At 33.4% G+C, this 72,089-nt stretch overlaps 4 protein-coding genes, 1 long non-coding RNA gene and 1 pseudogene across 6 annotated transcripts; 4 read left to right on the plus strand and 2 right to left on the minus strand.

The window, feature by feature from the left end:
• The first annotated feature begins 4,237 nt into the window (after positions 1-4,237).
• Positions 4,238-5,853, plus strand: LOC107639690 (uncharacterized). The gene is made up of 8 exons (XM_021121433.2): positions 4,238-4,261; positions 4,350-4,447; positions 4,530-4,614; positions 4,703-4,789; positions 4,913-5,002; positions 5,101-5,235; positions 5,327-5,448; positions 5,739-5,853. Exons 1-8 carry the CDS (start codon positions 4,238-4,240, stop codon positions 5,851-5,853), a joined length of 756 nt encoding a protein of 251 aa, XP_020977092.1.
• An 834-nt stretch (positions 5,854-6,687) lies between these two features.
• On the minus strand, positions 6,688-9,397 carry LOC107636924 (uncharacterized). The gene is made up of 3 exons (XM_088483654.1): positions 9,305-9,397; positions 6,806-7,033; positions 6,688-6,720 (listed from the first exon to the last, which is right to left on the minus strand). The coding sequence occupies exons 1-3, from the start codon at positions 9,395-9,397 to the stop codon at positions 6,688-6,690; spliced, it is 354 nt and encodes a 117-aa protein (XP_088339780.1).
• Positions 9,398-20,867: 11,470 nt separating this feature from the next.
• On the plus strand, positions 20,868-21,878 carry LOC107637990 (uncharacterized). The gene is made up of 2 exons (XR_001619672.3): positions 20,868-21,117; positions 21,466-21,878. It is a non-coding gene; the product is annotated as an uncharacterized LOC107637990 (long non-coding RNA).
• A 601-nt stretch (positions 21,879-22,479) lies between these two features.
• On the minus strand, positions 22,480-27,238 carry LOC107637989 (ferritin, chloroplastic-like). Its single transcript, XM_016341198.2, has 8 exons — positions 26,813-27,238; positions 25,483-25,566; positions 25,014-25,074; positions 23,837-23,924; positions 23,313-23,374; positions 23,118-23,183; positions 22,864-22,927; positions 22,480-22,740 (listed from the first exon to the last, which is right to left on the minus strand). Exons 1-8 carry the CDS (start codon positions 27,091-27,093, stop codon positions 22,703-22,705), a joined length of 744 nt encoding a protein of 247 aa, XP_016196684.1. The 5' UTR covers positions 27,094-27,238; the 3' UTR covers positions 22,480-22,702.
• Positions 27,239-52,339: 25,101 nt separating this feature from the next.
• On the plus strand, positions 52,340-57,937 carry LOC107637987 (uncharacterized). Of its 2 annotated transcripts, none has more exons than XM_016341197.3 (3): positions 52,340-52,549; positions 55,429-56,099; positions 57,483-57,937. In XM_016341197.3, exons 1-3 carry the CDS (start codon positions 52,429-52,431, stop codon positions 57,669-57,671), a joined length of 981 nt encoding a protein of 326 aa, XP_016196683.1. In that variant the 5' UTR covers positions 52,340-52,428; the 3' UTR covers positions 57,672-57,937. The 2 variants fall into 2 exon arrangements, with proteins under 2 accessions (XP_016196683.1, XP_088341305.1); XM_088485179.1 differs by having other exon boundaries at positions 52,411-52,549; positions 57,503-57,937.
• Positions 57,938-60,509: 2,572 nt separating this feature from the next.
• LOC148568898 (uncharacterized) lies at positions 60,510-61,709 on the plus strand (annotated as a pseudogene).
• The last annotated feature ends 10,380 nt before the right edge of the window (positions 61,710-72,089 follow it).

Consider the following 72,089-nt stretch of genomic DNA (forward strand, 5'->3'; position numbering starts at 1 on the left):
CGCAGAAAAATTAGGGACGCACGCGCATCACCTACGCTTACGCGTAGATGCACAAAACAGAGAGGGACGCGTACGCGTCAGGTAACGCACACGCGTGAAAGGGGTTATGCGTGGGGCACAAAGTTAGCATACTTCTCGCACAACTCTCGGGTTTTTGAACCAAGAGTTGCAGAAGTGCCATCGACGCGCACGCGTCTTCCGCGCTTGCGCGTGGATACCCTTTTTTTTTTCAAAAACATGAAGAAATGCAATTTCAACACAATCCTGACAGTACTTCAAGCTAAATAGGTCAAAAACACTCAAAAATCCATGCAAAACTCAAAATGAAGTGTTTTCTTCAACATTATGAATTCAACCTAACCAAGATCAATGAAAATCTTCATGAACATCCTAACAAAATCAAATGAAATCAAGCAAATATAGACTACATACTACAGTTAAATAATCACAAAATCAAGCAAAGAGTCTAAGAAACTACATGCAAGAAATATACAAAAGGAAGATCTTACCATGGTGGGGTGTCTCCCACCTAACACTTTTCTTTAACGTCCTTAAGTTGGATGGTCATGAGCTCATATCTCTTCACTTTCGAGTGCATCCTCCAAAAGGAACACCTGAACCTCCTTGTTGCTTTTCATCTTCTCCCCATGGTAAAGCTTCAGACGGTGACCATTAACTTTGAAGATTGTGGAGCTTGAAGGGTGATTCAAGTGATAAACCCCATATGGCTCAGCCTTCTCCACTCTATAAGGTCCTTCCCACCTTGATCTTAACTTTTCGGGCATCAACCTCAATCTAGAGTTATAGAGGAGGATAAGTTCTCCAGCTCTAAACTCTCTTCTCTTGATATGCTTGTCATGCATCGCCTTCATCTTTTCTTTGTAGAGCCTTGAATTCTCATAAGCTTCCAAACAAAGGCACTCCAATTCTACCAGCTGTAACTTCCTTTCCACTCCGGCCACCCCAAATCTTGAGTTGCATTCTTTTACAGCCCAATAGGCCTTGTGCTCTACTTCCACCGGGAGATGGCAAGCCTTCCCATAGACTAGCCGGAACGGGCTCATGCCAATTGGCGTCTTATAAGCCGTCCGGTAGGCCCATAGCGCATCACTGAGCTTAGAACTCCAATCCATCCTATGAGGCTTCACAATCTTCTCCAATATGCGCTTAATTTTCCGGTTGGAGACTTCGGCTTGGCCATTTGTTTGGGGATGGTAGGCCGTAGCTTTACTCTGGCATCCAAAAATTAGTATTTTAATTTGTTTTTTATGAGATTAAATTTAGAATGTGAATTCATAAGAATTTGTAAATTAAAAATCTTAAAAAACTCACTTAAATTTAGAGTATGATTTGACATGAAAATTTTATTTGTACGTATAAATAAATGATAATTAGTGATCTGATCATATAAAAAATTGAACATAATTTAATTTGAAGTTCATAATCATAATAACAAAAAAAAATTGTTAATTAGTTCTTAATATCAGATTTAGAGTATGATTTGATGTAGTCATATGAATTTCTGTTTTGCACTTTTAATTAAGTGTAAATTAGTGATTTCAATCAAACTTAAAGCATTACTATATATGAAATTTATTTTTATACACTGAAAATTAAAATTAATTAAAAGTTGAGATTCAATATAGAACATAATTCAATGCCAAGTTTACTGTTGAATCTCTAATTAAGTGTGAATTAGTGATTTAGAATAAATTTAGAGTTCTATTATATGTAAATTAATGATTTAGATAAAATTTAAAAAGTAATTTTGATATGAAATATACTCTCAGACATTTATAAATTAGTAATTTGAATTAAATGTATGATTATTTGTAAACCTAAAACTAAAAGTTAATTTGAGATAGTATTTAGAATATTATTTGATGTGAATTTTACTATTATTTCTCTGATTAAGTGTTGATATCAAATTTATAATATTATTTCATAGCAAATTTACTCTTACATCTAAAAATTAGCATCAATTTGTTTTTTATGGGATTAAATATAAAACATGAATTGATAAAAAAAATTATTAAAGATCTTTAAAAAATCACTTGCAAAAATCTTTGAAAAATTTACCCAAATAAATTTTGATTGTATTGAGTTATTTATTTTTTAAAGAAAAATCAGAAATTAATATGTTGTCGAAATTAGATATATATGTCAATCAGTAATTATAGTTTAGGTTATTTAACATTATAAAAATTCATAGATGAACTTTTGAATTTGTATTAATATTTGATTTGTGGGTACAAAAATAATTTGCAATCAACAAAATATCACTCGACATTCTTTTTTATTCTTTCACTAAGATACAAATTACAAAAAAAAAAATAACAAAAAATTTTTTAAAATATTTTTATTATCTACTTTTTCTTTCAAACTATGGTAAATACTAAAAACAGATTCCTTTAATCTTTGGGAAAACTCCATTTCCAAGTCCTAACAATTTTGCATCAGAATGACTAATCCTAGCCTTAAGCCCAACTCCAACCCTAACCCCAACCCCCTTTCCAAATTCCTAAATCTATGCAGTTGATGGGGTGGCTACTAGCGACATTGACGGCGTGGACCTACATTCCTCTCTGCTTGCCTTGTTCCTTCTTCTGCGTTAGTACTCATCTCTGCTCGTGGGAGCTGTGCTTGCGTTCTTCTCTTGTCGGAGTCTTCTACTCACATGCTTAGTCTTTCCGCCTCTGAAGTCTGAAGCCTTGTCCCCCTGGGTGCTCCCGTGCTTGTTTGTCAACTCTCATGGTTGCCAAAGAACATCGCGAGTCAGTTCAGATAGGTGGTCTCTGTTATTATGTTTCTGGCTTTTCATCGTGCACTGTCTATTTTCTACTGGCTTTCTGTTATTCTTATGTATAATGATTTTATTGGTTTAGTTTTTAATAGTTTTCTTCTTGAATTACTTGAAGAACAAAAGTAAAGTTGCTCCCTGTATCATTTACATGATTCTTTTGGTATTTGAAATAGTTGAATCTTGATAGACGGTGTTGAAGCAAGGCTAAGATTGCTGTGAAGCTAAAATATTGAGGTATGCTTCTAACACCAACATCTCATTTCATTTTTATTTTCTTATACTTCCTTTAATTTTTTTTCCCTTAGGTGACAAAAGAAAAGACGGGAGATAAAAATGTTGCACTCCAACAATTAATGTTGCCACTTGGAGAGGTGAGTTTTCAAAAGAGTTGTAATGAAATCTATTTCTATTGTCTTATTAGATGTTGTTATGAAATATATTTCTATTTCTATAGTTTCTATTTGGTGTATCTCCTGATGCTCTCATTTGTGTTTGAAAGAAATGACTTCTTTTAGTGATTCCCTTACGAGGTTTGTTCGAACCATTGTTGCTGAGGAGATACGTTCTTTATCCTCCACAATAAGCAACCAAAGAAAAAAGATTGATGCAATCTTGTCCATTGTTTCATCTGGACCCAGATTTGTTGCTCATCATGTTGATGATGTTAGTGCTGATGAGAATATTACCATGAGTGGGCCACCTCCATCAGTGATAGCTCATACAACCGCAACAAAGGCTCCATTGCGTCGAAAATCATCAAGGTGTCCTTTGGCTCAAAAGCTCGAACCAGATTTCAAACCATCCGGTCCGTTGAGTGATCATGAAATCAGCAAAAACGCTGGCTTGAAACGGCGTAAGAGTACCACTAAATGCAGAGGTCAGAAAGCAACATCATCGATTAAGGTTAGAAACTCAATTAATTGGCTTGATTTGGATGTTCATCTTCTGACATGGGTTTTCTCCCTAAATAAACTAAAAACAGTGGGGAAAAAAGGGTTTTACTTCCCTTTTCTGATTCACAAAATCCTAAAAATAAAAATAGAAACCAATCAACCCCTTTGGTATGTAGATAACATCATCTCACTTTCTATTTTATTTAAATTATTGCTGATGATTTGATGTGGAAAAAATGAATGAAAGTCAGATTTCAAGATTTTGGGACAAAATTGAAAAAAAAAACTAAATTAAGCAATTACAAGTACTTAATCAAAGGCGCTACACTCCTGTGATTTACTCTTAAAAGAACAAGACATATCTATAAATAATATTTAAATAGGTGAAAGAGACTATTTGTTAATTTTTTCAATTTTATTTTATCTTAAAAATCCTCTCTGAAGTAGAAGTTGCATCTTGTAGAAGAAAATCCCCACACGTGGAGACTTTAAACTATAGCGAGGACGTCCATGGCTATATGAATCCCATGATTTGGTGAACATGTATGGTGATGAGATGCCTACGGTAATAGTCCCCTCTTTCTCGCATATCCTGTTAAGTACTCTGTGTCTCTGTTTTAAATACTTATACATGTTTCTATCCAAATTGATAGTGCTTGGAGGTGGCATTTAGGCCAACATCGGAAATGGTTTTCATGGGGATTGAGTTGGCTATTTTTTTCTATATCTTTGGAACTGATTATGACCCCAAGTAGGTCACTTCTACTGATTTTGGAGATTTGGAATCAAACACTTATTTCATGAGATATAACTTGCGATTTTGTTATTAATAGAGAGATTCTTGTGCCTAACGAACATTGTTGTGGAAGCCAGGAAGCATTGATGACCCTTTGTTCGAAAAATTGGGTTGGAGATAACGTAAGTCATGAAGTAATTCATGTGATATACCTTTTTTACTTTGTTGAATTTGATTGATGACTGACAATTTCTGGCTTGTCAAATGTAGATTTTGAATTTGGTGGCATCAATGCTTATGAAACATGCAGCAGTTACAGTGAAAGGCAACAAATGGTTCCTCCCAACCACTTTTGCTGTAAGTTTCTAATGGCATAAATCATTTTACTTTTGATTATGGTCATTATTTATTTATTATCCCAAAATAGCTTGGGTTAAGCTTTGATTTCATATTACTCTTGTTATTGTTAATATCTTGTAGCAAATAGCACTCCAACAACGACATATTTCTGTTGGGACAATGGAATACATCAAAACAAACTTTATGGGCAAGGTTGAAGACCTCTCTAAGGTAATAGACTATCTTGATGAGTTATTTCAACTGTGGTAAAAAAATAATTAACTCTTTTTATCCTTGTAACTAATAAATGATTTAACCTAATGACACAGATATACATACCTAATAATGTTAAAGATCATTGGTTCCTAGTAGTTGTGGAAAAAAGTAGAGGGTTGATTACATATCTAGACTCTCTAAAGTGCTCAAAACAAAGGCTCGAGAGGATGAAGGCAATATATGATGTGGTGTGTTCAATGGACTTTTAACCTTCAAAAACATATCTCTGTTTTGATTGTGAAACCAATTCCATATCAAATTCATTTCTTTGATTTTCAGATTTCTTTCTTAGAGAATCTACTATTGGACGATTGGTTTTACCAATCAGATACTACTGAAAGGTCAATGGTTTCAAAGTTCAAATTTCAAGAACCAGAGGTGCCCCAACAAGATGCTCAATCGTAAGTATCATAAATCAATTACCTAACCCATGATATAATTTAGGATGATACATACTATGTAAGTTAAACGCTTAAATTTAATTCTTTGATGGAGGAGGAATTAATTTGTTGTAAAACATAATGAAACTCTTGTTTTTTAAGCAATGACTGTGGTGTGTGGGTTGCATAATGGCAGACACTCTGTCATCTATGGTGGCGTGGTGCCATACCGGTATGAACACATGTCCAATTTGCATTATATGCTACAATTTTTTCGTTTTTATAACATCTATCTCAATTTAATGATGGAGGTATACGGCTTCAATATTAGGTGGTCAACGAATACAGCAGAGTAAGGATGGCCATAGACTTGGTGTATGGACCTCACAATCCAAGGAGAGAAGACATTCAAAGACTTGCTATTAAAAATTGGAATAAGAAGATGCCAAAGAATGTTACTCAGTCTTAGGATGTAATCTTTCAAAGTCCATGTTAAAAACTCTATAATTTCTAAAATTTTGGAAATGTAATTATCCTTATTGCCTTGTGTTTTGTCACTGCTAACCCCTATAATGGAAAAATTTTTATGCCCAGAAGTGATGATGACATGATTAGTATATCTAAATCTAATTGGGTTCTTCATTCTAATCATTCTGGTCTCATAGGCATGAGTGGTTTGTCTTTCAAAATTACCTTTACACATAAGATGGTTCAAATAAAAACTAGTTCAAATACCTCCTATAAATACTTGATAGACTATTTAGATTAAGATGTACATTTGGATTGGTTTCTTTACTTTATTTTCATAAGTACTTTTTCATTACAAAAATGTCTTTGCAATTGGATTGGTTCGTTCAATATTTTTCAGCAAAAAATTTACTAGGAAAATCATGTTGCATTTGAATATACAACTTAAAAAAGGCATTGATGAAGATAATTCGATAGAGTTTACAAGTCATGAACTCATGGTATTATCTTATCGGAGTGGTTGATCTAAACAACTAAATAATAAAATAGAAACTTTGAAGCTTTCCTTACTCAACTACCAGAGAGTGTTACTGTTCACAAGAATCTCCAAATCAAATACTTGAACACAACCATCAGAATTCATTGAACCAATACTGTGAGTACTGAGTACAATACATTTAACAAAAATAAATTACAAAAGGACAAAATATATACACAATTCGCATAATAACAACACTGAATGGTTCAGTAAGGTAATGTAACGTCCCAGAAGCAAAATTAAGTTATTTTTTACTATTGTTTCAAGGTATTCCTAGCTTCCATGGCCTCTATAAACATATGAATAGTTATGTCAAAAATCATGAAGAATTATTTTGCAACGGTTAAAGCACAAAATACAAATAATTTTCACCTGTAAGAGCCATTGATGCCCAATATTTTGCAGAGTGGTTGGTTGGCCAGGTACTCCACCCTGTGGCGTTGGAAATAAGTTACTAAGAGTTGGATAAAATTGGACCCCTGAAAACGCTCCTATACCCGCCAGATTCGATTGAGAACCCATGAGCTTAGTACTAGATTCTGCAATACAGTTGCACCCATTATTCTCACACCTAGTGGCACCAAGAGGCTCTTTTGCTGCCTATCAAGCATGTCAAATAAATAAAAAACAATTCTTTACAACCTAATGTCACATTTCTTAATTTTTACATCTATAAATAGATGGAATTACACAACCAAAATTTTTAACCATGCTGGGAGAATAAATATGATTAACATACTAATATAAAAATAATTGATCAAATTTTTTTCAACAAATAAAATTTAGCAATCTTTGCATAAATAACCTCATCTGTGTCTGTACATCGAGAAGGGAGATGATCATGGCTCCGGTCACCTTCATCAACTAACTTTGGACAATGTCTCTTTGTATGACCCTTCACGAAGCAATTTGAACATGACGATCTTTTCCTAGTTTCATTCTTCTTGAGTTTGGGTGCACCTTTAGTCTTAGCGACACATGGATCACCAATAAATTCAGCAGCAGGATGTAATACATCAGTAACACCATTTTGCCTTTTAATGCTACACCTTTTCTCTAGATCTTTGGTCCATCTAGTAACTTCATTCATCATATCACCAAAAAGTGGAACTTCTTGAGCCGCAAGGAATGACATCCACATTGTGGCAACTAACATAGCACCATATCTCATTAAGAAACCTTTTTCAGCATCATTTGCAGTGCTTTCGACTGTTTGATCATTAGTATACTTCTTTGCATCTCGGATCCATCTTTTTAGAATTAGACTTTCTGACAATTCATCTACATCCTCTCGTCTCAGCACACACAACATATGACTACAAGGATACCCTTCATGATCCCAATGACAGCATTCAAACTCCAATTTCTTCTCATTGCGATCATATACAACTGTAAATGTTTTGACCCTCTTTTGAAAAGCACAAATCTTGTATACCATAGTTGTGGAAAGGGGCTGACTATGTATAATGTCTAAAGAAACCACTTCTTCAATTTGCTTCCTCACTAGTTTGAATATCTCTCTAGTGTAGATGTTTGTAGCACAAATCTCGAGAGACTGTAAGCCAGTTGTCAAAACAGGATCAAAATTGATTGTCTTGAATTGAGCAACCATCTCAGTGTTGTGGTAATCTCGTAAAGCCCGCTCAAGATTCTCCACCAACTCTAAAATGTTGTGTCTTGAATGAACAAATCTTTTTATGAAGTTGTTAATGCCTTCACATCGTGAAGTAGTTCTAAAACCAGCACAAAATTTATCCCGAAGAAACGCCCTGGCCCAACTTTCTTTGTTTTCATATTGTTTGTCAATTCATGACATGTCACTACCACCAAACTCTTCAACCAATTTTGACCATTCCTCCTCAAATTCATCAACATCCCACTTGGCATAAATGAACTTCTTAAATGATTCACATAAGCCTGGGTCCTTGATTTTCAAAGTAGCATTTTTCTGAAGATGTCATCCGCACAATCTATGGGTTATATTTGGAAAAATCTCATTAATCGCCTCTTTCATAGCCTCGTCTGCATCAGTCACAACAACTTTAGGATGCTTGTTCATCATGACCTCTAAAAAGTTAGCCAGTAGCCACTTGTACGTGGATGCCATTTCATTATCAAATATGAAAAACCTGAATATACACGTTTCTCTGTGATGGTTACTCCCAAAAAAGATTACCAATGGTTTCTTGTACTTATTCTTTTTGTATGTAGCATCAAACGTAAGGACGTCACCAAAATATTGATAATCAGCTCGACATATTCCATCGGCCCAAAATAAACTACCTAACCGATCCTCCGTAGTTGAACTATATCGTGTCATAGTCATCGGGTCAACGTTAGCCTTTCCAAATAGGTAGCTTATGGTGGCGTTGGCATCACCACCTAAAATACGTAAGCGTCGACTCCTGTCAAGGTGGTATCTAAGTCTTTCTTTGTAAAACCAGCTCTGGCATACCCACCAGCTTGTCCAGCCATAAACCCCATATATTGAGATGTTGGCACACCATACATATGCATGATGTCAGCTTATGCCTTGTTTGTATCAGTTAACTGCCGATGGTTCTGAATTAAGTGAACCATGCATTGTGGAACTAAGTCATGGTTATGTTCATCGAACAAATTCTTAACCCTCCAAACAATTGCACTTTTATCAAAGTATAAACACAATTTAGCTTGACAATTAGTTCGTGTCTCAGTCCTTTGTTCCCTTTTTCGTGAAATATTGTCATAGTATTTCTTCTTTCTCAATCCGATCCTATTACAAAAGAATCTTCACCTTGAGTAACAACCATCTTTGGTTTTTACAAAATCTCCTTTTCAAAGTCCAAAGCCAACACATTTGGCATATCTCACATACACATCATATGCTACCTTAGATGTTGGAAATGTACGATTGATAATATTTTCGGCGGTAAAAATTTCACACTGTTTGCAACCACCACATTTACATTTTTCTGTTTCCATCTCTTGGTTCAAGCTACAATCATCGTCATTAGCTGAACCCACTTCTGTCGTTTCCATCTCCATCTAAAAGTTACATAAATAAAGTATATCAATGTGTAATTTAATATCAACGTAAATATTGCATATAATAACATTATTCATTTCACTAAATTAAAACCTAGCCTAATAAATTAGAAGGGACGGTTACTCTTTTTTAGAATAATGATAAAAAATATATATATAAATTGTAATTATATTGTAATAAGTTATATTATGATAAAATAAAATAATGTGGTAAAAAAATATTAATCTACATTATTACAAAGGTTATTATTGAATATGCACAACTTTAAAGCAGGTAAAGATTTTATAAATTTTTGGAATGCTATTTGTTGCCATTTTCAAAAGCCATGAAACACTATCCTTAAAATCCTATTGTGGCAAAGAATTTGTCAATAAATTTTATTAATTTAAAGAATTTATTCATGATGTTTTATTATTGCTCACTTCTAATATGAAAGAGTACACTCTAGAGTACATGAAAATAAAATTTATTCCTTGTGTATTTGGCTAAAATTAGGCTCAATGTCAATCGAATAATCACACAAATCATGAACAAGCCAACAGTTTGCAAATTAAAGTTTATATTCATATTTAACAAGCAACATAAATTGTTATTATCAATTTAAAAGAATAACCTAGCAATTAGTAATTATAAGTTATAAATTACCAATTATCAACCAAACCAAGAACACAACAACAGTTAAAATAGAAAAAAAATTAAAAATAGAGAGATCCATTACTTCATTTTTGTTGGAAGGGAGTGAATAAAGGAGTTGAATGCTAGGTGTTCGTGGATGCTTACCTGATGAAAGATGCAGCAACAGCTATTGAGGAGAACTATGTCGTTGAGGGCAAACTGCTACTGGTGACGAGATTTAAACAGTCGTTATACCGCCTGCAAGAGAGGACATAGGAGATTTAGTGGTGGAAGGGACATGGATTAGTGAAACACTGAGCTTTTTCAAAATACCACTGGACTTACCTCTTGTTGCAGAAACACGACTTTCATTACTTCTTCTGAAAAATGATTACAAGAAATCCCAACAAATTTTTATTCTCTTCTTCTGAAATCCTTAACCCTTGATAGCTTAGAGAAGGAAAAGAGGTGGGATTGAGGGATTGATGGCTCAGAGAAGGAAGAGAGGTGGGACTGAGGGATTGATGGCTCAGAAAAGGGAGGGCGGGATTAAGGGTTTTGAAAATTACTGGCAAGAGAAAGGACGGGAATGAGGTATACTAGCTCATAATTAATAAAAAATAAAATAAAATTTAATTGTTATTATAAACCGGTTTATTTTTATATTGGTCTAACCAAATTCATTCAACATGTTAAACCAAAAAAAAAAAATATGCTGCACCAACTTTAATTTTTTGGTCTATCAAAAAGGACACATGTCCATCAAATCTTCAATCTGAAATTATATCCAACAGTCCAATTTTGAGATTCAGTAGAAGTCATTTTTCATGACTTTATTGGAGTGTCCGCCTTATGTTAACTATATATAGAAGCGCGCCATGCGTGGATCAAAATGAGTATGATTTTTTTATAAAAAATAATTTATTAAATGATACTTTAAAAAATAATATAAAGTTCGTTATAGTACTTAAGTTATTGTAGATTGTTTTAATCATTAATTATTTTAATTAAAATTACATAATTTCCTAATTGAATTAGTAGATTGACATATTTTATTTTAAAATAATTTATTTTTAAATAAATGTTTATAAGTTCTTTTAAAATTTATAAAATTAAATAATATACTAAAGGGTAAAGTACTAGATTAGTCCCCTACATCTAGGCGTAATCCTGTTTTGGTCCTTAAGATTTAAAGTGTCCTATTTGAATTCAAAAACGCTTTATTTAGCTTTGTTGTAGTCTCACCGTGAGGTCAAAATTAAATAATTACGAAATGTCCTACATGACAACAGTACAAGAATAAGGTCAATAATCTAAAGAGCAAGTACAAATTCTAGAGGCACAAAATCAACCGTGGATGCATCAATACATTTATTTATTATTTTTCTTACAATTTGAATGAAACATTTTCTATAGAACTAAAAAGAATGATAAATACATGTATTGATGCATCCATGGTTGATTTTATGTCTTTGGAGTTTGTACTTGTTCTCCAGATTATCGACCTTGTTCTTGTACTGTTGTCATGTAGGACATTTTGTTAATTATTTAACTTTGATATCACGGTGAGACCACATTGAAGCTAAATAAAACTTTTTTGGATTCAAATAGGACACTTTAAACTTTAAGGACCAAAACAAAATTATGCCCAAACGTAGGAGACCAATTTAATACTTTATCCCACACTAAATTTTACACTAAACAGGCAAAATTTTAGATACAATTATATGTCTTCAATCCAAAGCAAATATATTCGGTTAATAATTACCACTAGTAAGAAATAGAGAAGACAATAAATATCAACTAAATATTCTCAAAACTTCTAAAAAAATAAAACATGGTTTAGCCTAGCTTTTAACTCTGCTTATTGCAAATAATTAGATGGCTAAAGGGAAAATTTTAGGATAGAGACTAAATCTTGTTAATTTATGTTTTTAAATAAATCAGTTATGATGTGAGAATTCATTTTTATTTTTTATTTTCTGTTTAATTAACAAGTCCGTCCTCTTGAATTATTTGCCTTCCATAACCCTTATTAGTAATTTTATATTAGTGAATGAGAGGTTATTGATCTTGTTATTAAGATGATGTGATACACTTCAAGAAAAATACTGATTATCATTGGATTTACTGTCAGATTTAGTGTCGTACATTAGCGTCGGCTAAACTGACAAATTTATCGACGGTTTTGATGAAGAATTCGTTTTGTCAAATCTTTACCGGTGGATTCTCGATTCTGACGGTAAATTCGCCGGTAATACTTGGTGGAAAAATGGGAAAAAGAAGCACGAAATGTAGTGTGAGATTTACCGTCGGAACAATCCGTTGGTAAACTCATTTTAGTGAAATGTTGCATTTTAGTCACCCGCAACAAGTTACCGTCGAATTTATCCGCTGATAAATCCGACATTAATGAGCCCTAGAATTCAAAGTGCGAACCCCTTTCCCCCTTCAATTCGAAACTACTCTCTCTCTAACATCTCTTCTCCCTTTCTCTCTCTAACCGCTTTTGAACCCCGCCGAGCCGTCAACCCCACCGCCGCCGCCGACGATGACGCCTCCCTCCTCTCCTTACACCTCCCATTTGCCACGACGTCTCCATTTGTAGCTGCCGTTGCAAACCCTAGCCTTCGTTGCAGCCGCCGCTCTTCTCACCGCCGATGAGCACCATTCTTTGCGTCGGTACCTTCTTCCCCTCGTCTAGCACACTTTGTCTGCCGCCAGGTTCGTCGTTGTCCGCCAAGTCCAAGTTAGAATTTGATTTAGCATTTTTTATAACATTTTTTATTATTGTTATTTCCTTTTGACATTGGTTCATATGGTAGTATACATTTATACATATATTGTGGATTTTTTAAGAGAATTTTATGAATTTGCCAATTCTTGTTGCAATAGATTTATACCAAAGGTTATATAGATGGATTTAGTTTATTTACCATGTGGTTGAAGATTTGTTTTATGCTGTATATATTAACAAGGATACATGTTACTTCTCATTAAAAATCTTTGCAAGCTTCTCTTCAGTTAATATGTAAATTTTATGTTTTTATGTAATTTTTTTATTTCACTTGTAGTAACTTAGTGATGTTAATGTTAAGTTTTTTCCTGGAAACTACCATGATTTGTTCTAATAAAAATTTGTGACATTCTAGATTGTCTATGAATTCGTGACATTACATATTATTTCATGGTATCGTAAATTATCATTATTATTTTTTTTTTTGAGTTGTGTTATATGGATACTTAGAGTGTGAATTACTCTAGATTCATATTTTACTTATTGATAGATATACGATTTACGTAGTATTTAGATTTTATACAATATTTAGATTTTATTGATATGATACTCTAACAAGGTGACAATTTCACTTTAGCATGTGTGAATAAAGATGTTTTGTTGAATTTAATTCTTGTGAAATTAATTGAGTGTTGACTGATGATGTGGATTGAGATTGGTTGAATTTATGGGAACCGTAAAGGTGGATATATGTCCAATTTAAGGAGAGGTTATGTCCAATTTTTTCAGAAAATTTTGTTGAACAATTCGTATACTATATATGCTTATTAGTGTTAATGGTATTTATGTTGATTAGTGTTAATAATATATTCTCTTTATAGACATGATGACGAGCGGTAACAAAGGTAGATCGAGTGGGTCTCGTAGTCGTGGTAAAGGAAAGTATTCCACCGAATCTCCAGGGACTGTTTAATCATCGCCCTCTACCGCGACTACCCCGTCGACCCCTTTGACGTCACAGGCGGGTCCAGCAGATCAACAGTTCATCAAGGTCCCAAACCCGAACTACGTGTCTCCTTCTGCTATGCCCCTCCCTGCAAATCCAGTGACAGATCAGATATCGTAGTGGGTGATTCCTCCAGTGCTCCCAGCAGGATGCCCCACTACCACTGCCCGTCATTCAGCTGATGATTTGGCCTGATGGCATGCAGGCGTTAGTACATACAATTTTTTAATCTTAAGTTTGTTAATCTTAAGTTTATGTGTTTATATGTTTATTAATGTTAGATTTTTTTCTCTGATAGGTTTGTACTAAACAATAATGCTTGTACATAGGAGATCTCTGAGGTCATTAAGTTAATGTACGACCACCTGTGACCGGGCTACACAAAGATCCTAACTGAGACTAGAGAGCAATGGTTTAGAAGTGGACGGTAAGAACCCAATAATGTTGAATTAATTAATTGTATTTGAACTGTATTTATTCCGACTAACTAATGTTGTTGAATCACTTTGTGCAGTTGAAATTCATATGGGATGTGGAACATAATCTCATGATCAGGAAGATCTACAACCACCAGGCAGCTAAACGACTTTAGCAGATGATGAACAATGTTCGTCAGAGGCACGACCACCTAACAACCTGAATCTGTCCATCCAAGAAGAAACTGGAGACCCATTTTAGAAATGATGAGAGGTACAAGTGTTGCCATCTGACGAACATCGCTAACAGGGCTTCGTCCAGGTCGACGAAGTATACGGGTGGATCGGTGACCTTCATGAAGACGAATAGCAGATTGGTAAGTAGTTTGGTAACGTTTAATTTTTTAGTAGTTACTTGAATTAGTTGTTTAATTTGTTGACTTATTTTATTGGTTGATATAATTTATAGTCTAAGTCGTTGGATCGTGAGGCGACACTGGTAGAGACCTTCAAGTATATACATATTTTGATGGCCAACAAGGAGAGATTTGCTGACGAGTGGTCTGCGGCCATTATGTAAGTTTAAACTAATCCTAACTTTCAAATTTATTTGGTTTAAAGTCAATTAACTGTTATCCTAATCACAACGTGTGTGACACAGGAGGATTACACACAGAGATTAGAGGCCGCGACCCAGCAATCTCAGCCGCCTATTGGGAACAACGAAGCCGGCTCTGAGACCTCAGTGGTAGATTCTGATAGGGTTTGGCGCGAGACCGCCTCTGAACCCCACAAGAAACCTCGCTTCGGGTTGGGGTCATTCTTCGCCAGTGGCCTCCACTCCTCTGCATTGGCGGCTTCCTCTGCCTCTGCCTCTGCCACCAGCCCTGCCGATCCCTAGAAAGTTACCGGCTTGAGGAAGGAGATGCAAAAGCTGACATAGGAGCTTTACCAACTAGAGGAGTAGTCTGAGCAGAGGTACAACAACCTTCTTGCACGCGTGGAAAGAGAGTTTCCATCAGCTCAAACCTAACAGAGAAGCTAGATCGTTTGCAAGAGCAGATGAAGGTGTACAACCAGCAGATACATGATGGAGCTAGTGACGCTAGGCGGCAGCGCTGCTGGTTCTAACGACAACACTGATAGTGGGCCACTGACGTCAGCAACTACTCTGTCGCCTTAGCAGGGGACCCCGATGATGAAGACGATTACCGGGATCTGTCGGGTTTAGAAATTTATTTTTTTGTTTGTCTACTTCGTTATATTCTACTTCTGTGACATTTTATTATATTCAGACCATTTATTTTTAATAAAATAATTTGTTCATTTCTGATAATTTTAGATTTTTGCTAACAATTTTTTTAACAAGAGTTTTAATTTGACTACTATTGTGTCTTAACTGTGCCAAAGAAAAACTACCGTAGGATTTACCAGCGGATAAATTTGACTGTAACTTGGTGCCTAAACACGTGAAATGGCACCAAAGTTACCGTCGGATTAATCCGACGGTAATCATCAACTCACTCTCAACAAATTCATTGAAAAAACCGACGTAAAATCCGCCAGTGATTAGTGTCAGACGAAAATAATCTGCCGATAAACTGTTTTCGGTGACATTTATACCGTCAACTCTAGAATGATGATAAATTCGACGGTAAACTGTAATAGCCCGGACCACCCGCTAGCACGATATTATCCGCTTTGGCACACAAGACCTCACGGTTTTGCCTTTGACGATAGGGATGATAGCCGAAGCCCCCCACACTCACTCGTCAAAACGCATCATGCTAGGGAGAGGTATTCACACCCTTATAAGGCATGCTTCGTTCCCTCTCCAACCGATGTGGGACCTTACAATCCACCCCCCTAAGGGAGCCAAGCGCCCTCGCTGGCACATCGATCCGGGCTCTGGCTCTGATACCATCTGTAACAGTCCAGATCACCCGCTAGCACGATATTGTCCGCTTTGGTACACAAGACCTCACGGTTTTGCCTTTGACGATAGGGATGATAGCCGAAGCCCCCCACACTCACTCGTCAAAACGCGTCATGCTAGGGAGAGGTATCCACACTCTTATAAGGCATGCTTCGTTCCCCTCCCCAACCGATATGGGACCTTACATAAATTGATTACCGACGAATTTATTTGATGAATCCAATAATAAATCTGATGGTACTCAACATTTTTTTTTAGTGATAAGAATATAGAATATTATGTGTAAAATTTGAAAGCTTTTTTTCACCCAAATTAAATAAAATAGAAAAAGAGATTGTTTACTACTAGATGGACTTAGCTTAAACCATTTTTTGTTACAAGTTTATCCCTTTTTTAACATGGTGCAGGATACAAGATTTTAAGACTTTCACTGATGAGTTTGGAAAACTCTAATTTAAATTGATGATGATCAAACATTATTAAAATAATTAATTAAAATTATTAATTTGATTTCAATTCATATATGTTAATTAAAATAATTTTGCTGTGCAGGTTCTTGCTATTGGGCCGAAAAGAAAAGAAAAATTACAAGCCCAATGAATTTACAAACATTCAGCCTTGGTTAAAATGTTTAAGTGACTTGGCTGAAACAACATCTTGTTATTGGGCCAGAATCTTGTAACATTGTTAGCCCAATTCAAATTTTGGTTGGAAACCAACTAGCTTGGTCCGAAATAAAGAAAGGAGAGAAAGTAAATGTTTTGCTTCATGCTTCCAACGGATCTCACTTTCAAGTTGTGATGGATTTCAAATTCAATTAACTTGAAATAACTTGTATTGGAAACATGAGAGAGAATATGCAATTGATTTGATGGCCTCATTAATGTTACACGCCACTAAGAAAGAAAGGGGAGTAGGAATTAATTCATTTTGATTTAATTTGTTCAAATCCATTACATGCTTTTCTTTCTATTCTCTCTTCTCTCTCATCTCTCTTCTTCACTTGGTCACTTCTCAAGAAAATATGGAAGCTATGGCAAGCTACCGTAGAGAAGAAGAAGCAAGTAACAAGACCATTGTAATGATGGCAAGAAAAAGAAAACAAAAAGTATGTTGTGTCTGAGATCTTCACCAAAAAGGGGTAAGATTTGGTGAAGTAAGCTCATGCTCTCCATACCAAAAATGGAAGAAGATGATCTCGGTTAGAGGAAGAAGATCTCAGAGGCATGGCTCATCTCTGCTTTGTGTTCACTCGTCACAAAAGGTAGCTAAGGAGGCTACGTGAAGGAGGAAGCAAAAGTGGAACAAGAAGAGCTGTCATGCATCAAGAAACATCAAGGGCTAGGAATCCTTTTTGGAGTGCAAGTCAAGATGGATGGCTCAGATTGGTGAAGCTTGGTGTAAAGGGAAGACACAGAGGTAATTGCATGTTGGGTTTTACATTCAGTTTCCTCTCCTCTCTCTCTGGCCGAACCGATTCTGGTTTGAAGAAGAAGAAGTTTAGCTTGGTTCAACAGTTTCAACCGTGAAGGCTTCCCCTTCTATAAATAAGGGAGAATAGTCAGGGATTGAAGCAAGGAGTGAGAGTGCAAGGCACAGAGTTCTCATAGCTACCTAAGCTAACAGAAGTTCTTCTCCTTCAAAGTTTTCTATTTTGTAATTTTCTGTTTAATTTTGTCTGTCTTGAGTCTCATGAAAAAAGGCAAATAGTGAGGTTTGTATGAAAAAGTCATAGAGCGAAAAAAGGCAGAGAGTGAAAAATTAAAAGAAAAAGCCATAGATGTCCTTAGAGGTCCTTTGTACATCTGTGTTGTGTTTCATGATTCTGTGGGAATCCCCTTGTAAGTTAGGTTAGCACTTAGCAGTTGAAAGCTTGGCAGTAACCAAGTCAAGTTCAGGATTGAGGTTTAGATTCTGGACTTGTCTCAGATAGGAAGGGTAGTTCCTAGGGAGAATTGGTGATTGTAATCAAAGATGATTATAGTGAAATTCCATCATTGTTGTGATGGAGACTGGATGTAGGCTGCATTGCACTTAGCAGCTGAACCAGGATATATCTTGGTGTAACTCTCTCTCTTCTACTCCATTTCTGTTTCTGCTGCATAGGAGACAAAACAAAAAAATCTCTTGATTAGGCACGAGACAAAAACAAGAAATTTCTCCTCAAGTGTTCTAAAGGACAGCAAAAGTTACTAAGTGAAAAAGGGGCTAAGATTCAACCACTCCCCCTTCTCTTAGCCACTGAGAAACCATCATTCACATACAATAAAACTAGGTGGTTAAGTCATTTTAAAATTATGTATGTTTTTCTTCAATGTAGTCTTTTTTTTTTTTACTCTTGTTTAATTCTTTTTTTATTATTTTTTATTATCATGTCATCGTTGTCTTTTTCATTTTTCTTCTCATATATATGTTCAAAAAACTATAGCATTGAAATTTTAGTACATAACACAAAAAATTTGATGTCTAGCACAAAAATATTCTAAAACCTACATATTTAAAAAACTCAAACAATAAAATATGCCCAACACATAAATTTAGTGTACAATATGAAAATCTTAGTCATAGCAAAAAATTTTGGTGTGCAATACAAAAATTTTTAAAAGACTATACTCAAAACATTAACTCACATAATTAACAAAATACATTTGTAGCAAAAATTTATGTGCTTTGTCCAAAATTTTCTGTACTATCTGCAAATATTTATGTGCTATTTCCAAAAATTTTTACATTATATTGATAAATTTGAATTTTGTGCAAAACTTATTGTATTATATTAATAAATTTTTATATTCTACCATAAAAATTTATGTGCTATAAAAATATGAAAAAGGAGAAACGGTGACATATGCTTGCGTTTTCTTTTTCTATTGGACTTGTGCCAACTTAGTTGAATTTGATTACAAAAACATTTGTACATATAGCATTACCATTTTATACTCTAATCCCTCATATAGTGGAAAGAAATATCCGGATTATTAATTCCAAGATATCTCACGTTAAGTTTTGGTGATTAACAAGTGAGTTAATAGTCAACTTAGTTCCTAAAAAATAGGTCACTCTATAAATTTATCCTTAAAAATTTTATCAATTAAATTAGTCCTTTAAAAATTATAAATTAATTATTTTTGTCCTTCCATCATTTAATTAATAATTTTCGTCAATGATTGATTAATATAAAAATTAGCTGACAGCATATATGATACCTAACATATTTAATTGGACACTGAACAAATATATTTATGAAAATCTATCAATTTAGTCTATTTTTTTAATTATATAAACTTTAATCATAATATAACCTAATGATACTAAATTGATAAATTTTTATAAATATATTTGTTCAACGTCTAATTGAATATATTAAGTGTTATATATGATATGAATTAACATTTAATATCATTAATCGTTGACAAAAATTATTAATTGAGAAGCTGCAATTCTGTAATTCAATTAGTAGTTGCAAATTGCAATCGTATTCAAGGATATATATATATATATATATATATATATATATATATATATATATATATATATATATATATATATATATATATATATATATTTACATAGATTAATCTGGATTAAACTACAGAAAAAATAAAGAAAGCCCTATCACGACAACAATAAATTAATTTTCAATCTTCACACCAAAAAAAAAAAAAAAAAAAAAAAAAAAAAGAAAGAAAAACTTATTGCGATGGTCGGAATACTTGCAATGACAACCGCAACCGTATTCCTAAGCACAACTTCAATTTAGAATCACATCCCTTTTTTATTTCCCTTGCTATAGTATGTTTGGCTGAAAACAAATGATACCTAAAATAAATTCTGTAAATGATTTTACACATAAAGTGACAAATCTAATTTACATAAAGTTTAGCTTCACTTATATATAATTTTAATAAATGTTTAATGATACATTTACTATAATATAATTATAATATCTGAAAATTCAAATTAAAATAAAAATAAAAAACCGTGCAAATGGTGAAAAATATTTAGGCAGAACCAATTTACTTAAACAAAGAATATGCAACAAAATATTCCCATATCTATAGTCCACCAAAAGAAAAAAAACCACAAACGGAGACAATAATTAGTTAAGGGATCAACGTAAGATTATAAATAGGTGAGACGTCATAGCAAGCAGTTGAGGAACACTACAAAATAGTTCTCAAAAACAAGCATTCAAATAAATGATTTTTTTTTTTTAAGAAAAAGAAAAAATATTTTTGACAAGTGACAATTATTCTTTTCTTTCAAAATAAGGAAAACAAATTAGATGATTAATGTCAGCAAAGAAAGCGACTTGAACAGAATCCTAAGGTTCTTTTCGAATTAGATTTCAAAATTAGTGTGTGGATGGTAAGTCCCTTTACATCCAATAATGAAATAATTATGTTAATGCATGAAACTTTAGAGAACCAATACAAACATATAGGCACTTAAGATAAACCAATCAACCGTTGATAAAGGGTCCCATACCTTCTCTCTTTAATCCAATCAAATTGAGAATACTTAAGGAAAAGCAAAATCCAAAGGATAATCTCTTGTTTGGTCCTCGCTATTTTTATATTATGAATATTTCATTATATGACATATGCTTATCAAAATATAATGACAACCTAACGGTTTGGTTTGACATTTGGGCAAGTTTCTTGAATATATTTATGCAAAAATAATATGGAAACACAAAGAGGCGTTGTCTTCTTGTTTGTTGTTTTTTCTATGGTGGGATTCATCTTGTTTTATAGTGTTTATAATGAATTTTTCCCCCCAAAGGACATGATTCATATATATATATAACGGATGGTGCAAAAAAGAGAAAAAGGTGTCAATAATGGAGAAATGGAAGGGATGGAGGTACTTCAAGAGTTTTCCTATTTACAAAATTAAGAGTATTCTCCGTAAACTCTCTTCAAAATTCAGGTGTAAACAAAAGAGTAAGTAACATGCTGCTTCAGAAATTACAATTTTAATTATTAGTTAACTTTAGTCTTTAGATTAGATTAATAATATATAGATTTATTATCATATCATGATATGGTATTCCGTTAATTTTATAGTTACTTGCTTTTTTTTTTTTTCATTTTTTGTTTTTTGAATTCTTAAGTTTGAATAATTTAATTTTTCATTGATAAATTTTGGAGATTCAAAACCATAGGTATATATCATCAATGATTCTAAATTACGAGTGACAAAAAAAGAATAAATTGTGTCTGGTGTATCCTTGATCCTTTAGTAATGTGTTTACTTATTATTATGATGATGATGATGGTTTTGAAAAACAGGACAGAGAAATGGACTTGTTAGTCTTTATAAGGACATGGAATCTTGTGGGGAATATTCAGATATACAAGTCATGTGGAAAATGATTCAATCTTCTTCTTCTTATTCTTCTCATCAATATGCATCATGCAGCAGCAACAAGAGAAGAAGAACAAAAAGGTCTTCATATTGGGTTCTCTGCTTCAGGCCAACTTAATTGAATTTCTTGATGGAACAAAGTCCAGGTTCATTAAAAATGGTAGAGAGAAGAAGGGGTATCAAAATTGGATTCATCATGTCAGTATTATAAGTTATAAATTAATCCCAATTTATTCCTTTCAGCCTCTGCTTCTTTTATCACATCATTACTTTTGTTACACTCAGTAAGTGAATGATGATCAGAGTCCAAATATATATGAATCTCATTATGTAGAAACCATATCAAAGTTTAGTTTTTATTTGAGTTTAGATATTTCTTTGATTTCCATGCTTTACAAAATAATCTAGCTAGTGTGGGAAATAAATAAATAAAATACAAGCTATACTCATTTGATTGATGGTGTCCCCGACCACTGACATAGACATGGAATATGATACAAGACATGCAAATTTAAAATTTCTATAAGATACAAACACACGATATATATTTAAAATATAAGATATTTTTTTGGATTAATTGTAATGATATTTTGTTGATACTAAAATATAAATTAATTTTTTAATTATTTTTATATTTCTTTTAATTATATAAAATATTTAAAATATATTTTATTTTAATAATTAATAACATATATTATTTCTAAACTCATTTTAACAATATATACTAAAAATAAAGTTAGATATAAATATATCTGATGGTATTTAAGTGTATCTAAAAATATTTAAAAAGGTTTTTTTATTTTTTTATTAACACAAAGTTATATACAAAAAAACATACGCACTAGACAAATATTAATAAATATTATATTTAAAATATATTCAATAGGCAAACACATTAAATCGAAGAAGTGTTTGTGCTTGATAGGATCTTGTTAAAGTGGTGATGAACTTACATTGAGCTTGATTTATTATTATTTATTACTAACAAACTTTATTATGCCCAGGTAGACAACAACTTCTTCATGGCACAAGTCACAATACCCGCTTCATACAAAGACTTACATTTGAGATATTAAAAAAAAAAAAAGGGCTAAAAACAAAACACATTACATTTTACAATAATAATAATTAGTAGACAACACACACAAGTTCAGTATTTTATTAGTCATGAAGAAGCCTTTGATCAAAGTGCCAAACACCTGAAAAAAAAATATATTAAAATTAATTTTATTAGATAAAGGGAAGAGTCAAATTAAATAATGGATAGTGGGACCAATAATATATGCAATAAGCTACAAAGTATGTATGATTTACAAACATACCGTGACCCTTTCCAACCCTTCTCAATTGTGACACATACTCTGCTTTCTTCTTAATATCTTCCACCTGTTACAATAAAAACATCAATATGAGATGACATGTCTTGCCATGCACACTAGTAATATTGCATGTTCATCTTTACAACAAACAACTTAACAATAACAACCACAATAATAGAGACAAACATTTGGGAATCCTATGAACATTATTGTTTCCTAGATTTCTTGCATTTCCATTGTTTAGATGAGTATTTCACCTGTTCACTCAAAAACTCGTTTTGGATGAAGTTTGCCATCTCAGGATCATTGTTGCGGTCGGCCACCTATTAATGAATGAATGAATGAATTAATTAATTAATTAATTAATATGTTGACACATCATCATTTTTTCAATAATAATAATAATGCAACCAGTTAAATGTAAGAATTAAAGAGGAGGGTGGAATTATTACACTGTACACATTCAGAAGTTTCTCGTTTACTAACTTCTCCAGAGACAAAGCTAATTCCATAGCTGAATCAAGCACCACATTATAAAATATGGTCAATGGTCAGCGTAGATCAGTGGCTTGAATAAAATAATATCACAAATCAAAATGCATAATATAAATATTTAATTATTATCTTAATTTTTATTATTTTATTAAATTTATAATTAAATTTTTATAATTTTTTCATTTCAGTTGAGCTTTTATATTATTTTTAATTTTATAATTAAATTTTTTTAATTAAATTTTTTATCACATATTTTTAAAAAAATATTTTGTTAATTTTAATATTTTACATAAAAAATTAAATTAAAAATTGTGTAAAAACTCAACTAAAAAAATATAAAAATTTAATTATAAATTTAATAAAATTATAAAGATTAAAAGAATAATTAAAACTAATATAAATCTAGAAAGTAGAGCACTTTAACCAAATAAATAAAATAAGGAATTCAAAAATAGCGGATAATTTTGAGCATCAAACTCACCATGTAATGCATCCCCCTTTTCCTCATCATCAAATTCTGAGGGAACATCCTTGATGGTGTGAAGAACGACTCTTCCTCCACGAACGTTCTAAGAAATTTATTCAAAATCATATAAGTAAATGCATCTTAAATGCAAGAGAACCTTATTAGAAATGTCTTAATTTATTTTCCGATGAGGAGTATTTATTCTTTGATTTCTTATTTGTATGCGTTATTTTTAATGTAATATCTATCCACTATTTTTTTTGTCTTTTTATATAATATTAAAAATAATAAATAATAGAACATTTATGTTATTAAATAAATAATATATAATTTAATTTTAATATATTTTAAATATATATCTAATTACGTAATGTCACACACTACAACAATATAAATTATTTTTTAAGATTATATGTGTCATAAAAGAATTAAAATTCGTCAAAAAAAAATTTTGAAACTATTTTAACTATGGAAATATATTAATAAAAATTTTGTCAAAAATAGTATTTTTAACATATAAATAATTGTAAAAAAAACTTAAATCTTATTTTGATAAATATTGACCGTCAAAAATAATTTGTTAGAAAAATTTGAGAATATATTTTTTGTGATACTTATTAACCGTCAAAAATACTATTTATTTTGACATTTATTGACAATACAAAATTCTCAACAAAAATTTTCAACAAAGAATGAGATGAGATCTTGAAAATAAAGAATAAACTGAAATTTTGAAGATGAAGAATGAGTAATATGACCCTAAACTGAGCAGTGTAATGCCAAAATTGACAGAGCTCAACGAAAAATAGGAATAATAGAGTAAGTTGAAAGTAAATGAGTGTCAAAATTGAAAAGTAATTTTCTACAATTAAAAAAACATAGAGAAATTGACATTTGTAATATTTATCAAAAATATATATTAATTTTTACATTTAACTATGGTGTTAAAAAAAACATGTTAAAATAACTCTCTTTTCTTGTAGTGACATTAGTAAAAATAATTATTTTTTTCGTTGCATAATTACACGACTTTATAAAATATTTTATACTACTGTAGAATCAAAATTAAATTCTATATACTGGATAAAAAAAACTTATAAATTTATATACAAATGATTAAAATAAGAGATACTACAAATTAAATCAAATAAAATATTAATAAAATCTCACAAAGTCTAAGGGTCTAACCAACCTGGTATTTCATAAGCTTCTCAGCATGTTCTCTTTCTTCTTCACTAGATTCCCTGAAGTACCTGTATGTTTTCAACAATGATTACTAACAAGCAACACCAGTTACATGAGATTTCGAAACATGTTTAAGAATAAACTGAAAACGGATTATTAAATCACCAATACTTTTTTCTTTATTATATTTGAAGTAAGATCGATTACTTAATTTTTAATTTTTAAAATGTGGCTCCTAATGTTTTCAAAACAAAAGAAACAGTGCAACTTAATAGAGTATAGATATATAGTAAATTACTAGGCTATAACGACTATAACGATTATATAAATATTGTGGTAATATTTTTTTTAAGCAACCTTTTTTAACATATTTCTTAAAATATTATAGTTACTATAATCACAGTAACATAGTTATAATAAAATGAATCTAATTATCTATTGCGGTTGTGAATCTACGATTAATTTGCATTGCTTACTTGGCAAGTCCCTTGAGAGACACATTGTCTCTGTCGAAGTATGCAAACATGGAATGATACACATACGAAGCAACGTACTCCACACTGTGACACATAATTTTCAAACAGAAATATATATGCTCTCAGCAAAGTAAAAATTAAATGAGATTGCATGCCCAGAAAAAGGGCATATTTTTTTATGTATAAAGTATAAAGCTATTGTTAAAATAAATTGTATTAATAAAAATTGTTATTACATGATCAAAGAATTATACAATCTTAAACAAAACGTATACTTTTAGACATCTAAACTGTAAATATTTATTAAAATGTAGTTTCTATCCAATTTTACTTATCCAATCTTAGATTTAAATTTGTTATGGAGACTAATTATGCAAATAAAATTACCCTAATACTTTTAAAATTTAAGTTCATATTTGAAATAAACACTAATTAATAGGAAACAATTACGGTGTTTTACTATTTTCACAAGATAACAAAAGGCTCAATATATGCTCATATATATATATATATATATATATACTTTTTTTAAATAAAGAATAGTCACCAAAAAAAAAAAAATAAAGAATATTATATTTTTAATTTGTATAAAGAAAAAAAAATTACTTTTTTATACATCACTACTGTATATATTCTGTCTAACCAACAACATAGTAGTATAATAATATTTTTATGTTTAAATAAAAAATTCATAAAATATAACTATTTAAATAAAAACGTTTACGATATTTTTTTTAAAATATTTTTTTAATAATTAAAATTTAATATATATAATTAATTAAATTGTGTCATTTTATTAAAATTAAATTAGATAAATTAATTTTAAAAAAATTAATAAACTAAATTTTGAATCAATTTAAATTAATATTTTTATAAAAAATGACTATAATATTTTTATTTTGAGAATTTTAAATTATAATTCTTTTTTTTTTCTTTTTTTTTTCTCTATCATAATGAAGTTAAGATCTAAAATTCTCAAAATATATATATATATATATATATATATATATATATATATAAAATATTTTAGTTATTTTTTATAATATAAATATTATAGTTATTTTTTATAAAAAAATATTAATATAAATCAATTTAAAATTTTGTTTTATTAATTTTTTTGACCAAATCGATATGTTTAATCTAATTATAATAGAAATAATACGATTTAATTGATTATATAAATTTTTTTATTATTATTTAATTATTAATTTAATTTTTTAATTTAATAATTAATTAATAATAAAAACAATAAATTTTAATAATTATCTAACATTTTCTAATTATAATAAAAAAACAAAAATTAAATAAAAAAGGAGAAGAAAACGCTGACTTGATCTGCTCATTAATAACAGATTCACACTGATGAGCATATTTCTGACGAGCAAGTGAAACTTGAGATGCTGTTGGAACAGCAACTGATTTCTTCTTCACTTCCTCAAACGGTTGGAATATCACTCCAGTCAGAGCCTTACTTGACGCCATCACCCTCACATCTCTGCTTCCCCATTTCAAACAAGAGAAATCAAACGTCAAGGAAGAAGAAGAATGAGTCGGTTCTAAGAGAGAAGAAAACACTGAAAATGGTGAAAATTTTGGAGAGGTAAGAGCCATATAGTGTGGGGGTTGAGAAACAGAGGAAATGGAGTTGCATGAAGCTCAGGGACGGTAGTTACTAAGTAGTGGTGGCGAGGGGCATTTTGGGGATTTCATATGGTGTGAAGAGACGGGCGTGTGGCTACCTCGTGCTGTGTCCACTGCGAATCTGCGATAGTGCGAAGGCGAAATCGAGAAAATACTCGGTCCACGTGGCATTTTAATACTCTTCCAAAAAATTCGTTACTCGTGACTCACCCTTACATTACACCAACAATCTTATCCCTATGCATGCCTGCTGCCCTTGCTACCAAGTACCAATTTCCTATTTCTTTCTCTCTCTTCTTTTTAATAGTCTATTATTTATTATATATTAAATATTATTAAAATTAACTTTAGGATAAAACACCTATATAAATCAATCAGCCACTAATATTATGTAATAATTCTAAAATAAAAACGTTATATAGATATCTCTATACATATATCTATGTAAATTGAATTAATTTGAATCAAATTAGTAGAGTTATTGATAAATTAAAGTTATTTAATTCGAATTACCAAGGATTGATATTTGAAATATAGTCCATGAGTAGTAAATCGAAGGTTGTAAAATATCGAATACAAATAGGTTTGTCAAAGTTTATATATGACAAAAAATATCTTTAATTACAAGAAAAACATTAAATACGTTAAATTTAGCGTCAATTTTACTGGCAGTTTAAGTAATAAATTCTTCAAATCAAAGTATTACTGGTGAATTCTCATTGCCAATAAATTCGCCTGTAATAATAAAAAAAAAGGCGCAAAAATCATGGTCAAATTTACTGGTAAAAAATTTATTGGTAAGCTTAATTAATAGAACGTTGCATTTTGACAATCACAAGTGCATTAAAATTGAATTTATCATCGGTAAATCTGATGGTAAAGTTATCCTTCATTTTTTAATCCCATTTCTCTCTCCCCGTTCTCCTCTCTCTTTTTCTCCTTCTTGCAATCACCTCCAGCAACCCTGTAGGCCAACCTCCGTTGGCGCCAGGCACCACCAATAATATATATCTTCCAAAAACTACGTGGACGCGTGAAACATAGCTGCTTTTAATGTTGCTTTGTTTGTGTTTTGTTGGCGCCAGGAACCACTAATAATATATATCTTCCAAAAACTACGTGGACGCCTGAAATATAGCTGCTTCTAATGTTGCTTTGTTTAGGTTTTGTCGCCACTGCTGTCACTGTTATTCTTTATGTTGCTAGAGCTGTCTCCTCCTTTTTTTAAGTAAGTTACCTTTCTCTTTTTTCTTATTTTATTTTCTTTTTTTCTTTCTTTAAAAACAGAAATTTAAGCCTTCAGTCCTACTATTTAGTTACTGTCATTTTCATTGTGTCGTCTGTACTGCTATCATACTGAAAAAGTTCTCTGCGTACTGCTACTACTGTCTCTATATTTTGTGATATATTATTTCTCTTGATTTAATACTGATCGATTTATTATTTGTTTGTTTATTTATTTATTGTTGATTTTGGTTGTTATATTAAAGTGGAAAACACATGGGTTTAATTTAAATTTTTATTTTTATTATATCTTGTTTTGACTAACCAATAATATATATGTTGAAGAATGATGAAGAGAGAAAGAAATTTCTATTTGATTATGTTGTGAAATTGCGATATATGGTTAATTAGTTTTGTTCAGAGTAATTAGGATTTAAATTAGATTAGGTCAAGTTGGTTAAATAAGTTAGTTTATAACTATTTAGATTAGTTAGATAAATTAGTTTAGAATTTATTTTAAGGTTGAAGTTAGAGTAATTTGGATTTATTTCAAGAATGATTGTTAATTTTTTTATGTTATTTTTTTTAAGATATATATTTTTTATTGTATAAAAAGAACTCTACACCTAGAGTACATTATACTCTGCTGGAGTACATTATGTTAAGGTAAAGAAATTTTTTCAATTGAGATGTTAAAAAAACATTATCTAATGAGTAAAGAAGAGACGAGATGTTAAACAAATATTATCTAATGAGTAAAGGAAAGAAAAAAAAAAAACAATTAAGAGAGAAAGAAGTTCTAAGGCACTAGTTACTGCTATTCACAGAGAATGTAGTTTAAAAAAATGATGTCGCCAATATTTCTTCTCCTACAATATCATGCTATTATCCGCTCCTATTGTAGTGTACCCATAATATCATAATATGCAGATAAATAATATTTTTATTTTAAAATAAATTCTCCAATAATATTTTTTCAATAATATTAGTACACAACTCCTTGATCTACACTCATTCAACACTAAATAAAATTTCTAAAATAATGACACTTATTTAAAACTAGAGGGAGTGTGACAAACGATGACTAATTTCCTCGTTTAATTTTATATACTCAGTAAAATTTTTCATTTGCACTTATAATATTGCAGAAAAAAAAAAAATTCTTGCCTATCACACTAGTTATTTGACTAATATGTTTCTTATGTTGGTCTATAAATTAAACTGCTTTTGCTGTAAATTCAATCATTTTATTACTTTAATAATATTATGATAAATAAGATGTAAAATATATATATTTCTATGAAAAAATATTAAGAATCAATAATTTTTATTAATATTAACCAATACTTTTATTTAATATTTTATTTTTACATCGTTAAGATTTAAGTTTTAAAATTTATAGTTTAAAATTATTTAATATTTATAATTTAGTATATATTAATCAAGTATTAACGGATAAAATTTATTGTCACGTAATGTTATTTTTTTATATATAAATATTATAATAAACAAGTATTTATTATAATCAAAACATAAAATATATACAATTTTTTTTAACACGATAGACTTAGCTTTTAAATATGTTTGTCTTATACTAAAGGTGGACTTTTGAATTAATATCAAGCTGTTGCCTCTGGAATGATGTTGAAATGATGCTTTTTGAATGAGGCCTATGGATACCTGTGCTCACGATCATCCAATGTTGGAGAAAAAGAAAAAAGCAGCGAAGAATCCTTGTTCAAGATAATACCTGATTATCGATACAAGGAAACAATAATTAATAAAATAAAAATAAGTAAAGAAATAAGATAATATATATATATGTCACACTAATTTTGTCAGGATAATTAGAGTCGGATATTGTTGTAGAATATATATTAAATATTGAATAAATTATCATTTGTACTCATAAAAAATTCGAATGTTAATAAATATATCTATCAATTAAAAAATTAAAATTCTACTCATAAAAAATAGGCTCGATAAAAATATTCAAATTCTAATTTTTTGTTAAATTTTTAATCAAATTTTTAATTTATCCTCTCTTCATTTTTTACCTCAAGTTTCAAAAACAAAAAATTTCTATCCACCCACATTGCGGCTCAATTTTTTTGATATAGAAGGTTTGTGCGTGTCTTCCCCGAATATGGAGTCATGGAGTTCCAGACCAATCTGTGGGTCAGCCTTTTTGATAGTGTCAGGTCCAAGAACTCGGACCATGCGACTTGTTTGAGTTTCAGATTTGGCTCAACAAATCGGTAGGTCCGATTTGGAGACGATGAAATTTTGGATTTTCGGAAGGTGGTAATCGTACCCTTCGAGTTGTTAGTAGTGGGTATTTTTTTATTAATTGGATTATGAAATTGGAGGGTGCGATTTTAGTATTTTATAATTTTTTTGGATGAACTAAACCTAATCGCAGGGTCCGAGTTGTTTGTGACTTTAAATAAAAGTATGCGAATGCTGGATCAGAGCAAATCGCATCTTCTTCTCCTTCTTCTTTCTTCTGGTTTCTTGTTTCTCTATTTCTTACTTGCTTGGCATGATAGCTAAAAATCTGGTACTCAAGTTTATGATCTTGTTTATGTGATTGAGAGAAATGAGTGACAGAGTTTTATTGAAGGTGTATTATTTTGAGCAGATTTTGTTACAAACATCTGAAGGAGTAACATTTGTTTGTGAAAATTCGTTAGATGTTATGATTCCTTTCACAATCTCATTTGAAGAGTTCAAAGGTGTGATCTGTGAAAATATTCATTCCGACAGGGCAAGAAGAATATCCTGTATTCTATATAGATATCTTATACAAGTGTTTGGTGGATTCGTCCAGTTTCAAACTAAATATGTAACGGACGAAGCAAGCATGCAAGAGATGTTTTCAATGTATATTGAAAATCGAAGTCAACTCCCGTTCATCGAGTTGTATGTTGAGTTTGAGCAATCTGAGGCCGACCGGAATATTCTACGGGAAGATTACAATAGTGACAGTGAAGAAGAGTTTGAAAGCAACTACGAAGTTGTTGGTCCAGATGGAGATGAAGATCAAGGTGACGGACCTATGGCTCCGGATGTGTTAGATGTGGCAAATGCACTGGCAAACGAAGTGTCGTTTGAAGAGCCATCATTCATGCGAGTTTTGGATTTGGAAGCCATGCATGTTCCAGAGTTTCCGAATTATATCAGTGCAGGTACGTAATTCTCTGTATTTATAAAAAGGATTAGAATTTTTTAATAATTTATCTTGATAGTTGGACCAACTATCTAAGTGAAGTGTGAAAATGTACTCGATTAGTATTTATTTTTGTCTACCTGTTTGTGTATTTATGTTTAAGATAGTAAATTTTTTAGGGAGTTATTGAATTAGTTGAATATAAATTAGAATTTATTGGTAATATATAAATAGTTTGGATTTATATCATAATTGATGCAGTAAAAATTGATTTACCTTTATTTTCGACGATTAAATATTTGTGTATTAAATTTTTTGGTATGGCTGTCCTGGTGGCAGAAATTCCTTTTGTCGCAGATGGTGAATTTGCCGTTGGGATGGAATTCACTTTCAGAGAAGCTGTTATTAAGGCGATAAAAGAGTATACCATACGAAAAAGCGTAGACTACCGGGTGTATGAGTCTGAGCCGTTGACATTTTATGTGAAGTGTACACAGTATGGGTCAGGGTGTGATTGGCTTATCCGGGTTAGCATGATCAGCGAAAAGTATTGTTGGGTTATAAGGAGGTATAATGGCAGTCACACATGTACCAGAGCCACAATTTCTTAGGATCATTCGAAGCTGGATTCGACCACAATTGCAGAAGCAATAAAGCCGTTGGTTGAGGCTAACCTCGCCTTAAAGGTAAAATCGGTTATAGTAGAGGTGCAATCAAAGTTCAACTACACCGTTAGTTATCGAAAAGCATGGTTGGCTAAGCAAAAGGCAGTAGAAAAAATATTTAGAGGTTGGGAAGCATCGTACGAAGCCTTGCCTATATGGTTTGAGGCCATGTGTCATAAGAAGCCATCAGCTGTTGTTCATTTTGAGACTATGCCTGCATATCAAGGCGATGATTTGGTGACTGATATTCGGGTATTGCATCGTGTCTTTTGGAGTTATTACCCCTGCATTAGAGCATTCAGACATTGTAAGCCAGTTGTCCAGGTGGATGGGACTCACTTGTACGGAAAATACAAGGGTTGTCTACTAGTGGCAGTTTCACAGGATGGCAATAACAATATCGTCCCAATTGCGTTTGCTATTGTGGAGGGAGAGACTTTTGATGCGTGACACTTTTTCCTTAGTAACCTTCGTCAGCATGTTGTCACTCGAGATGGTGTGAGACTGATATCCGACCGTCATGAATCCATAAATGCAGCTGCGGAAAGGAGTAACGGGGCTTGGTCACCTCCTAGAGCTTTTCATATGTTTTGCATCAGGCATATAGAGTCTAATTTTCTGAGAAAATTCAAGGCGCCGTAATTGCAGAAACTGGTCGTCAATATAGATAACGCTCAGTAAAGCTAATTAATTTAGTAACAGAGTTACCTTCAGTAAGTGTGTAGACCTATTTTTTCATTTGTTTCTTTTTATCCTGCAGGATATTCGAGGACGGTGCGGGAGTACGAAGTGCGTTACCAGCGGTTACGAGAATGGGGCGAGGCCTACACTAACTGGTTAAACCGAATCTCTCGCGAACAGTACGCGTTGGCTTTCGATGGTGGATATCGATGGGGTCATATGACGACGAATCTAGTGGAATGCATCAATTCATCAGCAACATAATGTGGCACTTCACATACCTCTGTATACTTATTTCATCAGTCAACTGAAAATTTTCTTTTGGATTCCGCAGCCACCTCAGTTTTATGCAGAATCCTCTACAGTCTGACTTACGCGACGCAACTCCAAATTGATGCAAATACTCCGCCTCCAAGGCTTCGAAGTTACTCATTGTCATCCCTGTGACTGGAAGACCATCCGTCAGAAGACCAAGAATTAGAGCCACATCTTCAAGAGTCACGGCACATTCACCAATAGGAAGGTGAAACGTATGTGTATCTGGGTGCCATTCGATTAGAGCATTCAACAGTGCTTTCTAACATTGTACTACACCAATCTGAGATGCAGGATAAAATCCAGTAACTCGTAAATGCTCCTCCACCCTATCGTTGTACCAATCCGGAGGAACTGGATAGTCACATGTCAACATTCTTAATTTCTACAAAAAACATAACAAATTATTAGTCAACTCATTCATTAACTATTACTAACATACCATTAAAAGGCAAGAATTTTTTAACTACCGCAACTCATTAACAAAATTTGCACAACTAACTCAACAACACATATTACTTAAAACAACACAACTGTCATAAATTATTTGACTAAATCCAACTAAAACAAATAATTATAACTTCTAAAATGAAATGAATTATTAATCCTTAAAATTTTTCAAAACTAACTATTAATAACATTAACTAACACATACATTCCTAATCAATTCTCAAGAATGTTACAATATTAGAGATGCTGTTTATTTATTTGCGGTAGAAAATTTTTTTCTAATATATAACATTATAATTTGTAATATTAATTATCTATTAACTATTACTTAAGTAAAATTAAACACATATTTCTAAATTTTAAAAAATACTAATAATCATTCTCATTATCTTCCTAAATTCATTTTCTAATAACAATAATAATTAACTTCCTAACAATGATAATTATAATTAACAAAAATAAACTAACGTACTTTTAAAAATTAATACTAACCATTCAGTTTTTATTCCTAAATTCAATTACTCACAACCACAATCATATTTAATTTCCTAACAACTATAACTAAAAATTTTAAAAAGATTTCAAAAAAAATAAACGTTGTATAAAAAAATTAATAATAATTCGATTTACATTTTATAATTAATTTTTTAAATATTAATAATTCACTTCCTAACACTAATAATTATAATAAAAAATATTAAACAAATTTTAAAAAAAATATTGCGTTTGTTTTACATAAATATAACATCATCTTATTTACATTTTCAGATTCAATGTCTAACAACAATAATAATAATTAACCCCCTAACAATAATATTTTTTATAAAAAAAATAGTGAAAAAATTTCAGAAAAAAATTAAAAACGTTGAAGAATAGTCCTAACCATTCTATGTATATTTCTAAGTTTAGATCCTAACAACAATAAGAACAACTAAATTTCTAACAATAATAATTATAATTATAAAAATTAAAAAAATTTTAAACAAACTTACATAATTAGAATGACTGAGATAGTGTATAATATGAAGCTCAGGGCGATCAACATCTTTAATTTTATGTTTCTTTGACATTTTCTTTTTTTTTTTCCACCATGCACACCCACTAGCAGCAGAGGAATGAAGAAGAAGAATGGAGTTTTGAGGTTGAGAGTGAATGCTGAAAGTGATAACTCGGATGGTGAGAGTCCTTATTGCATGGTCAATGTTGGTATTCAGGGCACCGTTTGGGGAGTGAGCTTTGCGTAACGCATGTCCAGCTTGCCACAAAACGGACCGTCCGTTTTAGTAGCTACTTCTCAGACCGTCCGTGTTGCAACTTGGATGTCGCACGGTCCGATTTCCTTCAGCACCTGACACCACACTAATGTGCAGCCCCCTCCTTCCCATAACTGGGTGCAACACCAGCCAGGCTTCCATATACAAATTAAAAATTGCCCACATTGCACCTTAACCAATAAAACAATTTGCCCCAACAAATTCCATTACATCAAAACTGGGGCATGTTTGATTTCAGTTTGCAAAATTTAAGTTTGGAGGATTATATTAAACACTTCTAAAATAAATTAAAGCTTACATTGTACCCTCCACACACATTACTGTATCCATTTCTCAATCATTGCATTAACATCACAACAAAAATTAATTCCATAGTGATGGCGGGAAAATCAATTCGCTCAACTTTCGGTAAGTATACCGAGTCGCATCAAGTAGTAAAACTCACAAGAGTGAGGTCGATCCCATAGAGATTGATAGATCAAGCAACTTTAGTGAGATGATATGTCTAGTCAAGCGAATATTGAAGAGAGTTTGGTGAAATTTAATTTACCGAATGTAAATAGCAAGAAATTTAAAGTGCTGAAAGTGTAAATTGCTAAATGTAAATTGCTTGAAACATAAATGGCAAGAAACTTAAAGGATTGAAAATTAAAGAGCAAGAAAGTAAAGGCAAGAATATAAATAACAATGAATGTAAATTGCATGAAATGTAAAGGGGTTTTGGGAGCTGAGAATTAAAGGAAGCAATAAATTTAAAGAAATTAAAGTGAAGAACAATAATTAAAGAGTCTCATTAGGGATTGGAGATATCATAATCCATCATGAATCAATGGGTCTCAACTTCATTCTCAATCATATGAAGTAGATCTATGACGGATTGTAATTGATTGGGTCCCAATTTCTTGGCAACCCAATCTCTCTAATCACAATCAATCTTGCCAATTCCTTTATCTAATTGTCATAAGAAGAGTTTGAGCACATTCTCTTATCTATAAGCCACACAAATTCTCAAGATCTCAATTCCTCCCAAATGGTGTTGATCAAGAGAATTGTGAGGGATAGAGCTTCAATTCTAATCTCTATGATTCCCCTTCTGAAGCTCACATAGAGATTCAATTGATTCAAACCCCCTTCCGGAGTGAGTGAATCACAATAAACATAGAAGATACCACTTAGCTACAACAAGCAGATTAAGGAGAAGAAGAATTTTATTCAATCATGTGAATTACAATAGAGCTCCTCCCCCTAATGATTGGGGTTTAGTTCGTCATCGCTCTAAGAACAATTGAAGGGAATTGAAATTGCATGAAAGTAAATCAAACTCAATATAAATTCAAACATAAAATTGCAGAAAGGAAGAAGTGTAAGAAATTGAAATGGCATAAAAATAAACTAAATTCAATACAAACGAAAATGTAAAAGTGTAGAAAAGAAAAATGTATCTAAACTATGCTACGCTCTCTGGAATCTCTAATCCTCTAGAATACAAGAGAGCTCTGGAGTCTCTAATCCTCCAGCCTTCGAGAGCTTATTTTCAACTTCAAAACTCTTCATATATAAACTCTTCTTCTCATCTTCAAAATGGGTCTTGCAAGTACTTGGAAGTGGGATTTTTGGCCTTTGTTGAAGTAAGCTTGGAGTGACTTTTTGTGACGTTGACATTGGCGTTAGCTTACTAACGTTTATACACTTGCATGGGTGCCATTGAGATTGAGGTTAGCATTGGCATTGGCACCACTGTTAGTGTACTAACGGTGGCACTAACGTTGCCTTTAAATCTATTTTTGGGCGTTGGCACTGGCGTTGGGCACCAACGTTCTTCCAATCACGCGTACGCGTCGCCTATGCGTACGCGTTGCCGCCGATTTTTCCAATGCATTCCTCTTGAAATTATCGAAGATGTTGGTGTGCAACATTTGTGGCAACGTTGGCACACCAACGTTGGCACTCTTTTTGCTTGCAACGTTGGTGAGCCAACTTTGGGCCACCAACGTTGCTTGTTAAGCCTTGGCTCGTTGGTGAGCAAAGTTGGTGAGCCAACTTTGGCCACCAACGTTGCACCTCCCTTGTAGCAACGTTGTTAGCAACGTTGGTGAGCCAAGTTTGGGCCACCAACATTGCTTTTCATGCTTGGAACGTTAGTGAGCAATGTTGGTGAGCCAACTTTGGCCACCAACGTTGCCTCATCTGCTTCTTCTTTGTCCTTCTCTTGCTTCTTCTTACCTATCATCAACCAAACAAAATGCATCAAAGTATTTCCATAATCACAAGATAATGCATCATTCATTGCATCAAGTAAATCTTGCATAAATATCCTGAAAATGCACATAATTAACAATGTTTGATTGAGTCAAGACATGCCTACATTTCTCATCCAAATGCTTGTTTATTGCTTAAGAAATGCATGAAAACTAAGTAAAAACTAATGAAAAAGGCTTGTGAAACTAGCCTAAGATGCCTAGGCATCACATAGGCCAAAATAGTTAACCAAAAATAAATTTAAAAAAAATTTCTAACTTTGCTTAGATTACATGTTTCAAAATGGTAAGATTTAATTCCTCATCACTCAAAAAATCCTCAGCAGAATCCTTAGCCATTACCATCTTCATCTTCTTCTCCTCAAATTTCACCTTCATGTAAGAACATACAATCCTAACACCATCACGAACTTCACCCCCCTCATCTGCACCTTCTCCTTGTTCATCATCAGCACCATCTCTTCTCCAAGCGAGTCTTTCCCGATCTTCCTTATCACTGCGGCCCGCCCTCCTAGCCTCACATGCGCCACATACACATTTGACGGGGCCCACAGGGGCCCAAAAGAACTCCGACGGGTCCCACTGGAGCATCTTCCACTCGGAGTATATGTCAGGATGCATCTGAAACTCATGGACTCGAACTGTCGGAAGGAACTCCTATTGTAGAATGCCAAAGCAGCAAACCAATGGCGGATCCTTGTAGGGGAAGTCAATTTTGTCGTCATATTCATATTTCGAGTCTGAATCTGGTTCTACGTTTTAGGGTTCCATAGTGTCATTTTTGGACTTGGTTGCTGTTGGTTTAGTTTTGGATTTCTTCATCTTCCTGTCGCATCGTTTTAGTGTTTCAATTACGGCGCCGTGTGTGTTGTCGGTAGCGGTGGCAGAGGTTGAGAATTTAGAATGGGTTGGAGGTTTTTATTTTGATGAGTTTGGAGAATGCTGAGATCAGAGAAGGGTAATTTGGAAATTTTATTAAAGAAGTCAACAAAAAATTAGGGGTTGGATACTTTGTCACACGGAATCTATCTTTTATGGATATAACTTAAATTTTCTTAGTTGATAGATACATTTGTCAGCGTTCACATCTTTTATGGATACAAATGGTAATTTATTCATTAAATATTATGAGCGTGAGTGGAAGCGCACCAAAATTAATATAGAGTATTATCAGTAAAATTTTGGTTCCCTCACTAAATATTCTCATTTTATATATCACACATTCTCTATAATATTATACCGAAAATTTTACTTCACAAAAACTATAAATTACTTCTTCTTTTAGATGAGGAATTAATGCTCTATGAAGGTCCTTTTTATAAGGAAAACCTTCGACCCTGTACTCCTTGAACTGATATCATAAGCTTGCAGAATTGTAGCGGAAGAATAGAGGGAATGAAACTGTGAGAGATCGAGAAAAGAAGAGAGGAGTTGAAGTGTAAGAGATGATGAATAATTCTATTCAATTCTGGTAATAATTGCAATTACAGGTTATATAGGTGAGTTGAGTTGGTTAGGCACTAACCACTTATGCCAGTTCAGCATAACAGAAAAGGGAAAAGTAACTAACTCAGGGAGAGGGAAACAACTACCTCTAACAACCTACTTCACTAAACTCACACACACTAAACTCATACATGTATCTCTATATGACTCTCACATTTCAGTTTTCTATGTTCTCTATTATGCCCCTGCCAAGTTGAAGTTTCTAAGTTTGCCAAGTTCTGAACTTTTAGCTTGTCCCGAGGTTGAGTGAAGGATGTAGAAGGAAGAGCCTTGGTGAGGGTGTCTGCGATTTTGAACAGAACTGGGAATATGGCTTACCTGAACCATTTTGCTTGTGACATAGTCTCTTACAAAGTGCAAGTCTATTTTAAAATGTTTTATTTTTGAAGGCAGTATTGGATTAGCTGCTAGGAGGACAACACTTTGATTATCACAGTATGCCATAACTGCTTCTGGAATTGACCACTTCAGCTCACTTATTAGCCCTTTAATCCAAATTAATTCTGCTACAAGGTCTACTAGTTCCCTGTACTCTGCCTCTGTGCTTGATCTGGCCACCACTCTTTGTTTTTTCGACAGCCAGGACACAGATTCCTTCCCACAAAACACAAAACCCACCAGTTGACTTCCTGTCATTTGGATCACCAGCCTAGTCCGAATCACAGTAAGTTGTAATCTTTAGAGATGAGTCTTTGTGAACTTTCAGGCCATATGTAGCAGTGCCACTAACATATCTCAGTATTCTCTTAACCAGTTTTCAGTGTGCCTCTAAAGGTGTTTACATAAATTGTGCAACCTTGTTTACACTGTAAGCCAAGTCTGGTCTTGTCATAGTGAGGTATTAGAGACTTCCTACTACAGATTAATAAAGCTGAGGGTTGTCAAGTACATCACCTCCCGTAGCTTGAATTCTAAGAGTGGATGGCAGTGGTGTAGCACATGGCTTGCAGTCACTCATACCAGCTTTTGCAAGTAGGTCTTGCACATACTTGTCTTGGGACATCATCAAACCTCCATCTCCAGTCTTGGTCACTTGAATTCCCAGGAAGTAGTGCAGCTCTCCCATGTCCTTCAATGCAAATGCTAAGTTTAGCTATTGAGTGACTGCGGTAAGCATTGCAGGGCAGTTTCTAATCACAATAATGTCATCAACATAGATTAGAATATAGGTAAGGGAGGTCTCCAATTGTTGCACAAACACTGACACATCTGACTTAGTTGGTGAGAATCCAAATTTCTGAAGAGCTGAGGAAAGCTTATGATACCAAGTTCTAGGCGCTTGTTTCAGGCCATAGAGTGCTTTGGTAAGCTTGCAAAGCAAGCTACTGTCACCTGAGATGTATCCCTACGGCTGCTTCATGTAGACATCTTTAGTGAGCTCCCCATGTAAAAAGGCATTGTTCACATCAACTTGCCTAATTGACCATCCTCAAGCTAGTGTTATGGACAGTATTATTCTAATTGATGTCGGCTTCACCACTGGACTATGGTCTCAGTGAAACCGAATCCAAGTCTTTGAGAGAACCCTTGAGTAACAAGACGCGCTTTGTGCTTTTGTAGGCTCTCATCTGCATTGTACTTGAGGTAAAAAAATCCATTTGCTGCCTATGACTTCTCCGCCAGGAGGCAGGGGGACAAGCTTCCAGGTATTGTTTCACTACAAGGTTTCAAATTCAGCATACATGGCCTGCTTCTAAGCAGGATCAGATACCGCTTGCTGCACAGTACGGGGTTCGAATGAAGCTTGGAAAACCATTGGCCTTAAGGAGCCAGTCTTGCTCCTTGTTACTATGGGGGTGAACATTTGTTGCTGAGTCATTAGTCTCAGGTGGTAAGGTCCAGGGAGGAGCAATTTCCAAGTCTGAAATGGGGACAGGAGTTGGTATGTGTGAAGGTGCTATATGATGTGAGAGGTGAGGAGAAGATTGTGTGAGTAAGGGAGGGTTGGAGCCTAAGGGGGCTGGAATGGGGGAACAAGGGGTATGCTAAGGGACTTGTGTAGGGATAGGGGAAGAGTGTATTTGTTGGTGATGGATGGGGGCAGGGGAGGTTTGGGACTGTGGAGAGATAGATGACTTTGGTAGAATTTTGAAGTGATGGTAAAGGGTAGAAAGTTGGGGTTTGATCTTGTGATGTGTGTGTGTTGAACTCTAAGTGTGGATCTTTGAAAGGGAACTGCTCTTCATTAAAAACTACATTTCGGTTGATGACTATTTTTCTTGAACTTGTCAAGCACTTGTACCCCTTATGAGAGGTAGCATATCCAAGGAAAACACATGGTGAAGACCTGAACTACAGCTTGTTCTTATTGTAGGGTCTCAGGTGTGGAAATTATAGGCATCCAAATACCTTTAGATTCTCATAGTTTGGTGGTGCAGAAATTTATAACCACAAACTAACCGGCAAGTGCACCGGGTCGTATCAAGTAATACCTCAGGTGAGTGAGGGTCGATCCCATGAGGATTGATGGACTAAGCAACAATGGTTAAGTGATTTGCTTAGTTAGACAAACATAAAATAGTGTTTGAGAGTTCAAAAAGCATTAAACAGAAGACAGGCAAATAAATAAGTTGGGAATAAAATATGGAGAAGCAGTTAAGGCTTCAGAGTTATCTATTTTCCAGATTGACTTTTCTTACTAACTATTTTAATCATACAAGATTTAATTCATAGCAAACTATATGTGACTAGACCCTAATTCCTTAGACCTTCCTAGTCTCCTCTAACTTTCATCAACCACCAATTCCTTGGTCACTTAATTCCACTTAGAGGGTTAAGTTCAATTCTAGTTTATATGCCACAGAAATCCTAATTACCCAAATATAAGAGGATTATATGTCACGTATCCCGTTAAGTCCAGATAATTAGAATTTAGGAGAAATTATTTTCAAGCTGTTGTTCAAGTAAAGAACTTTTCCAAGTTATATAAGAACTCAATTAGAAAGAGGGTCATACTTCCGTTCCACCCAAATTCATAAGATAAAGAACGAAAACAATTATCGAAAATAAGGATTGTAAATTGGGCTGAGGTGGAATGAAAAGTTAACTAATTGGAATCCCCAAATAGAGAAGTTTCTTTTCTCTTTTATATCTAATCCTAATTAATTTAAAATCTATTTTCTAAAACTAAAATAATATCTTTCCTATTAAAAATTAAAGTTTAAATCAGAATTAATAGGAATCAGCGTTTTCTGTACGCGTCAGTCACGCATAAGCGTCGATGGTCTTCTTCGCGTGTCACGCGTACGCGTCAGGTATGCGCACGCGTCGCCATGGAAAGCTCCAAATCACGTGCACGCATCAAGTACGCGCACGCGTCGCTCTTCGTTGTCATCTCCTGTAATTATTGTGCTGATTCCATTTGTGCAAGCTTCCTCTCCATCCTTTAAGCCATTGCTGCTCTATATGTCCTTCTTCTCTTTTTCTGCGGAAGCTCCATCAAATCCAACCAGATGCTACCTAAAATAAACAGAATTGCACACAATGCAAAGTAGCATCCATAGTGGCTAAAAGATAATTAATTCTTAATTAAACTCAACAAATTAAATACAAATTCACTAGGAAAAGATAGGAAAGATGCTCACGCATCACAATACCAAACTTGAATTGTTGCCTGTCCTCAAGCAACCAAACTAACATAGGCTTAGAGTGTGAATTTGCATGAGAATGAGAGTTCGATTAAGCTCATGTCTCTTCTTACAGTGGGATTTACAACTGCAATCTTGAATAGTTTTGGCATCTCACTCTCCTTTGAATCAGAAGGATGTCACTGTCATTCGGAATTAGAATCCGGATAATATTATGAATTCTCTGGTCTTTTGTAACTCAATTTAATCCTTGAACACATCAATTTTTCTTTGATTCTCTTTTCTTTGGTGCTTTGCACCTTGAGCCTAGCCGTGACTTTAAATGTTTTGTCTCAAGCTTTACTTGACACAGAAACACCACAAGCACTTAACTGGGAAACTCTTTTGAAGTTCTGATTTTCCTTTCAGTTACTCCCAGACAGTGATGCTCAAAGCCTTTGGCATACTCTGTTAATTGCAATTGATCTCGACTCTAAATGTTTTATCTCAAGGATTACTTGACACAAGAACACCACAAGCATATAACTAGGGAAACAACTCTTTGAGCTTTTAATCATGTCTGACCTCCCTAGTCATTGATTCTCAGAGCCTTGGACCTTGCTTTTATATCCTATTTTTTTTCTGTTTCTTTTGCTTCAAGGATTAAATTTTTTTTCTCAGAGATGTCATAATAATTCTCTAAATCCCTGTTCCTTGTACATTAACTTTCTTTGATTCAAATTTAAATATGCACTGTTCATGTCATGCATTCAGAGTCACAGAAAATACCACCACATTTGAATCAATGAGACTACTCTAGAAAAAATTAACTCAATTTTTCATACATTACATCCCCTTTTTCTTCTTTCTTTTTGATTTCAAGCTTAGTGGGTAATACATGAGACACCTTTCAACATTAAAGTAATTAACAGAAAATTTCAAAATAACAGAACTAAACTCGAACCTAGGAATCTAAGCTAATAAAGGATCATGCAATAAACAAATCAAAATAGCAGAAAATTGGAACATAACATAGTAAGAGCGGGAAGGAATATAGAATGAAAAGAACTCAACTACCTCAGTTATGTTGGTGGCCATCTCATTCCTCCGGCTATGCTCCTCAGTGAAGATGATTTACCTCCCTTTGGTCCCATAGAAAAGACATAAGCGAAGCGACAACATCAAACTTAAAGGTTTGCTTGTCCTCAAGCAAAGAAGAACTGAAAACAGAGAGGGACATAAAAAAAGACATAAAAAAATAGTATGATGAAAGAAGAATAAAAGGATAAAAGAACAAGAGAGAATTAGGATGGGGGGTGGATGATTTGAAATCAGGCGCTAAGGTGGTTGAATTGGGCGTCGCATGCGACGCGTACGCGTACAGCACGTATACGCGTGGGTCGCGCAAATTTCAAGCGACGCGTACGCGTCTGGGACGCGTACGCGTGATGTTGGTTGTGCGAATGGTGCGAGGGCAGCCCCGTGCACGCACAACTCTCTGTTCGCATGGCCTGGGAACCAAAATTTTCATATGACGCGTACGCGTGGATGGTCATTGTGGGAAAACGACGCGCACGCGTCAGGGACACGTACGCGGGGTGGGGCTTCGGCTCCCAGAACAGTTCCAGCACCACACCATCATAACTCTCTGGCCATACACTCATTTACGCTGATTTACAGGGTCACGCATACGCGTGGGGACGCGTACGTGTAAACTGGTGAAAACGCAAGCGACACGTACGCGTGAGGGACGCGTATGCGTGGACTTGCTTGTGCGTCAGGCACACCACCAACACTACTCCTGCCCAACTCTCTGTTAAATTTTATTTTTCATGCACACACATATGACGCGTACGCGTCGTGCGCTCTTTTTTTTTGTGTTTGGTTCCTGTTCTAAAACAGCTGCATGATCAGAACATACTTAAAATGAAAGAAAAACAGTAAAAACTCAATAAAAATCAAATAAATAAGAAAATCACTACTACGAAAAATAACTAAGGATACAAAATTATCGGGTTGCCTCCCAACAAGCGCTTCTTTAATGTCACTAGCTTGACACTTGATTGTTGAATTTTCTTCCTCTTCTTCCAATTGGTTAAAAGAAATGTCTCAAAGGGGGGAGAGGTGAAAATTAGTGGCCCCTGATATAAATTCCTCCGAACAAACTTTCTTTTATTGTGATTAACTTGATTCACCTTGCTTGTTGGTGTAGAGGTTGGATTGTTTTTTTCTGACCTTCTCTTTTTCATGGATATTTTCTTCTGTTTCTTGGTCACAATTCCCTTTTCAGTGCTTTCCTTGGTTTCCTTCACTTCTTTGATTTCAAAATTTGGGTGTTGTGTGATGGTTAGAGTGTACCCTTCATAAAGAACTTCTTGAATTGGTGGTTCAATAAACTCACTATCTATGCCAGTCTCTACTTCATTGGAGTGTAGATTCCCATAATTGTTTTCGTCCCTTACAACCTCCTTTGTTTGTGCATCTTCCTCCTTTCTTTTTGTATCTTCCTCTTCTTCCATGTGTGAGGGTGGAAAGTTCTCTAATTTATTGGAGTATAAACTCCTTTGATTGATTTCCTCATTTTCTTCTATAGGATCTTGCATTATATCTCTTGGGAAGGAATTTGCTTGTTCCTCTTCCTGGGACTTGATAATTGACTGCACATATTTCTCTACATTTTTGACACTCGTCTTTATATCATGTATGAATTCTTTCATGAGAAGCTCAAGATCTGATGGTACTTGATATGAATAAGGAGATGTTGGCTCTTGATACGAATAAGAAAGAGATGATGATTCTTGATAAGAGTAAAAAGATGATGGTTCTTGGTATGAATAGGGAGATAGTGGTTCTTGATATGGGCAGAAAGATGATGGTTCTTGACATGAATATGGAGATGGTGGTTCTTGATAGTTGGAACATGGAGCACTGAAGTTTCTTTGGTTTTGACTTTGCCAACCAAAATTTGGGTAGTTCTCCCATTCATAATAATATGAATCACTCCTTGGGTGTGAGTAGTAACACATGTGATCTCTCTCTATTATTTTTTCTTAGCACAAAACACCAAAAAGAATTAAACGCACCATGTGGTAAACAGGAAAGTAAAGAACAAAGAACAGAATTTTTTTTGAAAAGAAATAAAATAAAGAATAATAAAAATAAAATAAGAATTCAAAAATAAATAAAAAGAGGTCAACTAAAAATTCAAAAATTAAACAAAGAAAAATACTAGTATTTTTAAAAAAAATATTTTTAAAAGAAAGCTTACTATGGGACACCAAACTTAATTTCAGAAATTAAAAAAAAATATTAGTTCTAATTTATTTTTTTAAATTTTTTATTTAAAACTAACTAATAAAAGAAAAGAAACAGAAAACGAAACAGGGAGGGGGTATTAACGAAAAAGGAAATAAATAAAGAAAGAAAAAAAAGAAAAATAAAAATTAATAATACTAAAAAAATAATTAATGAAAATTTTTTTATCTAATCTAAGCAATCAAACAACGAGTAGTTGTCAATCACAATCAATCATCGACAACGGCACCAAAAACTTGGTGCGGAAATTTATAATCACAAACTAACCGGCAAGTGCATCGTGTCGTACCAAGTAATACCTCAGGTGAGTGAATGTCGATCCCACAAGGATTGATGGACTAAGCAACAATGGTTAAGTGATTTGCTTAGTTAGAAAAACAGAAAATAGTATTTTTCAAAAAGCATTAAACAGAAGACAGGCAAATAAATAAGTTGGGAATAAAACATGGAGAAGCAGTTAAGGCTTCAGAGTTATCTATTTTTCGGATTGACTTTTTCTTACTAACTATTTTAATAATGCAAGATTTAATTCATGGCAAACTATATGTGACTAGACCCTAATTTCTTATACATTCCTAGTCTCCTCTAACTTTCATCAACCGCCAAATCCTTGGTCATTTAATTCCACTTAGAGGGTTAAGTTCAATTCTAGTTTATATGCCACAGAAATCCTAATTACCCAAATATAAGAGGATTATATGTCACGTATCCCATTAAGTCCAGATAATTAAAATTTAGGAGAAATTACTTTCAAGCTGTTGTTCAAGTAAAGAGCTTTTTTCAAGTTATACAAGAACTCAATTAGAAAGAGGGTCATACTTCCGTTCCCCCCAAATTCATAAGATAAAGAACGAAAATAATTCTTGAAATATAAATCAGTACATGAATTAAAATAGAAAAATAATAGTATCAATCCATACAATAGACAGAGCTCCTAACCTGGCACATGATTCGGTGGTCCAGGAACCTTTGGACCACTTAGTGGTCCAAGTAAAAAACATGTTTTTGGAGTTTTTTTATCAATTACTACGTAGTCCTTGAATTAATTTTAATTACAAATTAACCCCATATATTTTATTTAATTATAAAAATAATTTTTTATTTTATAAATTATTATTTTATCAATTATCTATTATATTTATTAACAATCAAATACAAAAATAACAACCAATTATATCCTCCATTCATCCTAATAATTCCAATTGATTAAAAAATTAACTTTGATCTCGTTACGTTCGTCCATGGCTTTCAAATCGTGTTTCCTTGAAATTCAATCGATTGGTTTTTCAAAACAATCGATTGAAAGTTGTAAGGTAGAATGGTAAAAAGCTTAAACCAATCGATTGTTTATACTTTCCAATCGAATGAATGCCTCAAAACAATCGATTGTTGTTGTTACTCAATCGATTGAATTCACGAAAACAACATGGATTTGCCAAATACAATCGATTGGAAAGTGATGACATTGAAGTTTTAGCCAAATTCAATCGATTGGTAATGTAATCCAATCGATTGGAAGGTGATGAAGTTGAATGTTTTGCCAATTTCAATCGATTGGTAATAGTACCCATCTACTCAATCAGTTGTTTTTTATTATACCAATAAGCTATTGAACCAACTTGGTTAAACTTGGTTACCAAAATAATTTCGTCATGTAGTATCACGGATTTAATTAATACTAGTAAAAATACATTTCCTTCGTCCAAACTAGACCAAACTACAGGATCAATGATTTAAGTTAAGTGATAAAAATTGTTCTTATGTTAATACATTGATATTGGTGCAAGAAGATAATAAGATCCTGATCATGGTGATTGAAAAAAAATTAGATTAATGAGGATTTGTACAACCTATTTGTGATTTATGAAAGTAGAATAGAATAAATTGTGCAAAATCCTACAGAATTCTGAAAAATGAGAACATTACCAATTGATTGAGTAGATGGATATTCCATTACCAATCGATTGAAATTGGCAAAACATTCAACTTCATCACCTTCCAATCGATTGGATTACATTACCAATCGATTGAATTTGGCTAAAACTTCAATGTCATCACTTTCCAATCGATTGTATTTGGCAAATCCATGTTGTTTTCGTGAATTCAATCAATTGAGTAACAACAACAATTGATTGTTTTGAGGTATTCATTCGATTGGAAAGTATAAACAATCGATTGGTTTAAGCTTTTTATCATTCTACCTTACAACTTTCAATCGATTGTTTTGTGATATAGTGTAAACCAATCGATTGAGTTATCATTCAATCGATTGTTTTGAAAAACCAATCGATTGAATTTCAAGGAAACACGATTTGGAAGCCATGGACGAACGTAACGAGATCAAAGTTAATTTTTTAATCAATTAGAATTATTAGGATGAATGGAGGATATAATTGGTTGTTATTTTTGTATTTGATTGTTAATAAATATAATAGATAATTGATAAAATAATAATTTATAAAATAAAAAACTATTTTTATAATTAAATAAAATATATGGGGTTGATTTGTAATTAAAATTAGTTCAAAGACTACGTAGCAATTGATAAAAAAACTCCAAAAATATGTTTTTTACTTGGACCACTAAGTGGTCCAAAGGTTCCTGGACCACCGAATCCTGAGCCTCCTAACCTTAACAATGGAGGTTTAGTTGTTCATGGTTCAGAGAGAAAATAAGAATTGTAAATTGGGCTGAGGTGGAATGAAAAGTTAACTAATTGGAATCCGCAAATAGAGAAGTTTCTTTTCTCTTTTATATCTAATCCTAATTAATTTAAATTATATTTTCTAAAACTAAAATAATATCTTTTCCTATTAAAAATTAAAGTTTAAATCAGAATTAAAGTTTTCTGCATGTGATGCACGTCACGCGTATGCGTCGATGGTCTTCTTCGCGTGTCATGCGTTCGCGTCAGCTACGCGCACGTGTCGCTGTGCAACTTCGCTTTTCACGCGTACGCGTCAGGTACGCACACGCATCGCCATGGAAAGCTCCAAATCACGCGCACACGTCAGGTACGCGCACACGTCGCTCTTCGCTGTCATCTCCTTTAATTCTTGTGCTGATTCCATTTGTGCAAGATTCCTCTCCATCCTTTAAGCCATTCCTGCTCTATATGGCCTTCTTCTCTTTTTCTGCAGAAGCTCCATCAAATCCAACCAAATACTACCTAAAATAAACAGACTTGCACACAACTCAAAGTAGCATTCATAGTGGCTAAAAGATAATTAATTCTTGATTAAACTCAACAAATTAAATGCAAATTCATTAGGAAAAGATAGGAAAGATGCTCACGCATCATTTGGTTGCTTAGTAAACAGCTTCTCAGTTGGTGAGTCTCCATTTAACACTGGTGTGGGAAGAACATTGATGATTTGAACTGCTGTTACGAAGGCTTCACCTCAAAATTTGATAGGTACAACAAGCATTATTAGACCCATCTCTACAATATGCCTATATTTTTGTTCAGCTGTGCCATTCTACTGATGCATATGAAGACAGAAAAATCTGTGATTAATTCCTTGTTCTTGTAGTGACTTGGATAGGCTTACATATAAAAGCATTTAAGTTTGGCATTTAATTGTAACTCAGCCATATGTTGAAAATGTAAGAAAACTAATTTTAGTTGAGCTCTACTCCTTATTAGATATAGCCATGTAAATCTGGAAAAAGCATCAATAAAGTTGATAAAATAATAGTTTCCATTTGAATCATGAAGGGGAGCTGGCTCCCAAATATCAGAATATACAAGTTCTAATGGAGCATTGTAAACCGTTTTGGACTCAGAAAAAGGTAAAGTATGGGATTTGCTAATATAGCATAAACTACATATTGAATTATTTGGTAAGGAGGGGAGATTACACAGCTTTAGGACTCTAGAAACTACTGCTGCTGAAGCATGCCCAAGTCTGGCATGCCAAAGAGTGTATTTATTTGTTGTTGCCTCCAAGGAATTGGTGAAGGCAGAACGTGTGTGAACTGGGTAGAAATTGAGCAGCCTATACATCCCTTTGACAACATCTCCTTGAAGAATGACTTCATTGGTGGCCTGAGATTTAACAAAACAACCATGAGAGTGGAATTCAAAAAATACCTTATTGTCACAACAAAATTGGTAGACACTGAGTATGTTTTTGGTTATATCTGGAACCAATAACAATTTCTGTATTATTAGACTTTTAGAGCTCAAATCAGTTTTGAAGTATGCTTTTCCAACACAATTAATAGCCAAACCTGTACCATTTTCAACTACTACTTGGTCTGTGCCTACATAGTTTTCTTTTTCAACCATAACCTCTGGGTTTGAAGTCATGTGATGTGTGATTCCAGAGTCCGGATACCAAACTGAATCCTGAATGGATGCAGGATTGGCCAACACATTACTGAAGTTTGCCTTTGGTTGTTCAGTTTGCTGCTGTCTTCCTACATAGTCTTCTGTGCTTGCATAGCCTCTTGTGTATTAAGTTTGTGTGTATTGCTCATTGCCATCATCATACCTGTACCAACAAAATATTGCTGTGTGTCCATATTTGTTGCATAGTTGGCATTGGGACCTTTCTTGCAATCTCTCATAGCTTTAGTATTGTGTTCTGCCAAAGCCTTCAGTGGTTGATGGTCGTTCACTGTTCTGGCTTCCTGACCTGTTTGGATGAAATTGCTGTCCACTTTCATGTTCTGTATATAAAGATTGACTTCTGCCATAACCTTGTGAGTGTCTAGCATTTCTGAAGTGTTGTTAAAACCTGCCTCTACTGCAAGAACCCCTTTTGAAGCCTTCTCTTTGTGCAAAATTGGCTTGATACATTTCTTGATCAAATTGACTTATGTGATTGGACTGAGCAACATTTGCCTTTAACAGATGGCCTAATTCTGGCTTTCTATATCTTTTTAGCATGTTTTCATGTGCAAAGAGTACTGCTTCTAATTCACTAACTGTAATTCCTTGAGATCTTGTTAAAGTTGAAGTTAAGACAAGTGCATAGTCTTCAGTTAAGCCATGAAGAATTGCATTTACATGTTCACTTTCACTTACTACTTCTTCTACTGAGGTCAATGCATCAATTGTGTTTTTTATCTTCAAGACATATTCATTCACTGATACGCCTATTTTTGTACCACTAAGCTGATTTCACAATTGAATTACTCTAGCTTTGATTTGTGATGCAAAATGACTTTCTAACCTGTTCCAAATCTGAAAAGTATACACACACCCAACCATTTGAATGGTGTATGGTTTGGTCATTGAAGCTAGCAACTAAGATTTCAATAACGCATCTTGTTTCTTCCACCTCTGGTATTTTGAATTGACTTTTCCATTGTCAAGCAACTGCTGTGGGATCCTTGCTCATGTAATATGATCAAAGAGATCGTTGCCTTCAATCATAGCCTCAACCTGATCTTTCCACTGCAGAAAGTTGTCATTGTCAAGCTTCATGTAGATTGGAGTTGCCGTGAATCTTGGAGTACTTGCCGTTTGAGCTTAGTGTGTAACAAGAGTAAAATTGTTGTTTGCAGCCATTGAATCAAGCTCTGATACAATAAACTAATATCATAAGTTTGTAGAATTGTAGTAGAAAAATAGAAAGAATGAAATTGTGAGAGATCAAGAAAAAAAGAAAGGAGTTAAAGTATAGGAAAAAATGAATAATTCTGTTCAGTTTTGATAGCAATTGCAATTACAGATTATATAGGTAAGCTGAGTTCGTTAGGCACTAACCACTTATACCAACTCAGCATAACAAAAAAGGAGAAAGTAACTAACTCAGGGAGAGAGAACAACTACCTCTAACAACCTACTTCACTAAACTCACACGCTGAACTCATACATGTATCTCTGCACCCCTTTAGCATAGCTAAACTATAGCGTCTTGTCCTATTTTCTTTTGCATATTCCATACAGTGCCAACTTTGCATCTTTTCTTTTATTTTCAAAGTCAACATTGTTGACTCATGCCACAAAATGACAAGCCAATACACACGGTATTAAACAAATTTAATATAATCACTGAATTAGAGATAACAGAAACTAACTAACCGTCCTAACCAACCTAAAAGAAATAACCAATCTTAACACAATCTGCTTTTAACCTTTATCTACTAAAGACTTCATTTTCCATAACACAAGTATCTTATATTAGACTTGCTGATTTTAGATTTTTTGGTAACCATATATAAAATAGGATGATGCAGTAACTCATTACTATTGGATCTTGATACTTGAGTAATAGTAATAATGAAATACAAATTTCTTTAAAAAAAAATAATTAACTAGATATAATAATTAACTTTTTTGTATTTTATTATTTTAAAATATATATATATATATATATTGACCGTAACATTTTGATAGTATTTAAAACGTGCAACCAAAGTTAAAATTTCTCTGTTTTATTATTTAATAACATTTTTTTAATTTGAAAAAAAAAGAATCTGTAATTAAATTAAAAAGCATTTCGAAGTGTGTGTTTGTGTGTGAAGATTTAATTAAGTTTATGTCGCATCAAGAATTAGAAATTTAGAAGTAATCAAGTCTTGCAGGATATATAACACTAGATATTATTTCTTCACCTCTCTTTTTGTGATTCTCTTATCCTTTGTTATAATTTTATCTATATATGTGACACTTGTTGCCCTCTTTATTCGATCTCTCGCTTCCCACTACAAATTATCTGAATAATTGACAAGAAGATAGATTAAGGAATTTTTTTTTAAAAAAAAAAAACGGGATAAAAGAAAGATTATTCGTGCATGGCAAAAAGGCATTTAATTCGAATCCGAAAGCGATTTCCATTTTGCAGAAGCTCAATCATTCAAAAGCAACCCACTCTATACATATAACACCTCCATTCACTTGCACTAGTCTTGTGCTAAACCTTAACAACAATGGCCACAGACACTTCTCCGAACTTTCAGGCGGTCATTCCCACTACTGAGTTCCACACAGAACTTTCACTACCAACACCAGATCACGATGGCTTGGAGTTCTGGCAGTACATGGTTGCAGGTGAAAATAATGTTTCTATTTGCATTATTTTTATTAATTACTTCCTCCATTTTATTTGCTTTCTCCACTTAATTCAAATTTAACTTTTCAGTGAACGTTTTCCGTGGTTCAATAAATTTAAATTAAAAATAAATAATCTGACGGAACTAAATTTGTATGGTCAATCCGTGCACTATCAAAATTAAAGGAAAGTACTATGGGTTAGTAATTTATGTGATTTGTAATCATTAATTAATTATTATTAATATTTTTAATATTGTGAAGTTATATCTAATGGTGTGAGATTATTCACTTTTTTTGTTGGTTAAATGCTGGCTAAATTTTAATAAAAATGTTGGTTCTTAGATTTTTTCAAAATGATGAAATTTAATTTATTCTAAAAAAAATATAATATCACTCGTATTTCTAGTAGTGTCACTCTTCATACAATTTTTTTACATTGTATTTTCGTATGAATTTGTAAAAGAAAATTATATTATTAAAATAAAAGTGACATTATTATTTTTATATATTTCACAATTAAATATTAATTTTAATTTTTTAATTTTTGCTGATAAACCTACTTATTAATTTATACGGTTGACTTTTCTATAACCATTTATTAGTGATAATTGATAGATATATAATTTTAAATTTTTTTAATTTTAATTTTACAAAACACAATATTACTTTTATTTTATATAACCCAATTACCAAAAACAATAAAACAAATTATTTATATTACTAAATATTTGATAGTTATGACTCATATATAATAAACACAGTTCATTATTAATGCAGATATACATTGTGGAAAAAAAAAAGACAACAAGAAAGAATAATATTTAACATTTGGCTTTTCCTTTTTGAGAAAACAAATTACAAAAAGCTTAACTAGTTAAATTCCCGAAATTCGATTACAATATAACATTCTAACCATTTAACGAAACTTTATCAAACAAGTGATTAATATTCCAAAGAAACTTAAATTTTGTTGAGAGAAATGTCCTCTTTAGCTATTTCTTAATGAACAACATTGTTTGAACATTAAAAAAAAAACATAGGTCCTATATATTTAATTTTAAGACTAGAAAAAAAAAGTAAAAATAAAAGATAAATTGTTTGGTCCTTAAAATTTGATCTGAAAATAAAAAATAATTCCTAAACTTTTTTTTTGTTCAATATTATCCTTCTTCCAAAATTACAATTCTCTAATTAGGTGTTATTTGGGTAAAATTATAAAAAGATTTTTTAGTGTGATATTTTTTGAAAAATCATTTAAAGAAGTAAAAATAATTTGATATTTGGATATTTCATGTAAAATTATTAAGAATAATTAGCCAAATCAATTCTTGAAGTTTTAAAATTGGATACTATTTTACTTTCACAAATTTTAAAATACACAAATCAGTCCCAACATTTATAATATAATCCTCCTCTAATTTGACGTCATGACTTGTTTGGGCTCACCAATCTTGGCGAGGTTAACAACCCCACTATGGTGACATAGTTTAGATTTACCAATTTTAGTAAGGTTAACAACCCCACTATGGTGAAAATAGCCATGAACCCATCTTGGTTGGCCAAGCCAATAATGCACCTCTTACTCTCAAAGACCCTAGAGAAAAAATAAAAAATAAGCACACAGCTTATTTCATATCCAACTATAAACTTCAACTCTATTTCATAAATAAAATGTACATAAGTTATTTATACTAGTAGGGAAAGAAAAAGTCTTTATGACTCGGACGATGTGAGATTAAAACATAACACAAAGTTCACTATTTTAAACAATATGAGACTTATATTCCCTTATTACAATTAACTAATATAGTTAACCTACTAACTCTACTTGCTCCTGCATCAAATTTGGTCTGAAAAGTAAAATAAAAAACAATCTCTATAAAATTTTAAAATTATAAAACAATCATTTGGATTAAACGGATTAAATTGGAGAAAGAATTTATTATTAACAAAGATAAATATTACGAACTTTTTTGTGTATTTTAAAACATATAAAGAATTAAAGTATCCGATATTATTAACTGATTTTGTATCTATTAATTATATTGGGTATAATAACAGAAAATATTATTTATTTATTATATTAAAATAATTTTTTTAAAACAAAAAAATTAAAAAAAAATAAATTTTTATTTTATTAATATTTTAATTTTTACTTGAAAAAATAACTAAAAACACTAACATTTTATAAAGAATTTTTTTTTATTAAAAAGAGCTTTTTCTCACTTAATTGTATCCAAACAAACATTTAATAATCTTATTATCAGTTTATCACCACCTAACTAGCCAATATATTGCCGCGGACACTACGACCATGGCCATGACACGGCCACCACAGTCACAAAGCCGCCACAACCGCCAAGCCCATAAGACAACCACCAGCTGTACCCATAAGTCCATAACCACCACCACCACCGAGAGTCCAAAACCACCAGAATGCAGGAGAATACCAAAGCCAGCAATAAAATAAAAAAACTATCTAGAGCCAAAAGTAAGAAATAGAAGATTACAACTAACAGGACATTGTCTCTAACTAAATCTAAATAATAGTATCTGATAAAAGAGAAACTATATCCATATCAAATATTCGACTATGCTACGTGTACATTAAAATCAGCCACCAAAATCAGCCACCAGTATAAAATATATGTTAAAATACAAATACACATTGAAAATAAATTAAACCACACATGTATTTATAATACATTGGTGGCTGATTTTAGTGTACAAATAATATTTTTGTCAAACATTTTATACAAACTATTTTTCTTTAAATGATTTTTCTTTCTTCCCCTTACCTTTTGCACATTTACTACTTTACTAGCAGAAACAATTCGCTGGCGTAATATATAATGTAATGGCGGCATATTGGACAGGTTCAATAGCAGGATCAGTGGAGCACATGGCTATGTTCCCAGTTGACACTCTCAAGACCCGCATGCAAGCTCTTACAACAACCACCACCACCACTTCATGCCTCCTCCATCCCTTCCGCCTCCGCCAATCCCTCTCTTCCATCCTCAAACTCGAAGGTCCTTCCTCCCTCTACCGCGGCATCTCCGCCATGGCCCTCGGTGCAGGCCCCGCCCACGCCGTTTACTTCTCCGTCTACGAGTTCTGCAAACAAGCCTTCTCCTCCTCTTTCACCACCAACAATTACTCCTCACTGCTGCATGCCGCTTCTGGTGTCTGCGCTACAGTCACCAGCGACGCCGTTTTCACTCCCATGGACGTCGTGAAGCAGAGGCTTCAGCTGAAGAGCAGTCCGTACAAGGGTGTGGTGGATTGCGTGAGGAGAGTGGCCCTCGAAGAAGGGGTTGCCGCGTTTTTTAAGTCGTATCGGACTACGGTTGTGATGAACGCTCCGTTTACGGCGGTGCATTTTGCGGCGTATGAGGCGACAAAGAAGGGGTTGGTGGAGGTGTCGCCGGAGAGCGCGGATGACAGGAGGTGGGTGGTTCATGCTACCGCTGGTGGTGCTGCCGGAGCCCTGGCTGCTGTTGTCACAACCCCGCTTGATGTTGTCAAAACTCAACTTCAGTGCCAGGTACATTCGAATTTCAATATTGAGTTGATCAGAAAATCATTGATAGTATAGAATTTTTCATACTAATTTAGTAACTTCATAGGAGCCAAGGTTTATTTTAGAGTAATTCTAGGCTGGTTTTTCAAAAAGTGTTATTAAAATTAAAAATAATATTTTTTTGGAAAAATTTAATTTTTTTTAGAGATATTAAAATAATATTTTTTTTATTTATAAAATGTACATTCTCTTTTTTATAATTTTTAAAAAATCTCTTTTTTAATTTATTTTAAATTTTTTTGTTAATTAATATTAATTTTATCTATTTTTAAAAAAAATAATTTTTTATTTTACAAAAATACCTTTATTTTTTTGTAATTAAATTTTGTTTACCAAAATATCCTTTAATAAATTATTCTTATTGATTAAATTAGATTTTTAATAAAAAAATTTTTAAAAAATTAATAATTAAATCTTTTTTAAGATATCCTTCAATAATTTTTTATTTATTAAATTGTTTAACAACTATAGTTATATTTTATTATTAATTTTTTGATATCAATAATTATTATTTTAATATTAAATAAAAAATCTTGATAAAATTATTTTCTGATATCAATATATATTAATTGTTATGCATAGTAACAGTAGTAAGATTTTTTTATTTAATATTAAAATAATATATATTGGTATCAAAATATTATAGTAAAATATAAAAATAATTGTAAATAAAATTTTTAGTAAAATTACAATTTAATAATTAAAAAGTTATTGAAGGATATCTTAAAAAAATTTAATTATTAATTTTAAAAAAAAATATTTTTTGTAAAAATATAATTTAATCAATAAAAAATAATTTATTAAAAATTATTTTAGTAATCAAAATTTAATGACAAAAAAAATTTATTAAAGGGTATTTTTGTAAAAAAAATTATTTTTTTTGAAAAATAGATAAAATTAACATTAGTTAATACAAAAAATATAAAATGAATTAAAATTTTTTGTTTAAAAATTATAAGGAAGAAAAATATATATTTTACAAATAAAGGAGAAGAGAGTGTCAATTTAACATCTTTTACGAAAAAAAAGTAAAATATTCTCTTTTTTTATTATTATTTAGCAACGATTTTTTTTAACAATATTTATATAACTACCATAGTCACCATAAATATACGCGTACTAAAATTCATTATTATTTTAATAGGAAAAATATTTGACCTTTTCTGTACAACAATTAAATTTTTTTTCATTAAATAAAATTTGGACAGATGTGATTTGGACTCCATAATCCTACCTAATAGAAAAAAATAGTCAATTTTGGATATATTGTGTTAATACATTTTTTTAATTAAGATAAGAAATTTTGTTATATTTTACAACGTAATTTGTTATATTTTCTTGGCTCAGGGTGTTTGTGGATGTGACAGATTCTCTAGTAATTCAATTGGGCATGTTATTCAAACAGTGATAAGAAAAGATGGATATAGAGGTCTCATGAGAGGTTATGTCCCTAGGATGCTGTTTCATGCCCCTGCAGCTGCAATTTGTTGGTCCACTTACGAGGCATCCAAATCTTTCTTTCACAAACTTAATTAATAATGGTACCTCATCAGGTGTACAAAGCATGGCTTAAAATTACAATGTAATTGTGGTGTAATATCGGAGCGAAACGGCAACAAATCATCATAGTATACAAATTCTAAACAATAAAATGCAATCCTAGATATGTGTATACGAACAACCAGCTAATAAGGGGAACAACTAATACATAAATGTCACAGCTACAATGAGTGACTAAAGAGATATACAACTTCGAGCTTGTATATTCTGTTGAATAATGATGATATTACAGAGATTATTCTTATGTATGTGATGCAGAGCTTTCTACTTTCTACTGTAGTTGAATACATATTTATCTCAACTCAGTTAATTCAACGATATCTCTTGAGGAGTACGTATTTCACTGACACACATGAACCATGCAATGCATCGAATTAATGTTAGAGGAGTTTAACCAATTTGGGTTAGTGAACAATGTAAAGGGGAAAAGAGTGGGAACTAAAAATTGGGGAGAAGTTACAAATGACGTTCATATGAATGTTAAATGGGAATATGGGATGGGAGTGAATTATATATGCAGCAAAAACATGAATTACGATGAAGGAAAATGAGGGGCACTGTATAACGGTTTTAAAAGGATGCAATTTGAAGGCATTGATGAAGAGGAAGATGATACTGGTAATGCCGGCATCATCATGAAGGAAGAGGTTAGATGGGAGGGGATGATCTGAGCAAAGATATTATTTGGAGTAAATGGTAAAACTGTCTTTTAAATTATTTCTTTAAATTATTTTTTAAAAGATTTTTTTAATTAAACTTATCGTTCAAAATTTTAAATTAATTATATTAGTCATTCTGTCATTTTTTTGTTGCTGGTGCCAAAATTTATTAATGCGTAATGTTAGAAAGACAAAAAGAGCAGTCCGAACTTGTCTTATTTAGCATTCATTACTTGTTGCAAGTTGCAATAATTAATAAATGCTAAATAAGGTAAATTATAAATATTTTCCCCTAATTTTCTTTGGTTACCAAATATTTTCGTTTATTAATATAGCATATTAAGTGATACTAAAATACAAATAAGAGTCTTAATTAATTATTAGCATAATAAATTTATGAAATTAGATCAAATCAAAATCTAATTAAGAAGATCAGAACTTGAGGCATTGGAATCCCTCAATTTGGGAGTTGATTTGATCTAATTTCATAAACTTATTATATTAGCCGCCTATTAAGACTACTAGGTGTGTGTTGTAGTGTTACTTAACGTGTCACATCAACGAATTTTGATGTCGAAAGTGATGAAAGGACTAAAATGACCAACTTAAAATCTATGCAAGACGAATTTGACTAAAAAAATTCTTTTGGAGACTAAATTAAAAATTGAGTGATTTTTCAGAGATTAATTTAACTATTTATTTATATTATTTGAATTAACATGTGTACATTATTTGATTTTTTTTTTATGTTGTAAAATAGAATGTTTTGCCATTGTGTTCTTGGATTTTTTTTATTTAAATAAATTAAATATATTATTTATCAAATTCGTAAAACGCAAAATATTTATTGATATACGTAATTTTAAGTATCTCAAATACAATGACCCAATGTACATTAAACACTTATCTCAAGTACTTAGTCATCGTGCTCTAATTTAACAAAAATTGAATATATTTTGGGTGTACTTGAGATATGGCACAACTGCAAAATTGTACATATCCGAAATATAGCTACAATGCGTTTAATGCTACTATATTCGGAATACATATATTATTTAACGATTTAACTACAATATTACGCATTTATATTATTCTACTTGTATGATTAATTAAATATTTGACTTAAAAATATAATTTGTAAGTATAAAAATATAATTTTTTTAAAAATAATAATTTTATTTGGATCGAGTTAAAAAATAAAAAAATGATATATTTTGTTATTATTATTAACAAGTATGTGATTATAAATCACTAGTTTTAAATTTGTGGAGGGACACAATTTCACGTAAATTTTAAATTAGACAAAATTTAAAAATAAATTTAAATTAATATTTTTGAATAAAATTTAATGAGTAATTACTCAAATCAGTCTCCGAAGATTTTAAAAGCGGACATTTTAGTTTCCAAGAAAAATTAATACACATTAATCTCAACGTTTGTTTTCGTTAGCCAAATCAGTCCTTAGTCCAGTTTCCGGCATAATTCATCAATGGAAACTGCTGAGTTAGCATATTTAGTATCCAACGTGGCCAGTAACGTGCACAGATGTCCGTCATGGACAAATTGGTCCCCATCCTAATAAGCAAAACGACGCTGTTTTAAGTATGTAGAAATGTAGCATTGCAAGTAGAGAGTAAAAGTCACGTTTTTTCTCCTCCCTTTCAATCCTTTTCACTGTAAAAAGACCCCAAACCCCAAATATTCTTCAGTTTTTACAGAGGGACCTACCTCGTTATTCCCTCATCACCACCCACCTCATCTCCAACATCACGATCGTGACGGATGTTGTCAATTTTATCCATCGACATTAGCATTCCGTTACCCAGGCGTCTCTCTTGGATGTGTCAACACCAATTTGAAAAGGAAGAGGCACTGAGGTGGATTTGATCACCATTGAAGACGCACATAAGCGAGACCGTGTTCGAATATGTTTATAGTTATTAGAATCGATAAATTGTTTTGCGGTGTATGTTGCATTACAGAGCACAATGCTATGTCTTCAGAGTATCTTTGATTTTGTATGCATGTTCCTTGACAGTTACTAAATGTGCTGAATGAACATTTTTTGGTTTGTTTCTTTTAGGAAAATTGTCACAGTAGAGCTAGGTTTACATGACTGTGTTTGTTAATTATAAGTATTTCTTTATACAGGTAGATGGAGCAATTTGGGATTCCTGTTTTCTACCATGGTGGACATTTTGTGAGGGATAACAATGGAGTTATTCTATATATTAATGGAAGAGTTAAAAAATTTCCTAAGATGGATATTGACCTGATATGATTCTTTGACCTACAAACTCTGTTCAAAGGTTTGGATAATTTGGATTACAAGGCTATGTACTAGTTTGATCCTACGGCACCTGAATTAGAGACGGGGCTGCATCCTATAAAAGGAGACATGGAGATTAATCAGCTGCGTGAGAATAAACTAAAGAACAAGGACTTGAAGGAGTTTTATTTATATTTTGATTACCTAATAATGATTACTCCTCTTGAAGATCTCGACATGGACTTTGACATTGATACAGATGTTGAGGAAGAGTCCAATGATAATGAGGTGGGAAAGAAGAGTTCAAAGATGGTTAATTTGAAGAAGAAGACTTCAACAGTTGATAATAAATGTACTGCTAGGCCAAGTTCTAGGCCAATTGATGGTGCCAAAAAATCTACCAAGGCAAAATCTTATGGAGTAATTGGTGCTTGAGGCCCAAAATCTTCTAGGCCTATTGGTGCTAGAGAGCCAAAATCTGCTGAGCCTACTAGTGCTGGAGTCACAAAATTTTGTGGGCCTATTGGTGCTAAGGCCAATTCCAAGAACCCAAAAAATACTACACAAATGGGGTGCTAGCTCAACTTCATTTGGGACAAATTTTGGTGGAAGAGAAGCTGCTGTTCCAAGACTGGAAGATGTAAATTCTGGTGAAGATGATGAACAAAATACAGAAAATGTGGAGGAAGAAGATTCAATCTTTGAGTACAAATCAAAGTCATTGTTAACACCGAAAAATTCTGAAGATGAAAGAGAAAGATATGAATTTTCACAATTTAATGATGCTGCTGAATTGAGAGAGGTGCATTTTGAATTGAGAATAGAATTTGCCACAATTAAATCTTTCAAGACTGCTCTGAAAGATCATGTTATTTATGAGGGAAGAAAATTAAGTATATAAAAAATGATCAAAGGAAATTTATACGTGATTATGAACTTGGGGTGGAGAGGATAAAATAGGCTAGAAAGCTAAAGGGGGCCAAGGAGGAATCTACTAATGAGAATGCAGAGGCTGTGAATAAAAAGGCTGCAAATGTGACTTTTGAAACTGATTCTGTTGAAACTGTTACTACTGAGGCCGCATAAGTGGATGTTGGTACTACTGATGTGGTTACTGTGGGTGGTGGTGTTATCAAACTTAATCCTTGTCCATGACTAATTTATTGTCCATGGAATAATCAGCTGAAGAGTTACCAAATCAAGACTTATATACCTCAACATACTTGTGGCAGAGAATTTGGCAGCAATATGGCCGATCAGAAATGGGTAGCCAATAAGTTGGAGAAGAGGCTCTGAACTCAGCCTCATATTACTCTAAGTTAGGCTTATGATCACATCAAAATCGACTACAATGTTGTCATTAAAGGAAAGATGGTGTATAGGGCCTTTAAAGAAGCAAGAGAGCGTGTGATCATAAATGAGAGAGCACATTATAGTATGTTGAGGAATTATTTGAGTAAGATCCTTAGGAGTAACCCAAGAAGATCCACCATACTAGATGTGACACTGATGCCTCAGTCCCCTCCATTGTTCAATAAGTTATACAGTTCTCTAGACGCTTGTAAAAGGGGGTTCAAAGCTGGGTGTAGAAAACTAATAAGACTTGATGGTTGCTTCTTGAAGGACTACTTTGGGGACAACTCCTATCGACTGTAGGTTAGGATGCGAACAATCACTTCTATGTGATTGCGTTTGCTATTGTTGATAGTGAAACTAAAGAAAGCTGGAAATGGTTCCTCACGTTGTAGCAAGAAGATCTTGGTGATCAATATATCCATGGATGGAATTTTATTTCGGATCAACAAAGTAAAATTATATTTAGCTTAATATTACCAATGCCAAATGTGTTTTAGTATGTTAGTATTAATAATCAAATTATATAAGCTGTTAGTTTTTTTGGTTAGTTTTAATATTCTAATAAGTATTTGACATGTCAGTTAAACTGCTAATTTCTTGGTTAGCTGATGGTTAGTATTTCGAGGGTTACCTGAAACGTTGATTTGGACCCGAACATGAGGTCCAGGTCCCTTTGAGTGACAGTGTCCAACTTGTGATGCCGAGGTGCCGCCTGTCCGAGTTCCTCGTGAGAAGGTGGGTGGTGGTACCTACAAGAGACTTCAATGCTTAAGTTAGCAAGGACTTTAAGTAGGTTTTTAGTATATTGAAGAGTGAGTTATACCTGGGGGTGCCAGTGTATTTATAGTAGGGTTTGATGACCTCCTTTGGGGGTTCCATCTTATCTTATCTTATATCTTGGGAGTTTGTTGGAGTCTATCTTTTAGGGAAAGATAGAATTTGGGACTTCTAAAAGCAGTGACCTCCCGTGTTAGGTAAGTGGAAGTGGGCTCTTTGGTCAGTGTCCGACCTCTTAAGAGAGATCGGGTAGGGGATGAGAGGCCACCTTCCAAGGTTGGTCCTTTTCATCCTTACCGGGCCTGACTTCATGTTTGGACCAGGGTATGAACAGTACCCCTGCTTGATTCCCGATTTTTTCTATAAGTCGGGCTCAAGCATTCTGTGGCTTCTATCTAGACGTCGGGCGCTTTTCTTTGTGCAAGTCCGGTCTCTGGTTTACAGGTTTTAAAAATTTGAACGTTGCCCCGCTTTAAATGAGGGGCTGAATTGGCGCGATAGTTTCCTTGATCTTCGCACACATTTTTAAGGCGAAGTTATTGGGCTGTTACTTTTTGTTCCCTTATAAAAGCTTCGTGGATCCTCTCTTTCTTCTTTTTCTCCATTTCTGCAACTCTTTCCGTCTTCCCTTCCTTGTGAAAAGAATTTCTTTCTTTCTCTGTTGTGTGAAAAGAACTTCTTTCTTTCTTTGTTGTTTCTCGCTCGCTCCAGTTTTCAAGATTTCCTCTATCTTGGGTTTTTCGGGGCTTCTTTCTTGAAAGGGATTGTTCGTGTCGTTGTCGTGCCCTTCTTTTTCGTCTTTCACCCAAGTTGATGTTTTAATGGCTTCGTGTTTTTGCTTTGCTTATTGTCCTTTGAATGATTTTGGTGAATGTTGGTAGAGGTTTTGTTGTCTGATCCTGTTTTTTTATGATGATTCACTGCATCTTTTTTGAAAAGTTTCTTGCTTGACTTGCTGTTTCTTGGAAATTTTATTTTCGCTTGATTACCACTTTGCAAAAAGGTTCCTTTTACTTTGCTTTGGCTTTCTTTGAACTTGAGAGATTGTGGTTTGTTTGCTTTGGCTGTTTGCGTCTGTGTTGCCCCTCAAAAGTGTCACTATGATGCGATGATGTTGCGTGGGAGGGGGCACCTTTTGGTTAAAAATATTCTGAAAAAGGCTGTCTTTGGTTTTTCGGGGTTTACCCGATTTCTTTGCCCCTGTCCGGGTTGTTTGTAGTAATGATCTCTTTTGTTGTTGTATTTGTAGGTGTAGCTATATGTCTCGTTCTGTTCTAACAAAAATGTCCACTAAGGTCCCTCCTGACCTCCGTAACTGGGTAGATATTATAGTCCTTTCTTGTGTAACTATAGTAGATAGGGAGTACTGTGACGAGTTTCGTAGAAACCATAGGATATGTGTCAATAGGAAAGATGAGAAGAATTATGAGTTAGTCATTCCTGATCCTAAAGAGAAGGTTTGCTTGCCTCCTTTGGACAGCTCTGAGCGTCCTTTTTTCTATGCTTATGATTGTTTTTTCACCAAACTGGGTATTGCTCTTCCCTTTATTGACTTTGAGATAGAGATCCTCTGGTCTTGTAACGTAGCTCCTGATGGGTTGGAAACGGATTTTCAACACCAAAACTCACCGGCAAGTGTACCGGGTCGCATCAAGTAATAATAACTCACGTGAGTGAGGTCGATCCCGTAGGGATTGATGGATCAAGCAACTTTAGTGGGTGATTAGTTTAGTCAAGCTATTATTGAAGTGAAATTGGATGAAATGTAGCCAACAGTAAGTAAATTGCAAGGAATTTAAAAGATGCAGAAAGTAAAATTGCAAGTAACTTAAAGAACAAGAAAGTAAAATAGCTGAAACTTAAATTGTAAGAAAAGTAAATTGCATGAAAAGTAGAGGGGGTTAGGTGCAGGGAAATTAGAGGAAGCAGTAATTCAAGAATTAAAACAATTGAAGGAATTGTAAATTGTAGGAAAATAAATCAAGATCACAATAACTCAAATGTAAAATGCAGAGGAGCAAAAGTACAGGAAATTAAATTGGGGACAATGAGAACAGAGAGCAATCAATCTGAGAACCAGAATGTGAAATCAAATGCAGCAGATTTTAAACAGAATTGCTTGAAGAAGCAAACAGAAATTAAATTCAACTCAATTGCAAAATCAAAATGAGAGGTAGAAGATCTCAGGAGCTCAATGAGACTAGAAAACAAGTCTAGATCTCACTCCCTTCCTTGATCCAACAGAGAACAAGATACAGAAAAATTAAAGATGAAAGCAATAAATGAAAACTCATATTCAATTCTCAATTCTCTGAAATTATGCAGAAGAACAACCAAGAGAAATCTTAGACCAACAGGGAATTCTCAAGGTGAGATTGAAACAGAATTTCTTCAATTCTCAACCCAAGATTCAAAACAAAGATGAAAACTAAGAGGGAGAGCTCTCTAATCCTAATGCTCCCTAGTGGAGCCCACCCCTAGTGCTCTCTAATGGAGCTCGCCTCTCAACAAAGATGAAAATGATGCCTTATATAAGCTTTTCAAAATAAAAATAAAAAATAAAAGTAAAATTAAAAATAAATTACAATTAAATGAAATTCATATTTTAGCTATCTCTTGTGCCTTTGAGTGATGGTAATGGGCTTAGCTTGCTTTGGATTTGAGTTGAAGATGGCCCTAATTGATCGCTCTTGGTCTTGAGAAGAAATCTGCTTGCAGTTTGGACTTTGGAGCATTCACGTTTGAGTCAACGTTTGGGGTCAAACGTTGACTCAAACGTCTTCGTGTAAGGACGTTCTGCAGACCAGCCAACCATCTGTCACTGGCGTTTGACCTCAAGTTTGAGGTCAAACGTGAACGCAAACGTTGGGCATCCAACTTCAATCCTGGCTGAACTTTGCTGGCGTTGGAGGTGGCGTTTGAGGCCAACTTGAACGCAAACGTTGGGCATCCAAATTCAATCCTGGCTGAACTTTGCTGGCGTTGGAGGTAGCGTTTGAGGCCAACTTGAATGCAAACGTTGTCACCCTTGTTGCACATCAAGTCTTAGGATGCTACTTTGTTCTCTTGTCATCGATGTCAATTTCATGCCCACTATAGACTATTATATATGGTTGGAAAGCTCTGAATGTCAACTTTCTAACCCAACTAGAATCACCTCTATTGGACATCTACCACTCAAGTTATGCTCTATTGAAGGGGATAGGGTTGCTGGCTTTGGAGTGCAACGTTGGAGGTAACGTTGGACCTCCAACGTTTGCGCCAACGTTGAGATCATTGCCAGATTCGGGAGTTCAAACGTGCTGTCCACCCCATACTATTATATATTGTTGGAAATCCCTGAATGTCTACTTTCCAATGCCGTTGGAAGCGCATCATTTGGAGCTCCACAGCTCGAGTTATACTCCGTCGAAGGTGCAGAGGTCAGCTGGCCTTACTACAGGTTGGTGCCATATTCGTTTATGCACTTTTTGGGATAGTTTTCTCCCTCAATTTTAGTGTCCACCATGTAGTGCCATATATTCTTAGAAAGCTCTCGATCCCTACTTTCCATTGCTTTTTGAATTACCTCATTTGGAGCTCTGTAGCTCAAGTTATTCTTGTTGGAAGTATACCCCTTCAGGCTGTGGGGAGCAACGTTTCCAGCAACGTTGGAGCACCAACTTTGGCTCCAACGTTGCTTCTCTTTGCTTTCTTTCATGGCCTTCTTGTTGCCTATTTGCCTTTCCTTTTCTTAGCTTACTTTTCACCTATCATCAACCAAACAAAATGCATGAAAGCTTTGCTAATCTCACAAGAAATTGCATCATTCATAATCAACAAGTAATCATAGCAAAATTCTTATGAAAATGCATCAGAATAACAAGGTTTGATTAAATAAAGGCATGCATAAATTTCTCATCCAAATATTTACTTATTTCCTGAGAATGCATGAAAATCAAGTAAAAACTAATGAAAAGGGCTTGTGAAACTAGCCTAAGATGACTTGTCATCACAACACCAAACTTAAACCTTGCTTGTCCCCAAGTAAGAAAAGAATCATGCAATAAAGATTGACAAACCAAGGTGAGAAGAATAGCAACTCAATGTTCATGGTAAGCTAGTTTTCTAAGCAAGCTACAATCACAAAAGAAATGTAAATGATTGATGCTTCTATCTAGCTCAATTTATGAAATCTTTTCCTTATAATTCTTCCTTGAATTAAGCTTTTGATTTTCTTATTAGCTTCTCCTTTTGGGTGCTTTGCCCCATGAGTAAATAACAAAGCTACGACTTCTAACTGCTTTGTTTTCAAGTATTACCACTTGATACATAAGCACCACAAGCATTTAATTAGAGGACTTCTTTAAGCTCATTTGTTTCTTTTCTTGATTCTCTAATCATTGATGCTCAGAGCCTTGAGCTTTGAGGGAGTGCTTTTGCACTTGAGCCTAACCTTGACTTCTAAGTATTTTGTTTTCAAGCATTTTGCTTGATACATAAACACCACAAGTACTTAACAATTGAAATTGTCATTGGTACTCAGAGCCTTCAGCTTTCTCATTCTTTCCCTTTTTCTTTCTTGCTTTATTTTGTAATTGCTTCTTCAAGGTTTTTATGATTTCAAAAGATTTCACAAAATGTCCTAGATGAAAACTTCAATTAAATAAAATCTAATGCAATTGAGCAACAATTAACCATACTAGCCTTCCAATACTTGTATGCACATGCTAAGTTCTTCTTTAATGCCTTGTTTGTTTATGATCATGATACTTTACTACTTTGAACTTTACAAAACTCAAGTTGGTAGTCATAATGGCATGGCAACATGTTACAGATCATAATTCAGGCTATGCTCATTCATACCACACATGCATACAGAGAATATAAAGACAATCATGCAATTTAAAGTGCTGGAAACAAAGGAGAGGAAAAGGTACTTTACAACCTTGTAATTCATCTTCTCTATTGTTGTCATTTTCCTCCCATTCTTCCCTTTCCCTTGCCAAACTCAGAATGCTTGTTCATCCTCAAGCAACAATTAGAACATTGACTATGGGGCTAAGATGGATCATGAATGTCTTATACAATGAAATGTTAGTAGCACATGTGTTTTAAGCAAGCAAAATTAAAGATAATAATCAAAGCACAAGAGACAGAGACATTGTGATTGCAAACTTAAGAAGGTGAGCACAATACATTACATAAAAGATAAGTGGTACACCAAACTTAGTGTGACACTTTCACTTGAAATTAATGCAAGTATCTAGTAAGAATTGGAACCAAATTTTGTTGCATAACAACACCAAACTTAGAATGCAATCACCAAGCCAAGAATCTGTCATGAATAAGGATCTCTTGGTGATGTACTAACAAAGACAGTTAATAAGCAAACCAGAGGAACGTATTTAAAAAAACAAAAAAAATAACTAAAGCAAGTAGAATGAAAAAGTGTTAAATCAAAAGAGAAAAATAAAATTGCAGAGGCATTGTGATTATACAAACAAGTGGTGCTGCTGGGTGATTTGCATAGAAAATTAAGTGGCACACCAAACTTAGAATCTTAGTGTGATACTTTCATGTAAAATTGATACAATCATCCATGAAGATGGAAAACAGTTTGTTGCAGGGCAACACCAAACTTAGAATGTAACCATATGCTAATTTATTAAATTTAAACAAAGCACAGAAAGAAAACAAAGCAGAGAAAAAATTTTACCTACGGTTGGGTTACCTCCCAACAAGTGCTCTTTTAGTGTCATTAGCTTGACATGTTGTTCTTCACTTTCTTTCTCTTCTTCCAGTTTGTTAAGAGGAATGACCTCAAGGGGGGAGAAGATTCAGCTATTGTCCCTTGTCTTGGCCTTTCCTTAGCAAGTTTCCTTTTGTAAATAGCTTGATTGAGCTTACTTGTTGGATTAGGGACAAAATTGGTACTCTTGCTAGTTGCCTTCACTTCTTTGGATTTAAGATTTGGTTGCTGTGTGATTATTGGAGTTTTGTATTTATCCAGAGCCTTTTGAATTGGTGGTTCCATGAGCTTTTCCTCTATGTACTTCTCTGCTTCACTTGAGTTTGGAATTCTTTGGTTGTCTTTCTCACTTTCTTGCTCTTCCACTTTGTCCCTTGCACTCAACATTTGACTTAATAGCTTTTTTATTGAGGAGGTTTGTTGATATTCCCAACATTTCTTCATCTCCTCTTCATATCTTTTAATCTCAGAGTCAATTGTTGAGACTTTTTGGTCCAGGGGAGTTTGAGGAGGTTGTGAGTGTTCAGGTTCTCTTGCCATCTCAAGTGCAGTTTCAGGTTCAAATATTTCCACCACCTCCTTTTCCATTGAAATTTCACTTGACACAGAGGCTTCCTCCTCTTGCTTTCCCTCTTTCTTCTTTGCACTCAACAATTGAGCTAACATCACTTCCATATTTTTGAGGGAGTTCTCTTGTTCTTTCCAAACTTTTGTTGTCTTCTCCTTATATCTTTTGAGCATGGACTCAAGCTTTGAGAACCTTGAGTGGTTCATGGAAGTTTGTATGGGTGGTGAGTTTTGAAAGGGGCTTTCTGTTGAAGCATGGTCAAGTGATGATATATTTGGATGAATATCATATGGAGCATTAGAATTCCCTTCCCAGCCACCATTAGAATCATGACTTTCATCATTTTGTGGTGGAGGAAAATATCCCATATGGTTTTCTTGCTCATCTTGTGTCTCTGAAGCAAATCTCCATGGATTGGAGTGCTTAGAATTTGTATTTTCTTGATGATATTTCCAGCCACCATTAGAGATTGATGATGGTGGGTGATATCCTATAAAATTTTGTTTGACCATAAGATAAGTTGAACTCCATTTGTATTTTGTAAAATGCAATATCAATGAAAATTGAAATTCATGTCACAGAGAAAGAATTTCTTAGTGAGGCAATAGCTCAAACACCTTGGTTTCAATCTAAAACAGAAAACAAAAATAAAGGAAATGCTTGATCTAGACTTCTCACCCACTTAATCATTATTGATCTAAATCAATCCCCGGCAACGGCGCCAAAAACTTGATGGGTTGGAAACGGATTTTCAACACCAAAACTCATCGGCAAGTGTACCGGGTCGCATCAAGTAATAATAACTCACATGAGTGAGGTCGATCTCACAGGGATTGATGGATCAAGCAACTTTAGTGGGTGATTAGTTGAGTCAAGCTATCATTGAAGTGAAATTGGATGAAATATAGCCAACAGTAAGTAAATTGTAAGGAATTTAAAAGATGCAGAAAGTAAAATTGCAAGTAACTTAAAGAACAAGAAAGTAAAATAGCTGAAACTTAAATTGCAGGAAAAGTAAATTGCATGAAAAGTAAAGGGGGTTAGGTGCAGGGAAATTAGAGGAAGCAGTAATTCAAGAATTAAAACAATTGCAGGAATTATAAATTACAGGAAAATAAATCAAGATCACAACAACTCAAATGTAAAATGCAGAGGAACAAAAGTGCAGGAAATTAAATTGGGGACAATGAGAACAAAGAGCAATCAATCCGAGAACCAGAATGTGAAATCAAATGCAGCAGATTTTAAACAGAATTGCTTGAAGAAGCAAACAGAAATTAAATTCAACTCAATTGCAAAATCAAAATGAGAGGTTGAAGATCTCAGGAGCTCAATGAGACTAGAAAACAAGTCTAGATCTCACTCCCTTCCTTGATCTAACAGAGAACAAGATACAGGAAAATTAAAGATGAAAGCAATAAATGAAAACTCAGATTCAATTCTCAATTCTCTGAAATTATGTAGAAGAACAACCAAGAGAAATCTTAGACCAACAGGGAATTCTCAAGGTGAGATTGAAACAGAATTTCTTCAATTCTCAACCCAAGATTCAAAACAAAAATGAAAACTAAGAGAGAGAGCTCTCTAAAACTAATGCTCCCTAGTGGAGCCCGCCCCTAGTGCTCTCTAATGGAGCTCGCCTCTCAACAAAGATGAAAATGATGCCTTATATAGGCTTTTCAAAATGAAAATAAAAAATAAAAGTGAAATTAAAAATAAATTACAATTAAATAAAATTCCTATTTTAACTATCTCTTGTGCCTTTGAGTGATGGTAATAGGCTTAGCTTGCTTTGGATTTGAGTTGAAGATGGCCCTAATTGATCGCTCTTGGTCTTGAGAAGAAATCTGCTTGTAGTTTGGACTTTGGAGCATTCACGTTTGAGTCAACGTTTGGGGTCAAACGTTGACTCAAACGTCTTCGTGTAAGGACGTTCTGTAGACCAGCCAACCATCTGTCACTGGCGTTTGACCTCAAGTTTGAGGTCAAACGTGAACGCAAATATTGGGCATCCAACTTCAATCCTGGCTAAACTTTGCTGGCGTTGGAGGTGGCGTTTGAGGCCAACTTGAACGCAAACGTTGGGCATCCAACTTCAATCCTGGCTGAACTTTGTTGGCGTTGGAGGTGGCGTTTGAGGCCAACTTGAACGCAAACATTGTCACCCTTGTTGCACATCAAGTCTTGGGACGCTACTTTGTTCTCTTGTCATCGATGCCAATTTCATGCCCACTATAGACTATTATATATGGTTGAAAAGCTCTGAATGTCAAATTTCTAACCCAACTAAAATCACCTCAATTGGACATCTACAACTCAAGTTATGCTCCATTGAAGGGGACAGGGTCGCTGGCTTCGGAGTGCAACGTTGGAGGTAACGTTGGACCTCCAACGTTTGCACCAACGTTGAGATCATTGCCAGATTCAGGAGCTCAAACGTGCTGTCCACCCCATATTATTATATAATATTAGAAATTCCTGAATGTCTACTTTCCAATGCCGTTGGAAGCGCATCATTTGGAGCTTCACAGCTCGAGTTATACTCCGTCGAAGGTGCAGAGGTCAGCTGGCCTTACTACAGGTTGGTGCCATGTTCGTTTATGCACCTTTCAGGACAGTTTTCTCCCTCAATTTTAGTGTCCACCATGTAGTGCTATATATGCTTGGAAAGCTCTCGATCCTTACTTTCCATTTCTTTTTGAATCACCTCATTTGGAGCTCTGTAGCTCAAGTTATTTTTATTGGAAGTATACCCCTTCAAGCTGTGGGAAGCAACGTTGCTTCCCTTTGCTTCCTTTCATGGCCTTCTTGTTGCCTCTTTGCCTTTCCTTTTTTTAGCTTACTTTCTACCTATCATCAACCAAACAAAATGCATGAAAGCTTTGCTAATCTCACAAGAAATTGCATCATTCATAATCAACAAATAATCATAGCAAAATTCTTATGAAAATGCATCAGAATAACAATGTTTGATTAAATAAAAGCATGCATGAATTTCTCATCCAAATATTTACGTATTGCCTGAGAATGCATG

The sequence above is a fragment of the Arachis ipaensis genome, chromosome B4 (assembly GCF_059453495.1).
Source record: "Arachis ipaensis isolate K30076 ecotype BB chromosome B4, ASM5945349v1, whole genome shotgun sequence".
NCBI classification, from domain to species: domain Eukaryota; kingdom Viridiplantae; phylum Streptophyta; class Magnoliopsida; order Fabales; family Fabaceae; genus Arachis; species Arachis ipaensis.

Excerpts from the sequence above, each read along its gene's own strand:
- LOC107639690 (XM_021121433.2), top strand. The coding sequence starts at position 4,238 with ATGTATGGTGATGAGATGCCTACG. Across the intron at positions 4,448-4,529 it reads GGAACTGATTATGACCCCAA|AGAGATTCTTGTGCCTAACG; the intron begins GTAGGTCACTTC and ends TGTTATTAATAG. Across the intron at positions 4,615-4,702 it reads AAAATTGGGTTGGAGATAAC|ATTTTGAATTTGGTGGCATC; the intron begins GTAAGTCATGAA and ends TGTCAAATGTAG.
- LOC107636924 (XM_088483654.1), bottom strand. The coding sequence starts at position 9,397 with ATGGAAACAGAAAAATGTAAATGTGGTGGTTGCAAACAGTGTGAAATT. Across the intron at positions 7,034-9,304 it reads GTACATTTCCAACATCTAAG|GCAGCAAAAGAGCCTCTTGG; the intron begins GTAGCATATGAT and ends CATGCTTGATAG. Across the intron at positions 6,721-6,805 it reads GGCATCAATGGCTCTTACAG|GCCATGGAAGCTAGGAATAC; the intron begins GTGAAAATTATT and ends ATGTTTATAGAG.
- LOC107637989 (XM_016341198.2), bottom strand. The coding sequence starts at position 27,093 with ATGGCTCTTACCTCTCCAAAATTTTCACCATTTTCAGTGTTTTCTTCT. Across the intron at positions 25,075-25,482 it reads TCTCTCAAGGGACTTGCCAA|GTACTTCAGGGAATCTAGTG; the intron begins GTAAGCAATGCA and ends GAAAACATACAG. Across the intron at positions 23,925-25,013 it reads AGAAGCTTATGAAATACCAG|AACGTTCGTGGAGGAAGAGT; the intron begins GTTGGTTAGACC and ends TAAATTTCTTAG.
- LOC107637987 (XM_016341197.3), top strand. The coding sequence starts at position 52,429 with ATGGCCACAGACACTTCTCCGAACTTTCAGGCGGTCATTCCCACTACT. Across the intron at positions 52,550-55,428 it reads CTGGCAGTACATGGTTGCAG|GTTCAATAGCAGGATCAGTG; the intron begins GTGAAAATAATG and ends CATATTGGACAG. Across the intron at positions 56,100-57,482 it reads AAACTCAACTTCAGTGCCAG|GGTGTTTGTGGATGTGACAG; the intron begins GTACATTCGAAT and ends TTCTTGGCTCAG.